General features: G+C 32.4%; 4 protein-coding genes across 8 annotated transcripts; 2 read left to right on the top strand and 2 right to left on the bottom strand.

The window, feature by feature from the left end:
- Positions 1–11,377: 11,377 nt before the first annotated feature.
- LOC134722734 (uncharacterized) lies at positions 11,378–12,760 on the bottom strand. The gene has a single exon (XM_063586357.1). It carries the CDS (start codon positions 12,758–12,760, stop codon positions 11,378–11,380), a length of 1,383 nt encoding a protein of 460 aa, XP_063442427.1.
- A 61-nt stretch (positions 12,761–12,821) lies between these two features.
- On the top strand, positions 12,822–14,249 carry LOC134722733 (uncharacterized). The gene has a single exon (XM_063586356.1). The coding sequence runs from the start codon at positions 12,822–12,824 to the stop codon at positions 14,247–14,249; it is 1,428 nt and encodes a 475-aa protein (XP_063442426.1).
- Positions 14,250–18,610: 4,361 nt separating this feature from the next.
- On the bottom strand, positions 18,611–34,421 carry LOC134723442 (E3 ubiquitin-protein ligase TRIM45-like). 2 transcript variants are annotated; one of them, XM_063587055.1, is made up of 7 exons: positions 34,113–34,421; positions 33,428–33,911; positions 32,567–32,650; positions 31,498–31,584; positions 24,598–24,669; positions 21,891–21,932; positions 18,611–18,992 (listed from the first exon to the last, which is right to left on the bottom strand). In XM_063587055.1, the coding sequence occupies exons 1-7, from the start codon at positions 34,219–34,221 to the stop codon at positions 18,905–18,907; spliced, it is 966 nt and encodes a 321-aa protein (XP_063443125.1). In that variant the 5' UTR covers positions 34,222–34,421; the 3' UTR covers positions 18,611–18,904. The 2 variants fall into 2 exon arrangements, with proteins under 2 accessions (XP_063443125.1, XP_063443124.1); XM_063587054.1 differs by having other exon boundaries at positions 33,428–34,421.
- A 9,544-nt stretch (positions 34,422–43,965) lies between these two features.
- On the top strand, positions 43,966–55,534 carry LOC134721416 (E3 ubiquitin-protein ligase TRIM45-like). 4 transcript variants are annotated; one of them, XM_063584401.1, is made up of 7 exons: positions 43,966–44,766; positions 45,294–45,383; positions 46,363–46,449; positions 47,425–47,490; positions 48,586–48,666; positions 51,594–51,680; positions 54,773–55,534. In XM_063584401.1, exons 1-7 carry the CDS (start codon positions 43,973–43,975, stop codon positions 54,861–54,863), a joined length of 1,296 nt encoding a protein of 431 aa, XP_063440471.1. In that variant the 5' UTR covers positions 43,966–43,972; the 3' UTR covers positions 54,864–55,534. The 4 variants fall into 4 exon arrangements, 3 of the variants coding, with proteins under 3 accessions (XP_063440471.1, XP_063440472.1, XP_063440473.1); XM_063584402.1 differs by lacking the exon at positions 47,425–47,490; XR_010107850.1 differs by lacking the exons at positions 51,594–51,680; positions 54,773–55,534 and having other exon boundaries at positions 47,425–47,956.
- Positions 55,535–60,948: the final 5,414 nt, after the last annotated feature.

Below are 60,948 nucleotides of genomic sequence, written 5' to 3'. Positions count from 1 at the left end.
GGTACATACGCGTTAATAGTGTTATTTCATTTCCAAGAACACATTGTAACCACCAGAGACATGAACACAATTGAAATAAATATTTTTAAAAGGAGCAACGTATAACAAACATAGTAAAAGCGAATAAGTAACGAATAAGTAACAGAGTATTAACGGAGTGCTGGAACGGGTACATACGCGCTAATAGGGTTATTTCATCTCTAAGAACATATTGTTACCACCAGAGACATGAGCAAAATTGAAAAACGATTTATTTCAAGGTGCAACGTTAACCCCGCGTATTAAAAGCGAATAAGGAACGAATAAGTAACAGGTGCAAGCCGAGAGCTTGAACGGGTACATACGCGATAATAGCGTTATTTCATCTCTAAGAACACATAGTTACCAATAGAGACATGAACACAATTGAAAATCGATTTATTTCAAGGTGCAACGTTTACCCCGCGTATTAAAAGCGAATAAGAAACGAATAAGTAACAGGGTATTATCCGAGCGCTGGAACGGGTATATATGCGTTAATAGGGTTGTTTCATCTTTAAAAACACATTGTTACCACCAGAGTCATGCACACAATTGAAAACCCTTTTCTAAAAAGTGCAATGTATAACAAACGTATTATAAGCGAATAAGGAACGAATAAGTAACAGGGTATATCAGCCGAGCGCTTAAACGGGTATATATGTTCTATTGTGGTTATTCAACCTCTAAGAACCAAAAGTTACCACCAGAGACACGAAAATAATTTCTTTTTTTACAGTGCAACGCATGACACACATTTTATAACAATTAAAAGCGAATAAGGAACGAATAAGTAACAGGGTATTAACCGAGCGCTGGAACGGGTACATACGCGATAATAGGGTTATTTCATCTCTAAGAACACATTGTTACCACCAGAAACTGAACACAATTGAATTAAAAGGTGCAACGTAAAACAAACGTATTATAAGCGAATAAGTAACGAATAAGTAACAGTGTACTAGCCGAGAGCTGGAACGGGTACATACGCGAGAATAGGGTTATTTAATCTCTAAGAACACATACATTGTAGTTACCACCAGAAACATGAACACAATTGAAATAAATATTTTTAAAAGGAGCAACGTATAACAAACATAGTAAAAGCGAATAAGTAACGAATAAGTAACAGAGTATTAACGGAGTGCTGGAACGGATACATACGCGCTAATAGGGTTATTTCATCTCTAAGAACATATTGTTACCACCAGAGACATGAGCAAAATTGAAAAACGATTTATTTCAAGGTGCAACGTTAACCCCGCGTATTAAAAGCGAATAAGGAACGAATAAGTAACAGGTGCAAGCCGAGAGCTTGAACGGGTACATACGCGATAATAGCGTTATTTCATCTCTAAGAACACATAGTTACCAATAGAGACATGAACACAATTGAAAATCGATTTATTTCAAGGTGCAACGTTTATCCCGCGTATTAAAAGCGAATAAGAAACGAATAAGTAACAGGGTATTATCCGAGCGCTGGAACGGGTATATATGCGCTAATAGGGTTGTTTCATCTTTAAAAACACATTGTTACCACCAGAGTCATGCACACAATTGAAAACCCTTTTCTAAAAAGTGCAATGTATAACAAACGTATTATAAGCGAATAAGGAACGAATAAGTAACAGGGTATATCAGCCGAGCGCTTAAACGGGTATATATGTTCTATTGTGGTTATTCAACCTCTAAGAACCAAAAGTTACCACCAGAGACACGAAAATAATTTCTTTTTTTACAGTGCAACGCATGACACACATTTTATAACAATTAAAAGCGAATAAGGAACGAATAAGTAACAGGGTATTAACCGAGCGCTGGAACGGGTACATACGCGATAATAGGGTTATTTCATCTCTAAGAACACATTGTTACCACCAGAAACTGAACACAATTGAATTAAAAGGTGCAACGTAAAACAACCGTATTATAAGCGAATAAGTAACAGTGTACTAGCCGAGAGCTGGAACGGGAACATACGCGATAATAGGGTTATTTAATCTCTAAGAACACATACATTGTAGTTACCACCAGAAACATGAACACAATTGAAAAACGATTTATTTCAAGGTGCAACGTATACCACGCGTATTTAAAGCGAATAAGAAACGAATAAGTAACAGGGTATTAACCAAGCGCTGGAACGGGAACATACGCGCTAATAGGGTTATTTTATCTCTAAGAACACATTGTTACCACCAGAGACATGAACACAAGGGAAAATCCTTTTATAAAAGGTGCAACGTATAACAAACATATTATAAACGAATAAGTAACAGGATACTAGCCGAGAGTTGGAACGGGTGAATACGCGATAATAGGGTTATTTAATCTCTAAGAGAACATAGTAACCACCAGAGACATGAACACAATTGAAAAACGATTTATTTCAAGGTACAAAGTATATCCCGCGTATTTAAAGCGAATAAGGAAAGAATAAGTAACAGAGTATTGACCGTGCGCTGGAACGGGCACATACGCGTTAATAGTGTTATTTCATTTCTAAGAACACATTGTAACCACCAGAGACATGAACACAATTGAAATAAATATTTTTAAAAGGAGCAACGTATAACAAACATAGTAAAAGCGAATAAGTAACGAATAAGTAACAGAGTATTGACGGAGTGCTGGAACGGGTACATACGCGCTAATAGGGTTATTTCATCTCTAAGAACATATTGTTACCACCAGAGACATGAGCAAAATTGAAAAACGATTTATTTCAAGGTGCAACGTTTACCCCGCGTATTAAAAGCGAATAAGGAACGAATAAGTAACAGGTGCAAGCCGAGAGCTTGAACGGGTACATACGCGATAATAGCGTTATTTCATCTCTAAGAACACATAGTTACCACCAGAGACATGAACACAATTAAAAATCGATTTATTTCAAGGTGCACCGTTTACCCCGCGTATTAAAAGCGAATAAGGAACGAATAAGTAACAGGGTATTATCCGAGCGCTGGAACGGGTATATATGCGCTTATAGGGTTGTTTCATCTTTAAAAACACATTGTTACCACCAGAGACATGCACACAATTGAAAACCCTTTTCTAAAAAGTGCAATGTATAACAAACGTATTATAAGCGAATAAGGAACGAATAAGTAACAGGGTATATCAGCCGAGCGCTTAAACGGGTATATATGTTCTATTGTGGTTATTCAACCTCTAAGAACCAAAAGTTACCACCAGAGACACGAAAATAATTATTTTTTTTACAGTGCAACGCATGACACACATTTTATAACAATTAAAAGCGAATAAGGAACGAATAAGTAACAGGGTATTAACCGAGCGCTGGAACGGGTACATACGCGATAATAGGGTTATTTCATCTCTAAGAACACATTGTTACCACCAGAAACTGAACACAATTGAATTAAAAGGTGCAACGTAAAACAACCGTATTATAAGCGAATAAGTAACGAATAAGTAACAGTGTACTAGCCGAGAGCTGGAACGGGAACATACGCGATAATAGGGTTATTTAATCTCTAAGAACACATACATTGTAGTTACCACCAGAAACATGAACACAATTGAAAAACGATTTATTTCAAGGTGCAACGTATACCACGCGTATTTAAAGCGAATAAGAAACGAATAAGTAACAGGGTATTAACCAAGCGCTGGAACGGGAACATACGCGCTAATAGGGTTATTTTATCTCTAAGAACACATTGTTACCACCAGAGACATGAACACAAGTGAAAATCCTTTTATAAAAGGTGCAACGTATAACAAACATATTATAAACGAATAAGTAACAGGATACTAGCCGAGAGTTGGAACGGGTGAATACGCGATAATAGGGTTATTTAATCTCTAAGAGAACATAGTAACCACCAGAGACATGAACACAATTGAAAAACGATTTATTTCAAGGTACAAAGTATATCCCGCGTATTTAAAGCGAATAAGGAAAGAATAAGTAACAGAGTATTGACCGTGCGCTGGAACGGGCACATACGCGTTAATAGTGTTATTTCATTTCTAAGAACACATTGTAACCACCAGAGACATGAACACAATTGAAATAAATATTTTTAAAAGGAGCAACGTATAACAAACATAGTAAAAGCGAATAAGTAACGAATAAGTAACAGAGTATTGACGGAGTGCTGGAACGGGTACATACGCGCTAATAGGGTTATTTCATCTCTAAGAACATATTGTTACCACCAGAGACATGAGCAAAATTGAAAAACGATTTATTTCAAGGTGCAACGTTTACCCCGCGTATTAAAAGCGAATAAGGAACGAATAAGTAACAGGTGCAAGCCGAGAGCTTGAACGGGTACATACGCGATAATAGCGTTATTTCATCTCTAAGAACACATAGTTACCACCAGAGACATGAACACAATTAAAAATCGATTTATTTCAAGGTGCACCGTTTACCCCGCGTATTAAAAGCGAATAAGGAACGAATAAGTAACAGGGTATTATCCGAGCGCTGGAACGGGTATATATGCGCTTATAGGGTTGTTTCATCTTTAAAAACACATTGTTACCACCAGAGACATGCACACAATTGAAAACCCTTTTCTAAAAAGTGCAATGTATAACAAACGTATTATAAGCGAATAAGGAACGAATAAGTAACAGGGTATATCAGCCGAGCGCTTAAACGGGTATATATGTTCTATTGTGGTTATTCAACCTCTAAGAACCAAAAGTTACCACCAGAGACACGAAAATAATTTCTTTTTTTACAGTGCAACGCATGACACACATTTTATAACAATTAAAAGCGAATAAGGAACGAATAAGTAACAGGGTATTAACCGAGCGCTGGAACGGGTACATACGCGATAATAGGGTTATTTCATCTCTAAGAACACATTGTTACCACCAGAAACTGAACACAATTGAATTAAAAGGTGCAACGTAAAACAACCGTATTATAAGCGAATAAGTAACAGTGTACTAGCCGAGAGCTGGAACGGGTACATACGCGATAATAGGGTTATTTAATCTCTAAGAACACATACATTGTAGTTACCACCAGAAACATGAACACAATTGAAAAACGATTTATTTCAAGGTGCAACGTATACCACGCGTATTTAAAGCGAATAAGAAACGAATAAGTAACAGGGTATTAACCAAGCGCTGGAACGGGAACATACGCGCTAATAGGGTTATTTTATCTCTAAGAACACATTGTTACCACCAGAGACATGAACACAAGTGAAAATCCTTTTATAAAAGGTGCAACGTATAACAAACATATTATAAACGAATAAGTAACAGGATACTAGCCGAGAGTTGGAACGGGTGAATACGCGATAATAGGGTTATTTAATCTCTAAGAGAACATAGTAACCACCAGAGACATGAACACAATTGAAAAACGATTTATTTCAAGGTACAAAGTATATCCCGCGTATTTAAAGCGAATAAGGAAAGAATAAGTAACAGAGTATTGACCGTGCGCTGGAACGGGCACATACGCGTTAATAGTGTTATTTCATTTCTTAGAACACATTGTAACCACCAGAGACATGAACACAATTGAAATAAATATTTTTAAAAGGAGCAACGTATAACAAACATAGTAAAAGCGAATAAGTAACGAATAAGTAACAGAGTATTAACGGAGTGCTGGAACGGGTACATACGCGCTAATAGGGTTATTTCATCTCTAAGAACATATTGTTACCACCAGAGACATGAGCAAAATTGAAAAACGATTTATTTCAAGGTGCAACGTTTACCCCGCGTATTAAAAGCGAATAAGGAACGAATAAGTAACAGGTGCAAGCCGAGAGCTTGAACGGGTACATACGCGATAATAGCGTTATTTCATCTCTAAGAACACATAGTTACCACCAGAGACATGAACACAATTAAAAATCGATTTATTTCAAGGTGCAACGTTTACCCCGCGTATTAAAAGCGAATAAGGAACGAATAAGTAACAGGGTATTATCCGAGCGCTGGAACGGGTATATATGCGCTAATAGGGTTGTTTCATCTTTAAAAACACATTGTTACCACCAGAGACATGCACACAATTGAAAACCCTTTTCTAACAGGTGCAACGTATAACAAACGTTGTATAAGCGAATAAGTATCAAATAAGTAACAGAGTATTAACCGAGCGCTGGAATGGGTACATACGCCGTAATAGGGTTATTTCATCCCTAAGAACACATTGTTACCACCAGAGACATGAACACAATTGAAAATCCTTTTCTAAAAAGTGCAACGTATAACAAACGTATTATAAGCGAATAAGGAACGAATAAGTAACAGGGTATATCAGTCGAGCGCTGTAAATCATTTTAAAAAGGTGCAACGTATAATACACGATTAATTATTAGCGTATTATAAGCGAGTAATTGAACGAATTAAACAAGGTATTAGTATAGCTCCGAAACGATGTTCACCCCGCTTACATGTTTAACCCCGTCACATTATTTAAGTTTGTCCCTGTCCCAAGTCAAGATCCTGAAATGAAATGGTTGTCGTTTGTTTTTGTGTTACATATTTGTTTTTGTTTATTTTTTTGTATATGAAGTAAGGCCGTTAGTTTTGTTGTTTGAATTGTTTTACATTGTCATGTCTAGGTCTTTTATAGCTGACTATGCGGTATGGGGTTTGCTCATTGTTGAAGGCCGTACCGTGACCTATAGTTGTTAATGTCTGTGTCATTTTGGTCTATTGTGGGGAGTTGTCTCATTGGCAATCATACCACACCTCCTTTTTATGCAAGCGCTAAAAGGGTGATTTCACCCCTTTGGACCAAGAACCATCTTCAAACATACGCATATAAAGCATTCAAAATGTAGAACGTATAAAAATCAAATAAGGAACAAATAAGTATCGAACATAAAGTAACAGAATCGGTTGAGCACAAACACGTATAAATAGGTCATAAAAAAGTCATTTTACATCAACAAATTTAGAACTATTACCCGACATAAGAATATAAACAATTAAAAAGGGGGAAGAATATTAAAATCGAATAAGTAACGAACATGTAACGAATAAGGAATAAGGAATAAGTAACGAATATGTAACGAATAAGGAATAAGGAATAAGTAACGAATAGGTAACGAATAAGGAATAAGGAATAAGTAACGAATAATTAACGAATAAGGAATAAGGAATAAGTAACGAATAAGGAATAAGGAATAAGTTACGAATAAGGAAAAGTAACCAACTCGAAGTCCATCAAGTATATTTATTCATTTTATAATAATTTGAACTATATTTGTACGTGGTCGATAGACATAGCTAATGTAATAGGGGAATAGCTATTTAACTTCAAGGGGGGCATGGGTTTTCCTAATCAAATATTCTGACCCCAATTTCATTAAATGAAATATTGTGGTCAAGCAGGTGATAAAAAAAAATCTGAATCAAGATAAAGTGTTTACATATCATCAAATCTTTTGATACTTGAAACCATATAATTCCATGCACCATTCAGAACTTTCACACAGTTTTTTTTATTATGAGCAAAATTCCACGTCAGAAACAGGTTTACAAATTATTATATATGCATGTCTTGCATTGTCAATTCACAAACGAACTAATATAGTATAAGTAAGGCTCAGGCAGTTTATGATGTAGAAAACCATTAATATTCCAAAAACAAAAAATATAATCTTTATTGCAAAATTACACCCATAAGGGTCAAACAATACAAACAATTAATTATACAATAAAATACAATGCAATACAATACATTATAATAGAACATATTTAAAAAGTTCAATTATAAATTTATGTAAAAAAACACAATCATAAGATTGTCCGAAATTGGTCTCATCCCCTCAGTTATAAAGACTGCTTTATAAAGACTCCAATATGAAACCAGATGCTCCGCAGGGCGTAGCTTTATACGACCGCAGAGGTTGAACCCTGAACGGTTGGGGCAAGTATGATCACACAATATTCAAACTGGATTCAGCTCTAAATTTGGATTGTGATTAAATAGTTGACACAGCATAGGTTTCTGACGCAGAATGAATGTGTTCTAATGAACTTAAAATTTTTTTGTTTTCTCTTAGAGCAATTCACTATGCTGTTGAATATTAATCCTCTCAAAAAAATGTTTGAAGAAATTTTCTTTTTATTTATGAAATTTCAAATGAGAAAAATTGAACCCAATTTTGTAATCACATCCCCCTTTCCCTTATTCCAAAACTAATCTCAATTAAAATTTCTAATGGAGTTTGCAACAATAACTACTCATTTAAATACATCATAAAATATTAAGATGTAAAAAAACTGCTTGTTATCACTGAATGGTAAAGATTATTTTAATTTATCAGTTGGTAGTAAAAAGTGTATATATAACAAAGATTTAAGTTGATTCTGGACAAAGAAAGATAACTCAATTTAAAAAAATTCTTGCAATAAGATATTTCTTGCTTACTATTCTAGACAAAGAAAGATAACTCTAATTAAAAAAAAAATTTGCTATTTCACAATATTGTGATATTAGATATTTCTTGCCATTGCACAATACTGTGCAATTGAAAAAACTTGCTATTGCACAATACTTAATATAATAATTTTAGATCCTGATTTGGACCAACTTGAAAACTGGGCCCATAATCAAAAATCTAAGTACATGTTTTGATTCAGCATATCAAAGACGCCCAAGAATTTAATTTTTGTTTAAATCAAACTTAGTTTAATTATGGACCCTTTGGACCTTAATGTAGGCCAATTTGAAAACGGGACCAAAAATTAAGAATCTACATACACAGTTAGATTTGGCATATCAACGAACCCCATTTATTCAATTTTTGATGAAATCAAATAAAGTTTAATTTTGGACCCAGATTTGGACCAACTTGAAAACTGGCCCAATAATCAAGAATCTAAGTACATTTTTAGATTCAACATATCAAAAAACCCAACCGATTCATTTTTTGTCAAAATCAAACTAAGTTTAATTTTGGACCCTTTGGACCTTAATGTAGACCAATTTGAAAACATGACTTAAAGTTAAGAATCTACATACACAGTTAGATTCGGCATATCAAAGAACCCCAATTATTCAATTTTGATGAAATCAAACAAAGTTTAATTTTGGACCCTTTGGGCCCCCTTTTTCCTAAACTGTTGGGACCAAAACTCCCAAAATCAATACCAACCTTCCTTTTATGGTCATAAACCTTGTGTTTAAATTTCATAGATTTCTATTTACTTATACTAACGTTATGGTGCGAAAACCAAGAAAAATGCTTATTTGGGTCCCTTTTTGGCCCCTAATTCCTAAAACGTTGGGACCAAAACTCCCAAAATCAATACCAACCTTCCTTTTATGGTCATATACCTTGTGTTAAAATTTCATAGATTTCTATTCTCTTTTACTAAAGTTAGAGTGCGAAAACTTAAAGTATTCGGACGCCGACGACGACGACGACGACAACGACGACAACGACGACGACGACGCCAACGTGATAGCAATATACGACGAAATTTTTTTCAAAATTTGCGGTCGTATAAAAAGGTCAGGGTTGGGATTAAGAATGTGTTTTAGTTTTGTGTTTTGTAAATGCATCAATATGTTGAAATAATGATATAGTCTTTTAGACAGACAAAAAATTTAGAACGCAATGATATGTTAATGTCACAATACTAAAAGAAATGAAATTCGTCATCTAGGACTCCACAGGGGTTACTTAGGAAGGATCAATCCTCGATGAGGCTATAACATGTAAATCAGAACAAGACCCATTTTTGCGTATTTTTATGCACAGACGTTGGAAAATGTTCTCAGATTGAAATACTTGTATCCTTAGGCTTAGGAGAGCTTTAAAATAATAGGCAACAATAGGCGGTTCCATATATATATAAAGCAAATTTACAGATCTAACATTGTTGGGTTGATGTTTAGACGAGTTGTATATATATAATGTACACAACCATGTATCACCATCATTGCTGGTGATGCGATGGATAAATCTGTTGTAGAGTTGTCACTGACTCAGTCAGACGTACTTATATATATATATATATATATATATATATAAAACGTCTGAATAATAGTCAACGATTTTTCCCACGAGGGCGCTGGATCGTTACAAGTAACGATACATGTACACAATAAAATAAATTATATAAACGCCTAAAAAGTGTACATAACAACACCAATAACACAAAAAGGAACTATAAATGTAATTATTTATAAATATTTCGGATAACAGATATCCTTCGTCAGTCAGATTCTGATGTTAAATGAATCATCTTTAAGTCTTCTTAGATTAAACTTTTACTAAATCTTGAAATTTATACAATAAAAAAGGCAAACCGAACATCAGTTAAGACGCTTGCATCATTGCAAAAATATGTTGAATATGAAATAGGTTATATGACTATTTACATCAGAGAGTTCAAATAAATGTTTTAAATAAAAATAATAATGTGCGATATGAACTAGCACATTTCTAAAGCTTTAACAGTGTCGATAAATATGATGTTACAAGAAAGATTGCGTTAATAAGAATTCCAAATAAACAGCATTGAACGGTCTTATTTCTAAATAAACAGCACTGAACGGTCTAAATTTCTAAATATTTCAGATTTAACAACTGTAGTGTAGTTACATTAGAGTCTGCGATGTTTAAATCAAACGCCCGTTTAAAAAAAATAACAAATTTTGACTAAAGTAAAATAGTTGGACGTGGCTTGGTACTTGGTACATCCCTCAAAAAATTAAGCAATTAGATTGTTATATTCAACAGATATATTTTAGAAATGAGTAAGGATAGAAATAAAAACGGGGACTGTAATAATAAGTAATATAACCCAGATGTGAAGCACTGCATGGTGGCGAATTACATCTTTTCATTTATCCCATTTGGTGCCAAATATATATATATAAGTGCCTATAAATAGCAGCACATGACATACAAATCTATGGGAGTGTGGATTAATCAGTACAGAGATTAATTCAATTACACAAATAAAATTATGGATTGCCTAACAATGTAATTTTAACACACTATTTAATATGTAAATATAAGAATGTTTAAAATATTTACAAAATGATGAAAATAAACGCAATATTTCGCTAGACCAACTAGCTTTATCAAGCGTGCATCTATCCAGGTGAAAACGGATGTAGATGATAAGAAACTTTTGCAGCTCAATGTATATGTTGAACTTAGCTGCCTTGAAAATAAGAAAATTTTGCAGCTCAATGTCTATGTTGAATTTGGATTGAGCTGCCTTAAAAATAAAAAATAAATAAATTTTTGCAGCTCCATGTATATGTTGCTCTTGGATTTAGCTGCCTTAAAAATACATAATTGGAAGTTGAAATTAGCAACGTCCATTGGCCGATATTACGGGATTAAAAGGACGATGCTTTGTTTTTAAATTATTCTTTATCTTTCCTGTATCTTTTCTCGTCTTTTTCGTTAAGACCATCAGGTTCTAAAGTGTGGAGTTGGTGGATCCAAAAGTTTTCTCTTCTCCTTCTCGCCGTGGTGTCCCACTCGGTGTTGACTTCTATAATTTGGAAAGTGACATTTTCAAAAGGATGTTTCGTAGAACGAAGATGTCTTGTGAGAGGACAGTTTTTGTTGGTTTTGTACGATGAACGATGGTTATTAAGCCGAATATTAAATTTGTCCATTGTTTCTCCCACATACTGAATGCCACAAGTGTCACATGTTAATATATAAATTGAGTTCTCAGTTTTGCAGTTGGAATTTGAGTAGATGGTATAATTTTGTTTAGTAACGGAGCTGATGAAAGAACTGCTTGTATTGGCAGCTTTACAACACAAACAATTCCTTCGACCACATTGTTTGTAGCAACCGGGCGATGGAGTAGGCTGCTTTACTAATACAGAAGTCACTAATTTGTCACGGATGTTTTTAGGTCTTCTGAAGGCCATGACTGGTGGTGATGAAAATACTTTTTTTAGATTTAAATCATTTTCTATAATTTTCCAATGCTTCTGAACAATGGATGACACATTTTTAAAATCAGGATGGTAAGTGAGTACAAGGGGTGTTCTGTTAGCTGCTTTATTCTTATCTTTGTACTCAAGAAGTTCTTGGCGACTAGTTTTGTTTGCTCTTTCAAAAGCGCTATCAATGATGTTGTTATTGTATCCTCGAACAACTAGATGTTTACGAAGTTGTCCAAGTCTAGCATCTTTCGTATTTTCATTAGAGCATATTCTCTTGATTCGTAATGCCTGGCTGAATGGGATACCACGGGAGCAGTGTTTAGGATGGCAACTTTTTGGAGAAAGGAATTGATGTTTGTCCGTTTGTTTGGTATGAAGGTCCGTTATAATGGTTCCGTTCTTGATGTAACTCGTAGTATCGAGGAAGTTAATTTTCTCCATAGAGAATTCAGATGTAAATTTTATTGAATGGTGGAAAGAGTTACAGTGTTCTAGAAATTCATTAAGATGTTCTTGTGAATCTGTCCATTTGAAATCTATATCGTCAATGAATCGGAACCATGATAAGGGCTGATATGGAGCACTAGCCAAGAGGCGTTTTTCAAGTTGGCCCATAAATATGTTGGCATATGACGGTGCCATTTTTGTGCCCATACTAGTACCGTCTATCTGGAGATAGTGTTTTTCATTGAAAGAGAAGTTGTTATTCTCCAGTACTAGTTTGAGAAGTGAAACAAGGCACTCGGTAGGAGGATTTTTTTCACTACGAGTGTTCCATGCCTCTTCACACGCTGCTATTCCTTCGTCTTGTGGAATGTTGGTATATAAAGAAGACACGTCCATGGATGCAAGTATAGTATTGCTTGGTAAAGGATTGAGGATTTTCTAACTTTATCTAAAGAAAATGGAAAGCCTCAATCCTTTACCAAGCAATACTATACTTGCATCCATGGACGTGTCTTCTTTATATACCAACATTCCACAAGACGAAGGAATAGCAGCGTGTGAAGAGGCATGGAACACTCGTAGTGAAAAAAATCCTCCTACCGAGTGCCTTGTTACACTTCTCAAACTAGTACTGGAGAATAACAACTTCTCTTTCAATGAAAAACACTATCTCCAGATAGACGGTACTAGTATGGGCACAAAAATGGCACCGTCATATGCCAACATATTTATGGGCCAACTTGAAAAACGCCTCTTGGCTAGTGCTCCATATCAGCCCTTATCATGGTTCCGATTCATTGACGATATAGATTTCAAATGGACAGATTCACAAGAACATCTTAATGAATTTCTAGAACACTGTAACTCTTTCCACCATTCAATAAAATTTACATCTGAATTCTCTATGGAGAAAATTAACTTCCTCGATACTACGAGTTACATCAAGAACGGAACCATTATAACGGACCTTCATACCAAACAAACGGACAAACATCAATTCCTTTCTCCAAAAAGTTGCCATCCTAAACACTGCTCCCGTGGTATCCCATTCAGCCAGGCATTACGAATCAAGAGAATATGCTCTAATGAAAATACGAAAGATGCTAGACTTGGACAACTTCGTAAACATCTAGTTGTTCGAGGATACAATAACAACATCATTGATAGCGCTTTCGAAAGAGCAAACAAAACTAGTCGCCAAGAACTTCTTGAGTACAAAGATAAGAATAAAGCAGCTAACAGAACACCCCTTGTACTCACTTACCATCCTGATTTTAAAAATGTGTCATCCATTGTTCAGAAGCATTGGAAAATTATAGAAAATGATTTAAATCTAAAAAAAGTATTTTCATCACCACCAGTCATGGCCTTCAGAAGACCTAAAAACATCCGTGACAAATTAGTGACTTCTGTATTAGTAAAGCAGCCTACTCCATCGCCCGGTTGCTACAAACAATGTGGTCGAAGGAATTGTTTGTGTTGTAAAGCTGCCAATACAAGCAGTTCTTTCATCAGCTCCGTTACTAAACAAAATTATACCATCTACTCAAATTCCAACTGCAAAACTGAGAACTCAATTTATATATTAACATGTGACACTTGTGGCATTCAGTATGTGGGAGAAACAATGGACAAATTTAATATTCGGCTTAATAACCATCGTTCATCGTACAAAACCAACAAAAACTGTCCTCTCACAAGACATCTTCGTTCTACGAAACATCCTTTTGAAAATGTCACTTTCCAAATTATAGAAGTCAACACCGAGTGGGACACCACGGCGAGAAGGAGAAGAGAAAACTTTTGGATCCACCAACTCCACACTTTAGAACCTGATGGTCTTAACGAAAAAGACGAGAAAAGATACAGGAAAGATAAAGAATAATTTAAAAACAAAGCATCGTCCTTTTAATCCCGTAATATCGGCCAATGGACGTTGCTAATTTCAACTTCCAATTATGTATTTTTAAGGCAGCTAAATCCAAGAGCAACATATACATGGAGCTGCAAAAATTTATTTATTTTTTATTTTTAAGGCAGCTCAATCCAAATTCAACATAGACATTGAGCTGCAAAATTTTCTTATTTTCAAGGCAGCTAAGTTCAACATATACATTGAGCTGCAAAAGTTTCTTATCATCTACATCCGTTTTCACCTGGATAGATGCACGCTTGATAAAGCTAGTTGGTCTAGCGAAATATTGCGTTTATTTTCATCATTTTGTAAATATTTTAAACATTCTTATATTTACATATTAAATAGTGTGTTAAAATTACATTGTTAGGCAATCTATATATATATATATATATATAAAGTGCCTAGAAAATCAACCTAACGATGTTGAGTAGATTTGATTCGTAACTTCCTCCTCGGCGCCGGGGCTGGAACCTGTACTTTTTTCTAACTTCTACGACAACACCGCCTAGCATTGCGCAGAGACCTTATCCCTCCTCTAACTCTGGCTTCTAGTTTATATATATAAGTACGTCTGAGCAAGTGACAACTCTACAACAGATAGTCAGTAATAACAAGATTACAAAAATCAAATTGGTTTCGATACCAAATTTACCTATACCGAGTCTATGGTGTAGTTATAAAACTTTAGAAACTTCAGAACTGCTGTCAATCAGGAACATTTAGATATACTGTTCCTACGGGGCGCCGAATTGGACTCTTGTGGTTTTGTACTCAAAATTCAATTTTGTACGGACAAAAATTACTTTTGATCAACAAAAATGAGTTCAGTTTAACAAAATTTGTATCATACTACTAATTTAAAATTTTGTCATACAAAATAATCTATCAGCGGACAAAAGTCACTTTTGTCATGACAAAATTCAGTTTTGTTACACAGACTTGACTTTTGTTACCTAATTTGAAAATTGGGCGACAAAAGTGAATTTTGTATTCAAATTAGTTAAGTTTGGTTTCTGTGAACTAATTTGCATACAAAATCGACTTTTGGCACACAAAATTGACTTTTGTTACACAAAATTGACTTTTGTTACACAAAATTGACTTTTGTTACACAAAATTGACTTTTGTTACACAAAATTGACTTTTGTTACACAAAATTGACTTTTGTAACACAAAATTGACTTTTGTTACACAAAATTGACTTCAACAAAATTGACAAAATTGACTTTTGTGAGACAAAATTGACCAATGTGAGACAAAATTGAATTTTGTCTCAACAAAATTGACAAAATTGATTTTTGTCTCACAGAAGTCAATTTTGTCTCATAAAAGTCAATTTTGTTGTTACAAAATTGAATTTTGTCGTCGCAAAAATGAATTTTGTCGTCACAAAATTGACTTTTGTCGCAACAAAATTGACAAAATTGACTTTTGTCTCAACAAAATTGACAAAATTGATTTTTGTCTCAACAAAATTGACTTTTGTCTCAACAAAATTGACAAAATTGATTTTTGTCTCAACAAAATTGACAAAATTGACTTTTGTCTCAACAAAATTAACAAAATTGACTTTTGTCTCAACAAAATTGACAAAATTGAATTTTGTCTCACAAAAGTTAATTTTGTCTCACAAAAGTTAATTTTGTCTCACAAAAGTTAATTTTGTCTCACAAAAGTTAATTTTGTCTCACAAAAGTTTATTTTGTCTCACAAAAGTGAATCTTACCTCACACAATTGACTTTTGTGATTTAATTTCCATATCAGGTAACAAAAGTCAATTTTGTATGCAAATATCTTTATATTTGCATACCTTTTAGACAAAATTGACTTTTGTTATGACAAATATGAATTTTGTCTACAAAAATGAATTTTGTCATGACAAAAATGAATTTTGTCTACACAAATGAATTTTGTCATCACAAAATTGAAGTTCTCACAAAACAAGTCTGTAGCACATAGTTTTGTAAGACAAAAATGATTTTGTTATGACAAAATTGAATTTTGTACAAAACCATAAGAGTCCCATTCGGCGCCCCGTAGTTCCCAGTGTCAATGCAAACGGTATAAAACATAATATCAACGTTGATTATTCACACGTTGCGATCTCAAAATATTGTTACTTTTCTAGATACGTCTTGGCAATTTTGAATTTTGGTATTGGCACTGAGCACCACATTTAAATTACTAAAACGTTTTCAACACTTACAGGGATAAACTATTATGAAGTGTATTACATTTATTAACTGTTTTATTTCTTGTTTAAAGTCTTTTATCAATTCCAAACATTGAAAAGTACAGAATGGCATTTATCAATTTTGAGCTAGCTGTCAGTTATTACAAGCATTCTGGTATGCTGTATAGTTTGATGATTTTGTTTTGTATCTATGATTTTCACCTTTATTGCTTACTTAAATGCTTTTCCTGTGCTACTTTTTACTGTACATATGATCTGCTATGAACGATTTGTTTGTCCGTTGATTGAGATTAAAAAGTGTGCAGGTTGAGATCTAATAGAAAATGTAATGTTTCCTCAGTTTAGAACTCAATATTGGATAAATTAAAGACTGATTTATTTTCCTTTATACAGAAATCTAGAAATTAATAAGTATTTCATCAAAAATTCAATCCTATAAAGAGGGCTTTAACTGTACAAGAAGAAAAGCTCAAATCGTGAAAAGCGAATATGACCTGTAACTTGTCATGATATTTAAACAGTAAACCAAATATATAAAATCAATATCTTCAAGTATGAAGAAAAAAAGTCTGGAAAACTGATTTGCTGGACTATCGGATGGCCGGCCAGGCAGACAAAAAGACAGACGGACGAACGGACGGACAAAAAGACAGACGGACGGATGGATGGACCGATAGACACAGTGCAAACTTAAAGTTCCCTTCGACTTTGTCGTTAGGGGACTAATAATGTGATATACATATGCAAGTTAATGAATATTCAGTATGTCGAAACCTGTATCTTGGCATTGCAAAAGGTCATGTTTTTCTATGTCTGTTTACAACGTCTTAATACTAAATCCATTGTCATTAACTAAGAGTGCTCTCAGATATGTACTTAGTTTTTTTGTTGTTGTTGGGATATATAAGTTCCTGGCCACGTCAACTTTTATGTTTTTGTTATATGTATTTCGATTTGTATCCATCTGATAAGTTGAGCCTTTTTCAACTGATTTTCATATTATTACTGTTACACAATTGTCCGAGGTAAGGGGAGAGTAGGGATCCCGCTAACATGTTTAACTCCACCACATTCTGTATGTATGTACATGTACCATAACGGTACCCAAATTGCACCGAGTACCCAAATTGCACCTAATTAGCAAAAATAGCAGCGGACATCTTACAAGATTTCCTAGAGAATAAACAATTTGTGTTTTTATGATTTGATACTATGCACATCTTTCAACAAAGGTAAAAATATTTAGATAAGCACAAAACGTTCACAGTATTTATAAATAGATGAAGTGTTTACTGAAAAAGCAAAATGTACTGAAACGTCGCCATGCGACGTCATCAAAACGTCATCTTTTTAAAATGATCAAATACAATATGTTACAAGTATACCATTTTAAAAAAAAATGAAGAGTAAGCATGGACTAATATCCAATTGTTCAAAATATTTGAAGAAATTAAACAAAAGCTCTGTTATTAGACTTTTGACGATCAAAATGTAAGCATGGATGCAATTTGGGTACTCCTCATTCCAGAATCATTGATGGTTTGGAGGTCAGTTTAGACCAATTTTTCTCTGATTCTATATGGATTAAAAATCAAATTGGTGTACCTATATAATAAAGAAGGATACGGCTACAAAATAAACTCAGAATGGACATTTTTGTCTTCATCATAAAAAAACGTAGGTGAAAAAACTGTCGAAATAGGTGTAATTTGGGTACCGTCACGTTATGTTCCTGTCCCGAGTCAGGAGCCTGTAATTCAGTGGTCATCGTTTGTTGCTGTATAACATTTTTGTTGTTCCTTTTTTGGTACATAAAGTAGGCTGTTTGTTTACTTGACGTTTGAATTGGTTTACATTTTTCATTTAGAGGTCCTTAATAGCAGACTATGCAGTATGGCATTTTCTCATTATTAAAGGCCATACAGTGACTGTCGCTTTGACACATTCCCCATTTCCTTTCTCAATTTTACATATAATAGTTTCAATTTCCGTGTCATTTAGTCTCATGTGAAGAGTTGTCTCATTGGCAATAATATCACATCCTTTTTTTTTATAAATACCCTGATATGTACTGTCTTGGTTGATGTTAAAAATGTAACGCTTCTAAAAGTGTCAAGGCATGTTTATATAAAACATCTTTATAGAACTTTATTATATTTGAACATAACAATTGTTCCTATGAATCAAAGCACCATACAAATAATGCAATATAAAACAAACAGTTGAACACAGGTATCATTGCGTTTTTTTGACATCAAAACATTACCTTACATGCTTTCATTGACAGTTGATGGCACCTTAAAAGCTTGATTTATTTTTTAATTACACTTGAAGATTATAATAGTATTTAATTATTGTTCTGGATTGGTGATCGTTTTATAGTCAATTCATGTATCAATGAATGTCTTCTGTATTAGAATCTAGATTTCAACGATAAATACAATTCCAGTGTTTATGCATAGAAAGTTCACGATCTGAATGTAATATATCTCCACATTTATCGCAGGATACAGGACTGAAATAATAAAAATATTAACTTATTTGAATTCCAATATAATTCATTAATCTATATTCTTTTTTTATAAATTGTCTTTATATATTTTAAATATATATACTGGATATAAAAATAATGCCAAACAAGGCACATTTGTAAAACTATTTTTCAGTCTTTCAACCATAGTTTAACAAGTGAAACTGCGAGCTACTGCTCACTGATGATACCCCCGCTGCAAGTGGATAATATTAATAGTGTAAAAATATGCAAGTGTTCGGTAAACAGGAAGTTGTCGAGTGATGAATCTGAAAACGCATCACACGGTATAGCTGACTAATATATAAATCCTGAAACCAAATTTCAGAAATCCTTGTATTGTAGTTCCTGAGAAAAATGAGACAAAAATTTTCAACTTGGCTATCATGTGTAAAATCATACAAGTGTTCGGTAAACAGGAAGTTGTCATGTGTTCAATCTGAAAACGCATCACACGGTATAGCTGACTTAGATAAACCCTGAAACCAAATTTCAGAAATCCTTGTATTGTAGTTCCTGAGAAAAATGCGACGAAAAATATTCATGGCACGGACGGACTGACTGACGGACTGACGGAAGGACAGACAGAGGTAAAACAGAATACCCCCCCTTTTTTAAAGCGGGGGTATAATTACATTCCTATTTATTGGCAATGTTTTATCAACATTCCAGCAGCAACTGCATACTGGGGAAAAACTTCAAATTGAAACGATATTCCAGTCCTTGTATTTCCTATCATGATTTCTTGAAAGAGGGTTGATCTCACAAGTAAGCTATTAAACCAAGAGTTCAAAATGGTGAAGTTGAAATTATCCCTTCTTAAATTTTACAGATGCCATCACAACTTTGGTTGACGGTAATATGGAATAACCATTTCACAGATGATATCAGATATGTTCCTCAGGTGGTAACTACAATCCCCTTCTCTTCCAGGAGTGTAACCTACCCAATTAACTATATACCGACTTTGTTATACCATGAGCAACACGACGGGTGCCACATGTGGAGCAGGATCTGCTTACCCTTCCGGAGCACCTGAGATCACCCCTAGTTTTTTGTGTTGTTCGTGTTGCTTATTCTTTAGTTTTTTATATTGTTTCATATGTACTTTTGTTTGTCTGTTTGTCTTTTCATTTTTAGCAATGGCATTGTCAGTTTATTTTCGATTTATGAGTTTGACTGTCCTCTCAGTGTGGTATCTTTCTTCCCTCTTTTACAAAAGACACTCAAATTCTTTAAACTATTCTGTAACCCATCTCTAGTCTAAGAAATACCAGTTAATCATTTGGAAATGTAGAAAATTAATATTAAGCACCAAAAGCCACAGAACCAGAATAATTCTTTAAACTGAAAACCTCAACAGGAGTCAAATTGAAGTGTGGAACATGCCCAAGACCACACCTAATAACCCTCAATTTGATTGTCTTCAAATATAGCTCCCTATAACTATTACAATTTTTTTAAGGATATATTTATTTCTCTTTCTGTTCATTACTGTAGATGGAGAGAGCGATGAAGCTACATTGTAGGTGTGAAAAGGTAATATAGACGAGAAGTTTGCTGGAAATTTTTCCTAAGGTATTGTAAAAATTCAAACTATCCTCGCATCAAATTGCAAACCTAATTATTAAATTTATCTGTTATGATTTTTACTGTTGATAAAGCATGTTAAAAAACAAACCAAATAGCAGTGTAGTTTATCATTATCTTTCAGTTACAGAATACTAATAAATAAAACATAATTGTCTTTACAAATATTTATACTTATAGTCCTTCAAAAATACTGTGCCTTACTACTTATGTATATTAGCATTGAACACAGTCAACTAATGCTGTTACACTATTGACCGAGGTGGTGCTCAAAAACATGCTTAAACCAGAGACATGCTTTATGTGCCAAGTCATCAGCCTGTAAATCAATGGTTGTCTAATATAATTTAATTGTTACACATTTTTCCAGCTGGGTTTTAAATTTTCATAGCTAAAATTAAACAACAGTTTTGATAATTTTTGAAGGCTTCGATCATCTTTAAATCCGTGCCCATAAGTCTTCATACCACAAATCTTTATTTTTTAAACAAAGAACTTTAAATAAAACAGATCATATGACTAGTGCCCTACATTTTGCCCACTACAGTTTACCATGTATACCAGAACTGAAACTGTTAAACTCATGTACAAAAGTATTTGTCTCTATAGTGATTGATTATATTTTAAATGCTACTTTGAATAATGTCTGTGTCTTACCACATCCTGATTCTTTACCTAACATATTTTGACTTGCATTTTGTGTTACATATTTGTTTGTTTTTAGAGTGATTAATGTTGATTGCTGTACCCCTATTTTTGAAATTTTTTACCTTAAATATGTCTGTTTGTTTTGTTTACACATCATTGTTAATATAATGGAAATTTATGTCACTGTAAGAGTAAGAGGTTTAGCTAGCTTTAAATTAAAACCAGTTTAAATCCACAATGTTCTTCATAAGCTTGTAACAAGTCAGGAATATCACAGTTGTTATACATTTGTGTGATGGCTTTGATCTTTTCAGTTTGCCATTTGATTATGTTGGCTATGGACTTTCTGTTTTGAATTGTCCTAGGAGTTCAGTATTTTTGTGATTTTACTTTTCAATACATATATACAATAAGGAGATCTGGTACAATTGTAAATGTTAAAGTTATTCCACTCAATCAATTTAAGTGGATTAAAACAATAGAATAACCTTCAATAATGAATAAAACTGTTTAAGCAGGTATAAAAGGCTTTGACATGTAAAATATTTTTCTCGTTTAAATACTATAAATAATAAATGTTCCAAAAAACAGTCATGAAATATTATGAAATTAAAAATGGAATAAGTTATTTATAAAAAAACTTACTTTTCTGTTCTCTTTGTTGATTGTAGCAATCGGTCACTTTTCCTTAAAAGTTTAAAAAATTAAGCAGTTGGATTATTTACATTTATTATGTTTAAAATTTATTATGTTACTATGTATAAATTCATATACCAATATCAATTAATTTCCAAAATTGATATCATCTGCATTACAAAAAATGTTGCTATGAAATTATTTTTTTTTTTCTGAAATAAACATTTTTTTCTTTAAATTTAGAAATTATTGTGAGATTTTTATAATTTTGTGAATGAGGTGACTTGGTGCATATCACAACTATAAAACTTGTATTCTTATGTCTGATACATGTACATGTACCTGATTTTTCTGAAATTGCAATAATTATTCTGGTAATAAGTTTGTCCGTTTTTTCATAACTTGCAATAATAAAGGAGTAGGTCCGGTAAGACCTCTTTTTGGCCCCAAAATATAACAGTTTTAGAAAAGTGTAAAAATGTAAACTTTTAGTTATTTATTGGACAGTTGAATACTTCTGCTACATAAATATGTGCTGTTTTTTGACAATACAATGCACATATATCGGGTTGTAGCACTATAAAGTCATGCTAAATTACTGAAATCTTCAAAATTCTATCATTTTAGTTAAATTTTAGACGGTTTTCGTGTCAAACGAAAGTGGCCGCATTTGTGTTCATCCATAATATTGAAATGTAAGTTGTATTTTATGATAATACATAACATATATAAAGGTTGTGGATGAACACGGATGCGGCCACTTTCATTTTTGACAAAAAACATCTGAAAAGTGACGTTTTTTGGCATATTTGAGAGATTTTTCATATTTGAGCTTGAATCGGATCGTTTTTAATGACTAAATCAGTTAAAATCTTTCACATAAACTAATTGAATCAGGTGAAATAGACACAAAAGTGTTTAAAAAGTGGTCAAAATCTTTCGTCAGATGAAACTGAAATTTGGGGCCAAAATGAGTCCTTACCGGACCTACTCCTTTAATGCACACAATAGTTTCTGATATCACAGTATTGAAGCAGTTATGATTTACTATGTTAATTAAAAGCATAGTGTATCGATCTTTATTGTGGCTCAAATCTCCACTAGACTATAAAAAATCAGACTTGTGGAGAGTTGTCTCATTGGAACTCATCCCACATCATCTTATACCTATAATGATAATAAAATGTAAATCTTTCAATCAATTGTTAATTGAATGTTATCTTGGTTCTGAACTATTGTACTTTTCTATTATTCCCTCTTCACTAGTTTACATAATATGAATACCGTCCCTGTGATTAACCTATATATATATATATATGTTTAGGCTTCTCACCCTATTTTTTTAATGTAACAAGACAATAAACTAATCTAGCTAGCTTTAAAACTGTTATAAACCCACCATTTTATTCAGAACATGTCTGTATTAACCAAGTCAGACATTTGTTTTCCACTCAATCCTTTGGTTGATATAGTCTTAAATTTGATTTCATCATGAGTTTTTGTGAACTTCCCTGTTTTTTTTAATTAAGAATTGAATGCTTCTTTTTGCATATTTATTGGGGTGTAAAAGCGTTGACCAAAGTGGAAGCGCTTCATTCTAAAAATGTGTGCACAGTCAACGCTTTTACAAACCTATAAAGTTACAAAACGAAGCATTCAATACTTATAATTACATTTTTTTAGCTAGGACCATGTAAACACGATTTTTATCAAGTTTTTAATATTTAATTCACCTGTGCACTTTATTGTGGGACCGCATGTCATCATGAATGACTAGTTTTATTGTGTAATGCAATTGTTTACGGAATAACACGTGATGTGCAGTTAGGCAATCAGAATAACCTATTATAATGAAACATACATCTAATGTAATTATTTTACTGTGGAGTTTGGTATTTTCGTTAGAATATTTTATAAATTTAAGGTATAAAAATCTTTATGTTCTAGTTTTGTTAATCAACATGTCTTGAAGTTCTTAATCATCATAAACATAAAGACAAATACACTATTTCATATATATACACCTGTCCTTAGTCAGGAATCTGGGGTCAGTTTCATAAAAAATCTTACGACTAAGATTGTTATTAAGTCATGAACAACTCAGTATACTTATGATTAATCTTAGTCGTTTTTTTTGTGAAATCGACTTCTGATGTACAGCAGTTGTCGTTTGTTTGTGTAATTTATACATGTTTCTTGTTTTATCATTTTTTTTTAAAAAGATTAGACTGTGGGTTTTCTTGATTGAAAGGTTTTACACATCTGGTAATTAGGGGCCTTTATAGCTTGTTGCTCGGTGTGAGCCAAGGCTCCATTTTGAAGGCTGTACATTGACCTATAATAGCTTACTTTTATAAATTGTTATTTGGATGGATAGTTGTCTCATTTGCACTCATACCACATCTCCCTAAATCTATGCATTGCAGGTAAGAAAATCATTCCAATTTATTGTTGACCAGATTTGTTTTAAAGATCTCAATCTCAATCTCAATGGGATTCAAGTGAAATGAACAAATTCTTTCGCAGAAAGATGAGTCCTGTGCACAAAATTATTAGCATTTTTTTTATTGGCAATCTGCTTTTAACTGAACTGAATAAATACCCATGACATACAAGTTTATTAAGGTTTACAATTTTACATATATCATGTATATATACATATGTTGTTTTCTGATTTCTAAGTATTTTATTGCTCAGCAAAAATATGTATACATACTTTTTCAAATTTTCAACTATTTCTGAAAGCTTTTTATTCTCAGCATCTTTCTGGTATACTGAAACTTTGTACCTGCAAATTCAAAGATATTGATTGTTAAAACCATGTTCAATTTCAATAAAATTTGGAAAAGTGAACAAAAATGTTTCCAAAACTTTATTTTGCATAAAGCTTTGCAATTTAAAAAAAAATTCCATGAAGGTTTAAAAAATATCATTTTTAATTAATTCAAACTTTAGACTATATTCTCATGTCTGGAAAAACTATGTTCATTTATCAGTTATAAACATTATTTCAAAATTTGACTCTGAATAGTTATGCATCTTTCTCATGATACAATATATATAATTACTATCTTTTGGTAATAACAGGAAGTTCAAGATGTCTAAATACATAAGCTATTCTTCTCTTAGAAGTTTTTCACTCATGCCTTTAAATTTCTCCTAGGAGAAATCCAAAATTCATTGATTGATTTACCGGAAGAAAAATAATCAATATCTACTACACAGATGAAAATACATGTAAATTATCCAATTATATATAATATGAACACTGATTTAAACTTAGGAAGTTGATTTCTGGCTTTTGTTTGTTTGTTAACTCATAGAATAGATAAGATAAGATAAGATAAGATATTTTATTTTCCAATTATGGGCCCCAAAGGGCATAAACATTACAACATCAATAATTTTTTCATAATACAATACAAACAATGAGATAAAAAAAAAAAAAAGTTAAACGAGAACTATTTAAGTTCTTAAAGAATACGTAGATAAAGAATCTATATAGTATGTTTTTTTTTTTAATACTCATGCATTTTATTGCAAGTGTGGTTGATATAGATAACAAACAAGTAGCCCAAAAAGAAAAAAAGAAAAATAGATATCCACATATGTATAGTACATAAAAAGTTGGATCAATTAAATATATAATAATTAGCCAAAAAGAAAGTAGAAATTAAACATGTCCATGACTCATCCTGTGTCAGCAGCAAATAGGAAAGCATTATGGTTTCCTAAAGGCAGCTGACACCAGGGGGCGATACCTTATGGGCCATAGGCATGTAAAATGTGTGTAAATGTCTCTTTCCTACCTGTATCAAAAGCAAACAAGGAAGCATCATAGGTAACTTGAATGCAGTTGATACCAGGGGACGATGCCTCAAGGATATAAGAGAACATTTGAATAAATAATATATCTTAACAATTTGGTTTTTTTTTAATCGGCTAGTATGTTTGTGATATTCAGATGAATATATTTTTCTATGTCCAATCAAATGTATATACACACATAGATCTCCTTTAACTAATCTTCACTAAGAAAGATGTTTGTATATAAAATTACATATTATTTTAAGTAACTCAACATTTTCTACACTAAATAACCAGATAATTTTGCTTTGACTGTTCATATGATTAAAATAAGAATTATATTGTGCAATACTAGCTAACATACAATTTCTATCATCCTCAAATTTGTTACAATCAAATAGAAAATGAGCCTCATCTTCGACAGTATTGGAAGAACATTTATTACGGTACATATTCTGTTAATTCGGGGAATACCCTGATATCTACCTAATTCTATTTGTAATCTATGAGAAGATACACGTAATTTAGTAAAACTTCTTCTAAGTTCAAAATTCTTGATCAATGTTAGATATTTTTCAAAACCAAAATTTGTTTTATATAAAAGGTAGGTTTTCAGTTTACTGTCTGAAAATTTATCTATTTGTTTTTTCCAACAGCTAATAAACAATATTGATAGCTTGGTTTGTATATATTTCTTAAATTTGTATAAGGATTCACAAAATGGAGCATTTATGGCATTTGTATAGTCAATACCAAGTATTTTAAAAACAACCTTTATTGAACCATACCATGATGTTATATTCATGTGATGTAGTGTCTTTGATTGTGTATATGCCTCTTTTAATAGAGGAAAATTATCACCTAAATTCTCTAATCTATACCAGTACAATAACATTCCTTTTATAATATTAAAATATATTGGAAATCTTCCAAGTTCAGATAACACTGCAGCATTTGTTGTTTTCTTGTGTACCCCAAGTATAAATTTACAAAATTTTATATGAAGTTTCTCACAGGGTAAACCTGAATATAATTTTTCAAAAGATATATCTTCCTTCTTACATTTAGAGGAAAGAGAATTAAACATCCCCCATATTTCGCTACCATATAATAAAATAGGTTTTACAGTGTGGTCAAAAACATGAATACTTGTTTTTACATCAGGATTAAGTGATAAAAGATCTTTCCTTAATTTGAAATGAGCTTTCAGGGATTTTTTGTATAGTTCATTTTGAGCATAACTGAATGAACCAGATGAGCTTAAATATAAACCTAGGTATTTGTATTTTGAAACACATTCCAGATTTATATTCTGAAATGTGAATATCTGTTTTACATGTCTGCCCGCCTTGTTGAAAATCAGCACCTTTGTCTTATTAGTATTCACATTGAGACACCAATCTTTGCAAAATTTATCAAGCATTCCCAGCTTTTCTCGTAGTCCTTCAGCTGATGTAGATAATAAAACAATATCATCAGCATACATTAAACAATGTAGATCTTTGTCATTGACATTAACTGGGTCTTTAGTATCTGACAAATATCTGGGCAAATCATTTATGAATATCTTGAATAAATTCGGACTGAGGTTGTCACCTTGTTTGACTCCAATATCTAATGGGAAAAAATCACTTACTTGATTTTGAATTTTGACACATGATTTGCTAATTTCATACATACTTTTAATAATGTTATAAAAATAAGACCCAGCCCCAATATCTAGTAATTTAATCTTGATCCCTGTATGTATAACAGTATCAAAAGCCTTCTGAAAATCAACAAAACAGGCAAACAGTCTACCTTCTTTTGAATTACAGTATTTGTTAATAAGACAGTTTAAAATAAACATATGATCTGCAGTTCTGGCTTTCCTTGTGAATCCAATTTGACTATCATGTATAATATTATGTTCCTGAAGAAATTTGTCCAGTCTTAGACTTAATATTCTATTAAAAAGCTTTCCAATTGCACTTGTTATTGTTATTCCTCTATAATTGTTAGGGTCACTTGTATTGTTGCTTTTAAAAATTGGTGTAATATAACCTTCAGCCCAAGATGTTGGGTATATACCTGAAGACAGACAAGTATTAAACATCTGTTGAAAACTTTTTAAAAGGAAAGTCTGTCCATTCTTTATCATATTATTACTAATGTTATCCAAGCCTGATGATTTATTGCATTTTAAGTGTGAAATGGCTTTGGATATTTCGGACTCAGTGATAACGGAGTCCAACTCGTTGAAACATTTTGAGTTTTCTAACTGTTTCAGTTTTTCACATAGCTCTGTATATCTACTTTGAAATTCACCTTTCAGTTGTGACAACTTTTGGAAATGTGATATCAAAGTTGATGGTTGTACTCCACATTTTTTTTTAGTTTCATTTTTTTCCTGTAGTTCATTAATTAAGTTCCAATACAGTTTTGGATTCTCTTCATGCAAGGAGTCCAGCTGACTAATCAATGATTGTTTGTATTGTTTGTATTTATATTTCCTTAGTTTGGAGTATTCACGATTCAGTTTATAAAAGTGATTTTTGATAATTGGATCATATGGAAATCTTGAATAAATTTTTCCATAATTAAGCAAGTTAGTTCGAGCTTGTTGTAAACTTGCATCAAACCACTTTTTGTTTTTTTGTTTGTTTGTGTGTTTTTTTAAAGGTCGTTTAAGTGATAGATTTGCTGCTGATAAAAAGATGTTTGAAAGTTTTGATGATGCTTCATCTACTGATGTCTGAGTAAATTGAATTGTGCTGTTGTTGAATTCTAGTATGTAGTTTTGTAGTGTATCTGAAGAAAGTGTTTCTTGAAATTTTATTGCTGAACAGTCAGTCCAGATATAATTAGGTGTCATATTTTTCAACTGGATTGGAATATCATTTTCTCCAGGAACACAATATTTTGCAGATAATTCCCACTCAAGTTTACAATGACAATCAGATAATGTGGGAATAAATCTGGATACTTTAAAATACAGTACATTTTCAAGAATTTCTTCCGACACAGCAACATAATCAACCACATTGCACCGTTGGGGGTATAGCAAGTAAAATTACCAAATGTATCACCAAGAACTCTGCCATTTAAAATTCTTATTTGTTTACTAATGCAAAAATCCAAAACTTCTTTGCCTCTTTGATCAATTTTTTGGTCTCGACTTTTTCTTGTCATAATGTTTTTGTCAGTAGGGTATGTATCAAAAATTGGAGTAAATTTTGAATCATCGTTTACTATAAAGTCATTTTCAGAGCCTATTCTGGCATTAAAATCTCCACATAACAAAATTTCACCCATTTTTTTATACTGAAAGATATCTTTTTCTATGCATTCAAAAACATCAGAAGAGAGTTCTTGGGTATATTTAGATGTAACAGGGGGGTTGTACAGTACACAAATAAATAGGTCACTTTTAAATCCAAAAAAGGATTTTTCTAATTTAATCCATTGATAATCTGGATTACTGTTAATCAATATTTTGACATGAGGTTTAACGTGACTTTTCTGTAGAATTGCTATACCCCCAAAATGACGGTTATTATTTGATAATTTTATAAGAAAGCCTTCAATAATTTTAACCTTGTCATTTCCAGTTTTCATTTGCCAATCACACAAACAAACAAAATTTTAATATGGATTGTACGGCTGAACTTTTGTCAGAAATCAACGTTTAATGTTTAAATTAGTGTTTACATTGAACAGATTGACCATATATATGTTAGAAATTGAATATACACAATTTTAAATGCAAAAATTATAAGTTTATGAGCTGATGCATATGAATCATAATTTGCTATTGGGCTCGTTTCCTATAACGATAGAAAAGTGATAAAAATGTGTATTACTGTAAGAAAAGTTGTAACTACATCTAAAGAAGCCTTTATTTTTATCAACATACAAGTGTATGCTACTCTTTCCTAGAAAACAAAATGAAATTAACAAATTTCAAAGATTATACGACCATATTTTTGTGTCGTTTCTCGCGTTACTTTTCGCTTCCAAAGTGCATAACGCTGACTGATTTATAGATAATCGTCACCGGCAAATTCGTAACTTTTGCTTTCAAATAATTAAGCACATTGACCAATAAGAATAGTCAGAAGAAAATGCAGAGAACTATAAGTATTTCTGTAGCAGGTGTAAGAACACTGGCGTTACTTTTGTTTCCTATTTCGTAACGCAAATTTTAGATGATGTAATCTGCTTTGTTGTAATAGAATTCTTTATAACAATATGCAAATATGAACTCTCGCGAGATGTTTAAACAGGTAAATCAGAGAGGATTTACATTCCAGTTCTGTTCTTCGTAATAATTAAGTTAGAAAATGGCGTTATCGTTATGCGTTACATTTCACACGAAACAGAAGTCCAGTTATTTCCTTTTGTTTAATAAAAATTGTTTGTCTAGTTATTTCCGATCATACGTGAGACATGTGACTAAACATGAGATCACGCCCTTACGGCCTGATTTACGAAATACTAGGTCTAAACATTGTTTTTGTTTCCAACGGGATGTTAGCAAACATAATCTGTAGACTTGATTTGTCTTGTTTAAAAGAGGAAAATACAATTTTCGAAGAGATTGCGCCGGGGGTCTATTATTTTTCCTATGTGCATAATGTTACATACGATCATGTGTGAAAATAAATGCCCAATGACTTGACAAAATCGATTTCAGATTTGACAGACGTTAGAACACACTTCGTTTCCCGATAACGATGTAAAGAGTCCTTGGAAAATTCAATCGAAATTATGTCTCATATCATTGTACAAATGCTCGTTGGATTGATTTTACTTCAGCAGTAAATATTACTGGATATTTTAGGTGAATAAATATAATTTAATAAAAAATACATGTTAATATACCGTTACGCTTGGAATGTACAAAGTTGGTATCTTTGTCACAGTTTTTTATTATTTTTTTTTTATTCATCTTCTGCAAATACTCATCAGAAGCGCAATAAACTTGTCAAGGGAGAAGTAAACTTTTACTTTGCATGACTTGAAAGGAAGTACTTTATTGATTTTAGCCCACTAAAGAAGGTTAAAATGTGGAAACCATGTAGATGGTGTACAGGTCACAAATATCACATGGTGCCTATTTTAAAGATTTTAATTCCAAGTTAAAAGTTTTTTCTTTACTGGATTTAAAGAATTTTGCATTGCCAATAATTTGGAATAAATTGTATATAACTGGAATTTCAAAACTAAATACATTTTTTTGGCTAAAACATCAAGATACAACGATTATGGTATCCTGTGTCAATGAAGAAAAAATGGAAATTTCTGAATAAATTACATACTAATTGTTTTCAAAACAAGCACATATTTAGGAGTTTTATAATACTGTTACATTGAAGATGGATTTTAAGAAAAAGTATACTGTTCAGATTATTTTAAGCAGATTTTGCAACAAAATAAAACTTTAAAAATGCTTTCGGTTTCTTATGGTTTCCTGTCGCGTATAAATTTTTTTTAATTTAACATTGAAAATAGATTTTAAATATTAACATGAAGCAAGTAACACTAGTAATGGTGTTCATTTATGTCTTTTGAAATATATTGTCCAAAATAAAGAAAATAAAGATTGGTTTCCTGTTTGGTTTCCTGTCACGTAAACGGTGAATCAAAATGTATTAATTTTTTCTTGAAAAACTCAATTGTTCCATTAATACTATTCTTACACCAACACAACCCACAAAATAAAAGTTAAAGTTTTAGAACTTATAAAAAAGGATACCAAAAGAAACCAAAGGCCAAATACCAAATTATGGTCCATATTGCATATTAATTAAATAGTTTCTATACATACTGTGACTGCATAGTTTGCTTTTCTTGCTTCAGAACTTTAATATCTTCTGATAACCTTATCAGTTCCCTTTCTTGGGTTTCTAGAGCTCTGTGAATTGAAAAAAAAAACTTTTTTAATAAATATGTATGCATTGATGAAATTCTCTATCATGCATATATTCAAGAAAATTTTATGTACAATGTTTATGTATAGTGTTTTTTGTATGACTTTCAAATTAAGTAATTATGGCCATATAACATGTGTGACTCATCATCATCCGTTGTCATCAACACAAACTAGACTAGTTTATGCACCACACTACATAATCATGATAATACATTTATTTGAATAAAAAATCACACACAAGAGTTCAATTTCAAAAGTTCAAGATCTGACATGAGGGAACTTATGAATATACTATATGAGTCAAAACCGTCATAAGGAAATATTTCAATGACTTTCAAGATCAACAGTTTCTCCTCACACAGGAACTGCTTACCAATTGATGCACCTTAATTAATTTAAGGATGTTCATTCCTTCTGTTTTTTGAATTTTTGCCGTTATTCATAGTCCTCTGGTTTATCCATGTACTAAGTCTTTTGTAGTGCCATATATATATAATTATGCATTAAAACATTTTTTCACACAAACCCCTAATTTTATACATGTTATATTCTTATTTTAATATTGAAAATCTTATAAAATCCTTTTTATTTTTCATAGTTTTTGAAGGAAAAAGTTGTCATTGTAAATTTTATGTATGAAAAATCCAGAGAGAATCACTTACTGCCAAATTTTCAATGGCTTAAAGGCTAAAATTATATCTTGAAAACAAGCACACGACCCATTATTTTTTTGTTACCTTTTTTGTTTTTTAAGTCATATTAAACTTTTAATTTATATTGTTCTTTTAAAAAGCTTGTTATTTTGAAACAGAGTAGTGAAAATACTTAAATGCAGTTATGGTTTGCTTCTTGTAGTTGCTGGGCACCTAATTCTTATGTCACACTTTATGCAGTCTGTTTTACATGTATAATGTTTTCTATCAGTTTTTTGGAAGATGAACAGTAAATGTATGATATTGTGTACCTTTGAAGAGTTTCCTGGCACTGTTTGTTTTCTGACTGTAAATCTTCTATCTTTATCTTCTGAACAGAACAGTTTTGACATAGGCTGAAAAAAACAATAGAACATTGTCATGATTGTTCAATGGACATGTATAATGGGGGTCTCATTGGGGGGTTCTGATCCCGGACCCCACTTACTGATTTGTCAGATTCCCATATCCCGCTTGCACTATGTAAGTAAGCAATTCTCATTTTTTTGTCATTTCCCCGGGTTCCGCAAGACCTCATTTCCTGTTTTCATGCCACAATAATTTGACTTTCATGTGTCACCTTTACAAATAATCGGCAATCCCGTGTCTCGCTTAGACCCCAATGAGACCAGGCCCACTATAATTGTTTTGCAATATAGTCATGAATAAATTTTGTACAAGAAAAGGAGGCATCATATTGTTTATTATGTTATTTGTGTTTTTTTCAAGTAAAAATATTTGGTTTGGATTCTTGCAAATTTATATCTTCATGACAAAGCTTTAATATGAATTTCATGAAATCTAACACCTGTAACATGTCTAACAAGAAAATTAACATAGGTGTGAGAGTATTTATAGCAGTGTTCTCCCAAAATATTTCATACAACATTTGTGGTAAACAAGGAAATTGAGATACCATCTAGCATTGTCTTGTCTCTCAAAATCATAGCATAGCATAGCTGCGAAAACGTAGCTCTATTGTCCTTTTGAATTTTTTTTCCCGCAAATATACAAAATCATCAAAAGGACCTTAAGAGCTACGTTTTCGCAGCTAAGCATAGCACAAACCGATAACAATAAACATTGATAAACAATGATAAAGAAAGACAAACTGTCAAATCTTCATTTTGTACCTGTTTCCAATCTTTGATTCCATATATTCCAGAACTTCTTGGTACAAGAATTTTTCTTCAAAAAATGGAATTTGTGCCTCACTGGGTTCTTCAGGTATTTTTACCAATATTTGAATATCACGATCAATTGATTTATAACTTGAATAAAATGTCACATCATGTCTCTCCAACAAAACGTTCTCAAGCTCTGATAATATTTGTGAGTATTGCTTCTGAACTGAGTCTGTGCTGTCAAGAAATGCTTTTAAATTTTCTTGCTCATTCTTTTCATTGTCCTGGACTTCAGTTGCTTTGATAATTTTCTTTGATTCTATACAGGACTGAAGATCTTTGCTGACAGATTCAATGTGTTCAATACATTGTTTGCTCTTTACACGGAGTTGTTCATAGTGATGTGTCTTGATTTTTTCTTGCAGGCTTGCTATTTCGTCAATTTTCAATTTTAATTCTTCAATATTTTCTTTTGCCTTTTCTCTTTCCTTTACTACAATTTCGGTTATTTGTGAGAAGCGGTGTGTTATATGTGTAGATGTAACACAAAGACTACATATAAAAGCATCGCATTGAACGCAGTAGAACAGGAACTCTTTCTCATGTTCTGTACACTGAGACTTTTTGTTGACAGTTGAAAGATCTATTGTATTAATATCTGCGACTGTGTGTCCTCTTAAAGATGGAATTTTACCGTGCTTTTTGCAACATATTGTGCATAAAGATTGCTGACATTCATAACAATAGTATGCCCCATTCTGTTCATCACACAGTGAACATTTCTGAGCCGAAACCTGTGCCATTTAAGGGGGACAAAAAAGTACGGGGAAAGGAATGCTTAGCTAGTACAACTTTTTCTATGCATTAGCCTCCTGTAAATAAGAGCACCTCCAGATGGGGTTTATACCATTATAGTTATTTCATCTATCTAGAAGATTCGGAACAGTAATTGTGCAAGTTTTGAAACAAAGACACAAGTGAACAAAGAGTTTTTAAATTTCGAGGGTAGTATGACGACTGAGCGTGCGCGAAAGCATATAAGACACGGATCGATACAATCCGTACTGCACTCGTTTCCTTTCCGTATATTTGGGCAGTAACCCACAGGCACTTGTCTCAGACTCAGACCCCCCCCCCCCCCCCCCACACACACACACACACACCCCTATAAACATATATTAAGGTATAGAGGATTTTTTTTCTGAGACAAGTGCCTGTGTAGTAACCATTTGATTTTCTTGCGTTGAAGAACTTTAAAATATGTCAAAACTCATGTGACCTAAAATGAAAAGCCAAATCCATCTAAAGGCAACTTTGCCTGAGGGTGTTGAAACCTTAGTTTCTAAATAATTTCAAAATTTATGATCGGTCATGACTTCGGGTCAAGTTTGTTAAATACTGACTACTGGGCTGATGATACCCTCGGTGAATGATAGTCCACCAGCAGAGGTATCGCCTGATCCAGTGGTGAATTTTTGTTTGAAACCAGCTGACACGGTTTAATAATTTCCTGCGTTCAAAGCGCTTTTTTGGATTTGCCTTCATTAGGAACACTCAAAGCGAAACATTTGAAATCCGAAGATGTACAAGTACTGAAACCGTTGAAGAGCCATATGTAAAAAATACCTAAAATAAATAGCCAAATCCATCTAAAGCCAACTTTGTCTGATGGAGTTGAAACCGCTTATTAATTTCTAATTAATTTCATAATTTATATACGGACAATTTTAGTAAAAGTTTGTTAAATCATATCAGAATCAAGTACTGACTACTGAGCTGATGATACCGTGGCCTCGGGGACTAATAAACCACCAGCAGAGGTATCGACCCAGTGATGTAAACAAATTGAAAACAACACGTTTAATAATTCCTTGCGTCCGAAGCGCTTTTCTGGATTTACCTTCATCAGGAAAGCTCAGAGCCAAACATTTGAAATCCGAAGATGTATAAGTACCGAAACCGTTGAAGAGCTATATGTCAAAAATACCTAGAATAAATAGCCAAATCCATCTTAAGCCAACTTTGCATGAGAGAACTGAAACCTTTAGTTAGTTTCTAAATAATTTCAAAATAAATATTATGTTTATATTAATGAAATGTCTTGATTTTGTTTTGCATTGACACTTTGGACATACAACCGCTTGAAATGACTGACCGCATAGAATATCGCCGAAATTCCTGTTCTAAGTTTAGATCAACTTGCAAAACTTCCTCAGTGATAAGCACGAAATCACTATGCAACCGAAAAGATAATGTAACTTCAATTCTTGTTACTATCTCATGAAATGAGGAAGTCACTTCTTCCTCTCCAAACTTATAGATTAGGCACTGGACAGTGATGATGAATTCAGTGACAATGAAGACTATGGGAATGAGGTTTATTTAGGTTAATGTGTCTGGACGGTTTGATTTAAGATTCTAATATGACGTGCTGCATTCGCTTTGTGAATAAAAGCTGCAGAATAATGAATTGACAATATGTCGATACCCGTAACTAGCATTGCACAAGGTCATGTTTCTCTCTGACTGTTTATGACGTCTTTACACTAAATCCAATTTGTACAGGATTTGATGAAAATTCAATTATATCTTGTACAATAACTCATTGTGTGGATTTTGTTATGAAAAAGCATTGATACTCACTATAGAATTTATATTCAATGACCACACAATAAACCTTATTCACAAAATACAGGAGTAATTCTGTATCATTTACTTTAGCATGTGAGTGCATGAGTTATTGCATTGGGAATTCCACAACAAATTTTGCTTTTTACATTTACATTTAAGGGTGTTACAGAGTACAGACACCTTTAAATTTTACATAAAAGTATCCCCTGACTTCAAGTTTTTGATTTTTTTTAAATGATTCAAGTAGCGAAAGTTGAAGCTCAGGAACTTTGAATAAAGATGTGTCTTTAAGTGAGCAACTATTTTACTTAAAAACAGTGGGAGGTATGGTGTTTTATTTTTCGTCTGAGTCAGAACTTTTTCGCCCTTTTTTTTTAATTTATTTTCGACGCTCTCAATTCAATCATTTTATTTAAAATTGAACACTTTAAAGTATTTTTGTCATCTGCTTGACCTCACTATTTTTCATCAAATTTGATTTTTTTATAGAAAATGTTGAAGTTAAATGATCATCCCCTTACAGCTGCAGTTAAGTTCATCGACATATATCCTGTTAAAATTCCTACAGATGTTCCAATGCATTCCTTAATTTCTCCAGATTCAATAATTACACCTACACGTAGAAGATATTTGGAGGATCAGCTGGGGCAAGTTCATACTGAGAAATTGGCGTAATGACAGTATTCCCCGCACCAAGTTCTGATCATTTCTGTTTCGTTTTCATAGTTAGATATTCGGTTTAGATCTGTAAGCCAGACAGCGCACACTTCCTGAAACTAATGATTGGTGCTTCAACATCAGACTCATCCTGATTGTCTCGCGGGTGGATTACTATTATACTATCAGAATTCTCACACCTGCAGATTTCTATCACTATCAGATTTTTAGACATGCATGTCTCAATTACATGTCCTGTCTCCATCTGGGTATTTTTGTATTTTGCAAATAAGGTTTATTATATGGTCATTTAATAAAAATTATATAGTGTGTATAAATGCTATTATATAACAAAATCCATACTATAAATTATTGTACAAGATATAAGTGAATTTTAGTCAAATTTTGTACACAAGTCAAAATACAAATTATAATTTGTACAATTTTTTTGTACAAATTACAATTTGTACAAAATGATAACTTGTACACACCATATACACAATTCAATCATCCAAATATACAAATGGTAATAAATGGCAATATTTGTTAAAATTTTGTTAAAGGAAAACAAAATATTTGACTTGCATATAATTTTCAAGAAAAATGATTATAACAATGATATTTTTTTATTTCGAGTGGTAAAACTTGATAATGAAAAGATTTTTTATAAAAAAAATGTATTTGGTCTTGGAACAAAAAGATCATTATTAGAAACAGATCGTAAGTTGTGGTGTTGCACATCATCAATAGTTGTATTGTGTGTATTGGTAAATATACTTTAATTCTATATAAAAGGGATATTTTAGATGAGATAATTTTACATATACGATCAACATGATCTTTCCAGCTTAAATTTTCATCAATGTCAATTCCAAGTAAGTTGAAAGAATGGACATTCTCAATACATGTTTCGTTGAAGGTAATACATAATTCTGATAGTTGTGTAAGTTTTTGTTTTGAACCCAATTTCTTACACTTAGTTTTTTGTGCATTGATTTTCATACTGTTATACACCAAGATTGTATAGCATTTAAATCATTTTGCAATATGCTGTTAATTTTTTCAATGAACATCATGAACATGCATGATTTTTTTAATAGTTGATAGTGGCTTTGAAACTGGCTGTCAGATAACTCCGAGTACTCTCAGATCTGTCCCTAGTGTCTTTTTGTTATCAAGATGTACAAGTACCCGGGCACGTCCACTTGTATGTTTGTCCATCTGACGTGGGCATGTATATTTTGTACGGTAAATGCGAAAGGGTTGGACATTTTTTATTATGTCGTAAAATTGTAAAATTGTAAAATTACTGGTTGGATCTAAAGCTATGCACATATATTTGATGTGGAATTTGTCGTTAAAAAGTAGACATGAAAAAAATCCCTAGCCTTTCTGTGAATGAAATAGAGGTCACAACTGTCATATGAAGAATGCAATTGCGATTTTGCGTTTCGCACCCGGTATGCGTCTGATCATATATATTAATGTAGTTGATGTTTTACTTTATTAATGCACTTATCAGTAAAAAATAAATCCACGAAAGTATCTCGTGATAATGTCTAAGCCATAGGGTTAACCAACAACATCTTCCTAGGACAAATCGTCAATGATTGTTTTCGTAGTCCAGTTTAATGTTTTTATGAACATACAAAAGCAACAGGGCATTTAAACGTTCTTTTCCCATTGTATGCATGACGAGTTTGCTCTTTCTGTGGAACTTGATGTTACACTGGTCAATAAAAGTAGACTCAGAAGTTTTACTATTTTTCGAAAGATCGTATTACACACTTTTTTGTTTGTTACGGTAGACGTTAATGTGGAAGGTTTGTAGTTCTGGTCACGCCATAACTCGTTCCAGAGTCGAAACTCCTGTCTTAAAGAGTCAGGAAATGGCATGTAAAGTTTAAATAACCAACAATGTCGTTGCATAGCATCATCCGATGTTTGGTGAATAATGCTTAGAATCAAAGCCAATTCCCTTTCAACGGAAACAGCTAGCATGTTAACCAAACCGAATATTAAACTGTTGAATCATGGAGTCTAAGAATGGTAGAAAAACTGCACGTCGAAAAACACTTTTTCATTGTCAGCAGGGACATTACTACGCTGGGTATGGCGCTCGTATCGACTCGGTGCCTTTATACCACCAATGTCGGCAACTTCAGCCATTGCCGAAGCTTTATCAAACACTTACGTTGTCAAATTCCTTTTCGTCTATTCTCATGATGTATTTTTTTATGTGTAAATATTATGCTGCCCATCAAAGGCCCTTGATTGGAATAATAAATAATCTTATTCCTATTCTTCTTTTGTTGATTTGACCAAAGATTTGATTGTATCAATCATTTTATACCCTTCTACAATATTGAGTATAGACCCGTGGAGTTTTCTACTCACTCCACTAACATATCCAAAAAAACTATCTATAAAAGTAGAATCAGTTATTTTTGTGAGTAGCCCATCAGCGTCAATAACAGCTTTCTTGTCCCAGGTGCGTCCAACGTAAGAGCTGATTTCCTTTAAACAAGATATGCTGTCGAGGGTCGTATTTTTTTTTCACTCCATCTTGTTTAATAGAAGACCTTAAATTTCTGTCATTTTATTATGTTTAACGCATCCCTGTTAGAATTTATCTTAGGCCTTTTCGAGACATCGAATCCATTTCGGAGAATGCTTGAAAAATATCCCGAGCTGTTTTAAGCTATCTAACATCAATATTACTGGAAAATTGCAACATTTGCATAGTACTAGATTCAGGTTATGGCTAGCACAGTAATGATAAACTGTCCTTGGTGCCAGTCGGGTGAACTGCGCTGCGCAACTAAGATTCTTACAAGACAAACATGTATTACCGGCGCCATCCATAGTCTGCGCGAGAAAAAAATGGATATCAAATCAGAATCCGCCAAAGCTTTGACTATCAAACCGTAAAGTGCCTGTTGTCTCTTCTGCTTGGACAAATTCAAGCGCAACTTTTGTACTGTACTATACCGTCCCTAAGATAGCGTATAACAATCCGAGTTGTTCCCAATTACTAACATCCAACACCTCATCGCATTGATATCAACAATGTGGACCAAGCGGTTGAGCCTTTACTTCATTAACGATTGGCTGTTGGATAAACCTCTTGATAATAAAATTGAGAATGGAAATGGGGAATTTGTCAAAGAGACAACAAAACGACCAAATAAAAAACAATAGCAGAAGGTCACCAACAGGTCTTCAATGTAGCGAGAAATTCCCGCACCCGGAGGTGTCCTTCAGCTGGCCCCTAAACAAATATATACTAGTTCAGTGATAATGAACGCCATACTAATACATACTCTTGATGCATGATAACAATTCATTTTGAGAAGTTTTTGACGTATATGATGCTTTTTTAGCACAGTAGACTTTTTAAAAGCAGATTTTGGTTAGAAAATTACACATTGCAGGGAAATTTTAAATATAGTAATTTCTTAACAAATCTCCGTATCAGTGCTCACGATTTAGAGATTGAGAGGGGAAGGTACAAAAATCTCACAGTGTCCGGTATTCGTGTTATGTTAGCCCTCACTATCGCTCGGGCAAAAATTATCACGAATATAATGCTTACCCATGTTAAAACTATACAATAAAGTATAGCTTGCATCAATTATTTCCTAAATGAAATGAGGTCTAGGTCAAAAGAAAACTATCCGAAAGGCACGAGGACCATGCAAGGTACGCACATACCAAATATAGTTACCTTATTTCGTATACTAGTAATAAGAGAGAAAGTAACATAACATTTTTTTTTTTTTTTTTTTTTTAATATTTCAAGGTAGTCGCTTGACCATAAATGGTGTCATGGTCATCTGACAGACAGCTTGTTACATAAGCATCTATATACAAAGTATGAAGCATCGATGTCTTCTACCATTAAAAACTAAGCTTTTAAGTCAAGAGCTATCGGATCACTATCCTTTATTCTCGTTTTTTGCTACAGAAGTCGCAGTGGAGACAAACAGTTAACCGGTGACTGGCGTTTGTTGTATGGTTAGTTAGCATAACCTCACAACTTTCTTGACGTTGTTGTAAACAAGATATATGGCTATTCAATGAAATTTACAATACGACCAAATAAAGACAAATGTATGGTTGAAATGTTTTACCCATCAAGTGAAGCGAGTGTTTCCAAATCAACCAAAGGCTGCGATTAACGGTCTGAAATGACAAATTCATAAGTTGTGAATGACGGTCGAGAAATGGAGATCGAAATGCCTTACTTAGAAGACAGGTTGCAGTCGGTCCTTGAAAAAAATACTCTGTATACTACTTTAGTTTGGCGAAATAAACATTCCGGCTTCATCCCTCTCGTTAGTGTAAACTCCTTCTTAGAACATTAAGAAACATAAGAATAGTACTAATTATGTTAAAAAAGGCAACAAAAGTTTGGGCATGGACCGACGGTAGCCTGGGATTTACATGCGAACAAAAAGAACAAAATTACGCCCCTTTTTGTACATTTAGTTCTTTTAAATAATTCTGTTGGAAATTTTATTTTTCTAATAGCAAAAAAAGTGAGCAAAATTATTGTTTTCAGCCCAGGTACTGCTAGAATTATTTTATAGGCAAAAATAAGGGCCAGATTTTTTCCTCAAAATTTACTCAGACCCCCAAAAATCAAATGTTCCGTACTTAAGACTTTTAATCTATCTAGAGATTACTGACTGGGGTCATTTTTCTGCAATACCGGGGTTGTAATAACTTGAGCAATACGACAGGTGCCACATGTGGAGCAGGATCTGTTCACCCTTCCGGAGCACCTGAGATCACCCCAGTTTTCTGTGGGGTTCGTGTTACATGTACGTAGTATTTGGTTTTCTATGTTGTGTCTTTTGTAAAGTGTATGACTTAAAACACTCGAAGCAATGTTTCCACCAGTTTTATTAACCTGTCGGCAAAGGTCAACATCTGCTTTCGCAATTGACTTGTATTTAAACAACCTCACCTGCTTCCAACAAAAATATTGGACGACAATATAAACATCTCAAGAGTAATAATACAGTAGGATAGTGCAGAATGGAACTGTACGGTAAGTAATACAGAGCCATTGTCAGAGCCACATCACTGGTTTGTGATGGCTGCTTAGAGTGATTTCACCAAACATGCGTCAGACAAAAACATGCTCAAAAACAACATACGGGATCTGTAGAAACTGACATTGTAAATAAGAATTTGAAATTATGCAATATTGTAAATAAAAAAAAGAAGTTTTATTACATATTACTAGTTCAATATGGTACATTTGTAAAATTAATGTAACAATAACAGTATGTAACCGTAGACTCAAATATATTTGTTACATTCGTAACAAGTTATATATACAATTGTACAATACACATGATAAAAGATTTGTTTAACCTGGCCCGGACCGGTAGGTTCTATCAGGAACATATATGTATTAATTGTGCATTATTATTATTTAAAGGCAGTGGCTATTTGACCGGCACCGGCAAAATAGCAAATTTGCTATTTGACCTGCACCGGCAAAATAGCAAATTTGCTGTATGACCTGAACCGGCAAAATAGCAAATTTGCTATTTAGCCGGCACTGAATAAAACTTTTCATTGACATGATTAGTAGAGAATGAAAAATCTTAATAATTTAAAATCATTTTATCACAATCATGACAATATCAAGCATTAAAAATACAGTACAATCAAAAATAAAATATTGAAGATGTTCATAAGTAAATAATTTATAACTTTATGATATTAATTAAAAGCATGAAAACACATTTGTATATACATTATAACATATATTTTTTCTTAAATATTTATAAAAAAGTTGATTTTCAAATCTGTGTAAAATTTATGGTTAAATATCCTGCCGTGTGATAAGAATACTTATTATGTAATACTACATCATAAAACAGACATGACAGACGTCACAATATTAAAAGCTGTTTGCTATAAATTTCAAATGGACACATGATTAAACATTTGCAATTGTTACAAACCCAATTCTTTGCCTTTGGAAGTTGTTTTAGTCTAGCCCAAATGTTGCCACTCCAAAAAGACACTATATATGTATACACATTACACTGTCTTCCTTCGGACTGCATTATGTGTGCATACAAAAATATGTTACAAGTGAAGATATAATTTTTCTTCTCTTTATATACGCTCTTGATATAGCTTCCCCCGCATCTTTTTGACAATACTTTTTGATTAAATCAATATTTTCAATTGAGTCCAAACAAGAGCAGTTAAAAGTTCAGGTCTTGCTGATTCAAATTGTTCCTCTGATATTAAAATGTTGTTATTTACAGCATTGTTGGCTAAAAATCGCTTTCAACAAACCAGTCTAATATATTTATATAAACTTTTCTTATGAAATGGTACACAGTTGCTGTTTTTACGGGTACACTTTTTTGGAAGACCGATCAATGACAGTTCGCCCATGACAGTTTGGGTCAAACCTTTTGGCCTTCCAGCTAGGTTTCCGAAGGCTTGATATTTGGTGAAAGTAATATGTGCGAAACATGAATCATTTAGGACTGGTGTTCTTCTTGTTGAGCTGTATTACGTTCTTCTTCTTGCGAACCTAGATTTATATGAGTAACAGTAACAAAAGTTTTTAAATATACTGAGATATTGATATTTAATAATTGTAATCATCTTACATTTTAATTCCAGTGAGATATAACTTTTATCAGATCTGGCTAAAAAGCAAATTAAATACGATTTTATTTATAATATAACCAACTTTTGACTCAGACTCCAGAGGGCCCTCATGGGGTTTTTGATTATGTGATTACTTGGCCGTTTTTTTAATGATTATTTGATTATTAAGCCAAATATTTCATGATTATTTGATTACCTAGGACTGTATTTTTAGTTTATGATTATTTGATTACTAAAGATAAGCAAATATTTAATGATTATGTGATTATATTGGCAAAAAAATGGTGATTATGTGATTACTAGGACCCCCCCCCCCCCATGAGGGCCCTCACTCCAGTTTGAATAATTTTTATCCCGTGGTAAGACATGCTAGTACCCCTGGGCTGGTACTCAGTCAAGTAAAGGGTATAAGATCCATATGGAGGAGAATAATACATAGATAAAGTTGATGTACTTCATAACGTTGTATCTAATTAATTTTAATTAAAAAAAATATGTTTTCTTGTCGCTAAATAGTTTTTTGTCGCTTCTTGTGCTAAAATATTTCTTGTTGTCGCTAATTAGTGAGACCGGTATCTTCAGTTTCCTTCCCCAGTATTGAATTGTTCCTCTGAAATGGCACAGGTTTCGGCGAAGAAATGTTCACTATGTGATGAACAGAACGGAGCATATTATTGTTATGAATGTCAACAAGCTTTATGCACAGCGTGTCGTAACAGACATGGTAAGATTCCAGCACTAAGTGGACACACAGTCGCTGATATTAATACAGTAGATCTGTCAACTGTCAACAAAAAGTCTCACTGTTTAGAACACAAGAAAGAATTCCTGTTTTACTGTGTTAAATGCGATACCTTTATTTGCAGTAAGTGCGTAACATCTACACATTATACACATCCTTTCTCAGAAATAACTGAAATTGTAGTAAAAGAAAGACAAAAAGCAAAAGAAAATATTGAAGAATTAAAATTGAAAATTGATGCAATATCTACCCTGCAAGAAAAAGTCAAGACAACTCACTTTGAACAACTCCATGCTAAGAGCAAACAATGTATTGAACATATTGAATCCGCCAGCAAAGGTCTTCAGTCCTGTATAGAATCGAAGAGAAGTATCAAAACTACTGAAGTAGAGGACAATGAAAAAAAAGAGCAAGAAAATTTAAAAGTATTTGTTGACAACACAGACTCAGTTCATAAGCAATACACACAAATATTATCAGAACTGGAGAATGTTTTGTTGGAGAAACATGATGTGACATTTTATTCAAGTTATAGATCAATTGATAGTGATATTCAAACATTGGTTAATATACCTGAAGAACCTGAAGAAGCACAGGTACCAACTTTCAAAGATGAATTCTTGTATCAAGAAGTTAAGGACTACATGGAATTGAAGATTGATAACAGGTAAATATATGGTGCTTTTTTTTAAGCAAAGTGGTCATGGTTGATGGTGATGAATGAAAGCTTGATAATGAAGAACAATGGGTTAAGGATACACTAGACCTAAAGTAATATATTGTTTATTTCCCCAATCCTGAACCTGCCAAGCCAGGTGTGGGTAGGTAGGTAGGGAAATAATTTTATTTTTTCCAAAAAGCTGGAACAATATTCATGATATCTGACAGTTGATCTGGCAAGCCTGAAAATAGGAAATTGATAAAATATTATTTGACTTAGATATGACAATTAAATTTTATTAGTCAGACCGTTTTTGCACGGTCGGTCGGGATTTGGTAAACAAACTCTATTTAATTTTAGTCCCTAGCTTTAAATACATGACGCCAATATATAGCACAATAGTATTGAGAGAGGCATTAAACACCAATCAAGCAATATGTTTATTTATGAGTGGTATATGGGATATTAATATTGTAGTTCATTTAAATTTTTCAAAACCATTGTACATGTTCAGTTTAGCCTTTCTTTTACAGCTTACATGTATATCAGAGCTGTCCTATTCAGAGGATGAAAATTGAAGATTTACAGTCAGAAAACAAAAGATACAAGGAAACTCTTCAAAGGTATGTACTAGAAATTATATGACAAAAAAGTAACAGATTTAAAGGTGCACAGGCATGATAAGACCATTTTTAACTGTGACATGTTGAAAGTTTTAAATCATGGGATGTGATATTGTGTATGTATGTTTTTGTTTTGGTGTGTGTGTGCTAGTTGTGTGAGCAATCATCGTAATTTAAGATGTTCATGATTTACATTCCTTAATATACAGAAAAACATCATGCAAACAAGAAATAACACAAATGTATTGTATTGTTCCAGGGTTTTCGAGTCACGCTACCTGTAGTACTTATGTAGGCCTCTGTTAAAGGAAGTAATAATGTAAACCGAATTTGAGTTCATTAATTGTATTATGTTCTGTTTCACTAAAATGCAATACAACTGAAACAGCATGCACTGTGTTTCACAAGACATATGACATACATATCATTTGTATATGACATGAAATAAAAAACAAAATATAATACTGCAAGGTGTTACTTGCACCACGTTTATAAAACAATCGTTGTGTACTGCTGACATGATAAACAAGTTATTCATAGACAAGAACAGGAACACTTAACATAACATTTGGAACGTTGAAATAAAACTTAATGTAAAAAATACAAAATGAACAGTTACAATAATGAGTAAAGTTGACATGTAGATCTAAGAATGTCATTAAGTAATGCAAGGTTCAGGTAAACTATTTCTTCTGAACAATATGAACCCCCCCCAAAAAAAACCAAGAACAAGCATCTATATGTATCACATTTGTTATGGAGACCACTATGGTAATATGAACACAACTATGCAATTCGCACATGTTAAAATCACATCAATATTCAATTAAAACTGTCAAACCACATGGGTGAACCGTATGTAAATGAAATTTTGAGAAAAGTTAAGGTTTAAAATTTTTAAAAATATTTTTGCATAATTTATGATGTTCCTGAATTATCATTAACATGGTTAATATAAGTTTTCTTTTTAATTTGTTAGAGAGCTAGAGATAAAAGATGAAGAACTCATACAGTTATCTTTAGATTTACAGTCAGAAAACAAAAGATACAAGGAAACTCTTCAAAGGTATGTACTAGAAATTATATGACAAAAAAGTAACAGATTTAAAGGTGCACAGGCATGATAAGACCATTTTTAACTGTGACATGTTGAAAGTTTTAAATCATGGGATGTGATATTGTGTATGTATGTTTTTGTTTTGGTGTGTGCTAGTTGTGTGAGCAATCATCGTAATTTAAGATGTTCATGATTTACATTCCTTAATATACAGAAAAACATCATGCAAACAAGAAATAACACAAATGTATTGTATTGTTCCAGGGTTTTCGAGTCACGCTACCTGTAGTACTTATGTAGGCCTCTGTTAAAGGAAGTAATAATGTAAACCGAATTTGAGTTCATTAATTGTATTATGTTCTGTTTCACTAAAATGCAATACAACTGAAACAGCATGCACTGTGTTTCACAAGACATATGACATACATATCATTTGTATATGACATGAAATAAAAAACAAAATATAATACTGCAAGGTGTTACTTGCACCACGTTTATAAAACAATCGTTGTGTACTGCTGACATGATAAACAAGTTATTCATAGACAAGAACAGGAACACTTAACATAACATTTGGAACGTTGAAATAAAACTTAATGTAAAAAATACAAAATGAACAGTTACAATAATGAGTAAAGTTGACATGTAGATCTAAGAATGTCATTAAGTAATGCAAGGTTCAGGTAAACTATTTCTTCTGAACAATATGAACCCCCCCCAAAAAAAACCAAGAACAAGCATCTATATGTATCACATTTGTTATGGAGACCACTATGGTAATATGAACACAACTATGCAATTCGCACATGTTAAAATCACATCAATATTCAATTAAAACTGTCAAACCACATGGGTGAACCGTATGTAAATGAAATTTTGAGAAAAGTTAAGGTTTAAAATTTTTAAAAATATTTTTGCATAATTTATGATGTTCCTGAATTATCATTAACATGATTAATATAAGTTTTCTTTTTAATTTGTTAGAGAGCTAGAGATAAAAGATGAAGAACTCATACAGTTATCTTTCGTTAAGCAATTTTTTGAGGCAAAGTATGTTATTATAGAAATTTTTAGATTATTTGCCCCAAAAGAATCATCATGAGACATCAAAAAGTTAAAAAAAAATATTTAAACATTTAAAAGCATGTTGGATGCACTATATTTAATTTGTTTATTCTTCCATTATTAAGTTCTTTAAACATGCAGGCCTCGACAATAACGCTTGTCCAAATGTCTGTTACCAGAGCAAAAAAAGGTTGGACAAGTAAAAGCTACATCAAGCTTGTCCGACGGGACAAGTACAATTATTCTGCAGAAAATAAATTTGATGAACAAAGTAATTATCAACAAAAAACAAGAAGAGAAGATAAAAATAAAGTTTTAATTTGACATGTTTACTTGCAATCGAATATTTAAAAACTGGTTCTTTGTGATGTACTATTTAACAGGTAAAAGGCATACTATTCATGTAAACCAGTTTTACTGATCCGAATCAGCAATGCGCTTTGCAGATAAGGTAACATTATAAGATTTGGCTCCAAGTTTAATAGACACTGAGTTTTGCACCGTAAGGAGACATATTTATAAGACATGATTAATAGACAGTTTGGCAACACAGAAGACATATGGAACTAAGACAAATCTGTACATGGTTTTCCTTCCTAATTTGGTTGCTTTAATATAATAAATCATCCAAAGGCTAGAAAATTAGTATTTGTGCAACAATATTATTTCTGAAACCAGCCATAGTGATACTACATTCTCTTGTCCACTTCGTCGACATTAAAGTTGAGAAGGGTTAAAATAATTTTTCACATCAATAGCTTTGTCAAAAATAAGTGGAATTTTATGAAACTTGTGCAGAATTTTTTTTTTATGAAAACAAGAAAGCCTTCTTTTAATAAGATTTTTAACATAATGATTAGTTCTCATTAGAGTGTCACTAATTTATTGAAAAATACAAAACTGATACCATCAATGACAATGGTGACATTTATGTATATTTTCTGTAATATATATGTCAAATGAATTGGTCAGCACACAAATATAAATATTTCTGGAATAAGATGCATATGTTTTAATGACAAATAAATTACAACAGTATTACATTGGTCACATTATTTATTATTTCAATGTAATTTATAGATACACAACCTTGAAAAATGAAACATACCAGAAAGATGCAGAGAATAAAAAGCTTGCAGACAAAGTTAAGACATTGAACAAGTATGTACTACAATGTATATATGCTATAGAAATTTATCCTTGGTTAAAATATAAAGACCAATTGATGTAAACATGCATACACATGTAGGTAATTTAGAATCTAACATGTCTATTGGGGTTTAAAGTGCATTTATCCTTGGTCAATCAGGCAAATATATATCTTAATTGGTTTTACACCAATTTAAAAAAATTGCGTAGGGATAAAAATGAACATGTGCACCAAATTATCTAGTGACAAAAAAAACAACATAATGAAGATACTATGGACATCACAGATGTGATAAGTGATTTAAGATATAAAAAAAGGAAGATGTGGCAGCATTCCCAATAAGACAGCTCTCCACAAGAGACCAACTAACACAGAAATAAAATATTATGGTCATTGTAGTGCCTTCAACCTTAAATAAAACTCATACTACATAGTCCGCTATGAATTTAAAACACCCCCAATTGAAAAATGTGAAACAATTTAAATTATAAAAATGGCCCCCTTTATGTACAAAAAATGATTTGGTCTCTTGTGGAGAGTTGTGTCATTTATGTCATTGACAATTATACCACATCTTCTTTTTTTTTTATTATAAAAATCAAATAATAATATACAACACTACCATTAAAATGCTGTATTTTGATTGGCTAATAGAAGGGTGTTTATTTACTCTATCACATGGCTGAGAGGGTGACAACTTTTTTGAATGTTACCCTCTGGTCTAGACCAATCAAAAATGGATAATTTAAAAGACAATGAATTGAATTTACATCAAGTTATTATAGACAATGCTTAAGCTTCATTCACGCCTTAACGGATAGCTCGAACCGATGCACAATGGATAACTTTTTTTTTATCCTTTCATGTCTGTTAGACATTTGTTCTAATTCGTTAGAAGTCCGTCCATATCCGTTGCATGTCCGTTTAGGGTATGTTTTATCGATCGATGTCCATTTTGTCTGGTGAAAATTTTTGAGAATGTTTAAAACTTTGAACAGACGTCCAACGGATGAAATGTCCGTTGAACGTCTTGAAGGTGTCCATTTCGTTTCTGTTTTGTATCCATTACGTGTCCTTTATACATCTATTGGAGGTCTGGCAGATAAATTTACCAACAGACTTCTACTGAACGTCTAACGGATAAAACAGATGTTGACAGATCTGAAACGAATACATGCCAATAAAAAAATTCCTGTCAGAAATGCCAATTTGATTTTTAAGGTTCATGAATTCTTATTATAATATATAATTGATCTTAGAGTAAGGGCATGTCTTCACAATCAAGCAGCTCTTATTCAGGCCAGATACTGCACTTTGGCGGCATTTTGAAGAACAAATCAAAACCAGTTACACAAAAACATTTTGAATATTTATGCGATTTACATGTATTAATATTGTCGCCTTTAATTTTTCCGTATATTTTGTTTATCTGTTTTATCTAGTACGCTTCAGTTAGGTGTCCGTTTTATGCGGTACTTGTCTGTTGGATGTACGTTCGACATCAGTTCTGTCCAGTACGTTTCCGTTTCTCGTATGTTGCATATATGATGTGTGTCCATTATGCATTTGTTACAGGTCTATTTTTTTCAGTCAGTTCATCAACCAACTCTCAAAGTATACAAATTTTGTCAACAAACAACTTTTATTTTCATCTGTTAGGCGTCCATTCGTGCTATCCGGTACAGTGTGACCAAGGCTTTAAGTTCTACATTTTTAGCTCAGATTCTTTTATTTGACTGTCAAAATTAATAAAAAAAACCCATCTTGCTTCACTTCTGGTGATTGTTCTAATACCTGTAATGTTGTAATTTACGTGAAGTCCAAAGAAAATACTTTTAAATAAACTTTGAAATTGAGAATGGAAATGGGGAAGGACATTCAGTATAATAAATGAAATAACACATAGGTGAGATTTGATAGAGTAAATTGGTCCCCTCGAGAAAGCATCAACTTGGCTTGCAGCGATTGACAATGTTTTCTCAGGGGACCAATCTACTCTATCAACCTCAACTGATCAGATGAATACAAGCAAAAAGACATCTAACAAAAACACAGATACATATTAAGACATACATTTGTATATGTGACATTTAAGTGTACATTTATATTTAAATGACATGTTGGGTTGCTTAAGAAATAATTCATGGGACTGGCAGATGGAATACAATGTATTTCATGATTTTACCATTGGTTGGCCGTTTATGACAAATATTTTACCCTGCGGGATAGTGAGGGGTAAAATATCGGCATAAAGGGACAACCTGTGGTAAAATCACGATATATTCAAGCCCCCATGAATTATTTGGATTTTAATAGGACAAATACGGCTATTGTTTTGGATCAAAGCGCTCTAGGTGGAGGCAAATATTTGCTGTTCCCATAAATAAACGCACTATTAAATTGGTGTTAATGAATGGAGCAAACTGAATAAGTGACATGCTTAAAGTTTTTACAATAACGTATTTAGATAGTTTTGGGTGAATTTAAATTATAATTTACTTATAAATGTCTTATATGTTTTAAAAAAAATTGGCTTATATCACAGTTAGCATCTTTTGTTTATGTTTCCTTGTTGTGATGATATTTGTTTTGGCAAGCATGTATTTTCCCTTAAAATGCTCATATTCTTACGTGATTGTTCTATGACATCGGGTATCTCATTCATAAAAAAGCATATGACGTGGGAGTACGATTTGAACAGCCTGACAATATATTCATATTTTACCACCAGTGTGTACTCAAGGTGTTTGAAGGACGTCATGAGAGAATGTCTCATTTATAAATACCCACATCTTTTATACATATATATGTAGAGGTTGCTGTACAGTCTTTGAAAAAAAAAGATGTCTTTCTGAAATTTCATGACACACAAAAAGGGCAGATCTTATTAGTGGTGACAGAGAATGCATTGATGTCCATCTTTTTTTTCATTTTATAGGGACCTGGAAAAGAAAGATGATGAGATTAAAAAAAAATCTAGAGAGATCCATATTTTGAAGGAAAGAGGTCGAATTTTGTCATCGAAGTATGTAAAATTTTATTTGAAAAGGGAGTATGATAAACGACATATTATTATGATAAATGACATATTATTTAGGTTACACACTTAAAATAAAATATTTTAACATTTTAAGACGAACAGAAAAAGAGGAACATCAGTGTGGTGTATTTACTTCATATTTATTCTAACTAGTTTAATTCAGTATGTACTAGAAAAACACATTTTGTTTATACTTTGTGATCTTGATGATTTCAATTTACATAATTAAATGCTTGAAAAGTTTAAAAAAAATTAATTTGAAGATTTGTTGATGGTTACTTTTCAATTTGTTTTTAAAAGTTTTCAGGAAAAAATAAACATTTTTGGCTCGACTCAAAGCAGTTGAATGAGGGAAACTACTTTTTTTGCAACACCACCTTTAACAATGTACAACAATGTATAACTTTACGATTGTATCAGTTTAAGGGGATCCACAAGTAGCAGGACAATGATAGTTGGTATGCAGTTGTATAATCATGGGAAAATATAATTTTCATGGCGATTCTTTCGTGCTACCCAATCAGTCATTGTCTAATAACTTGAAAACTTTCTGTTTGTTTACACTTTTAAGAAGTTTGTGATTAGATCAGATGATCAAGGAACACAGTTGATTTTCATTGTCTACAAGTATAGTATAAAATTGAGAATTGAAATGGGGAATGTGTCAAAGAGACATCAACCCGACCATATAGCAGACAACAGCAGAAGGTCAACAACAGGTCTTCAATGTGGACAGTGAATAAGTTGCATTTTTTTTCATATCCCTTCCGAATTTATTTCGTCATGTTTCATGTCTCAAATAGCAAGAAGAAGGATGAAATTACACTTATAAAATTTGGGTCATGAGTTTGAAAGTGAATATAAGGCCACACCAATTTAATTTCTTGTTCGTTGGATCTGCCAGCCCCTGTTTTTTTCAAAATACTTTTTTTTTATATTCCCGCTTCCCGCATCTGGAAATGTAATAATGTCCATTTCCGGCACAGTTTTTTTTGTAAATATTATTAAAAGATATCAACATTTGTTTTTAAAATCCAGTCTAACCTGTATATAAGGATTTTAAACCTAGAAGCACCCAACCACACTGTGTAAATATCTGTGAGAATATTTGTTTCTGTATGAAACCAATTTATCCCAAGTGGAAGTGCTCTGATATAAATATATAACAGCGGAAATACCTGTACAGAACAAAACATTGGTTTCTTTCCCCCTTACTTAATATATTCCCTAGATCAAAAATATTCATTGTTAGAATATAGTAAACAGAACTTCTGAAGTTTTTGCCTTCAACTGCAATTATATTGTATGTTGGCGAAACCAAATATCCATAGCCGCTGCATGTTTATGCATCTGTCCTGATTAATTCAGGGGCCTGTTGTTCAGCAGTTATCGTTTGTTGATATGGGTCATTGGTATTTGCCCCTTTGAATATATAAATTAGATCGTTGGTTTTCCTGTTCGAATAGTGTACACTTATAATTTTGAGGTCCCTTATAGCTTGCTGTTTGGTCTGGATAAAAGCCCTGTGTAAAAGGCAGTACTTTGACCTGTGTTTGTTATTATCAAGTTGGGAACAAACCTCCCTCAGAAAAGGGGTCATAATTTATTTTTACTGTTGTAGAAAAGAAAATAGAAACACCAAGAATTTGTATAGTGCTACTATACAAAACCTTTGAAAACATAATTAGTTTTTTTGGAAAATATGAGCCCTTTTGTACTAAAAAGTGTTTTTTACTAAAAAAATATATTATAACTTATATCGACCCCTCATAAAAGGGATATCTATAACATTAAGGGGTTGTTCCCAACCTGATTATGACTTGGATGGAGAATTTTCTCATTGTCAGTCACACATACATAGACCAGATTTAATTATTCAATAATTTCTTAGTGAACAGGGAAAAAATACTTCATAAATTAAAGAAATGTCAAAGTACAAGTGATAAATCAAGTTTTAATATTGTCAAAACCTACTTTTTAGGTTTACAAAAATTTTTTATAATTGCTCGCCTTTACTTTTCAAGCTTCGCCTCAAACATTGTCAAAAATTTGAAAATTATATATTTATTATTAAAATTTTCAAATCGCTCGCTCGCCCCAATATTTGGAGTTCAAAAATCTGTAGAACCAGAAATTAAATTGGTGTTGCCTTTTTGAGCATTTTGAGGAAGCATGGGATTTTTAGATTTTCATTTATTGTCTAAAATAAATGCAGTACACAATAAATATGTTCTAGGGCCAGTTTAAGGGCGCTACTAAGGTAAATCATAGATATTTGCATTTGTATTAGCTTTTGGTAAGACTACGTAATTTTTTTTATTTGAAACAGTCAACTCGGTAATGGTTAATAAGATAAACAAAATTGCATAGTTTACATGTTGTTAGGTGAGTTTAAGAGAAACCATAAAAAAAAAGTCAAATATGGTATTTGGTATGAAATTTATCAGTGCATCTCAGACTTATCTCATTGGCAATTATTTGGCCAACTCCCTCAGTCATGGTGTATGGATTTGAAACTTTTGCATATTTGTTGATAATCTGTGAAGAGGGGAATTATTTAGCCTGTAATTTGAGGCTTAGGGCTTTAACTTAAAGATTACAATTTATGTCTGATTTAAGTTTTAAAAGATACATGTGCAAAATAAAAAAAAAACTAGTAGTTTTATGCAATGATGATTTTTGTGATTTCTGATTTGTTATCTTCAAAGTTAATACATGTAATAAATGTCTCACCTCATTAGAAATATATCTTTTTTATGCCCCACATATGATAGTAGAGGGGCATTATGTTTTCTGGTCTGTGGGACTGTTCGTTCGTCCATCTGTTCGTTTGTCTGTCTGTTGGTCCCGCTTCAGGTTAAAGTTTTTGGTCAAGTTAGTTTTTGATGAAGTTGAAGTCCAACCCACTTGAAACTTAGTACACATGTTCCCTATGATATGATCTTTCTACTTTTAATGCCAAATTAGAGTTTTTAACCCAATTTCACAGTCCACTGAACATAGAAAATGATAGTGCAAGTGGGGCATCCGTGTACTTGGGACACATTCTTGTTTAAATTTTATTTTTGTTTTTTCAGTACTCCCGGATATGGCTGTACTGGATGTGGAAAGATCTATGGATCAAGGGATGACTTAGTACGCCATAAATCTTCATCTGTTTGCAAATAGTTGATGATCTTACTGTAAGACTCTTACATTACCGGCAAATAGAAGGAACTGCTTTCAAAGGACTATCATGATTGTAATTAGAATAAATAAGATTGATCAGTAATCATATGAAAAAATATGTGCACCTTGTTTTTGGCTCTCATGCAGCAAAGGGCAATGTGAGCTAATACAAACAGTTGGCATTGCTAGGTTATTGTCCTGCATTCATTGTCTGTTTGTTTGTTTCTATAATTTAGATCGAAATGATGGTGAACTGCATACATTCTACAGTTTTCTTTATGTTTTCATTATGATATGATATTGAAGTCAAATAATCATCAGATATTTGGTGTTATTATTTTTTTTTGGTTAATGAATTTCGATATTATAAAGAAATTCATTTTAAATTTTACTATATACTAGAACACATCAGCCGGATTGACCAAATTAAAGTTCCTGCACCTTATTTTAAACCTGGATTTTTATACGACTCTAAAATAAAAAAAAATTTGGTTGTATATTGGTATCACGTCATTGTCGTTGTTCTCAGTTGTGTCTCAAGATGGATGATTTCTGGATAATAACTTTAGTATAAGTGAATAGAAATCAATACATTTTTAAAACAAGGTTTATACCACTAAAGGAAGGTTGGAAATAATTTTTGGGGTTTTGGACATTATGGTCCCAACAGTTTAGGAGCACAAATAAGCATTTTTCTTGGATTTCAGAAAATAATTTCAGTATCAGTAAATAGAAATCTATGAAATTTAATCACAAGGTTTATGACCACAAAAGGAAGGTTGGGATTGATTTTGGGAGTTTTTGTCCCAACAGTTTAGGAATAAGGGGCAAAAGGGTCCAAAATTAAACTTTGTTTGCTTTCATTTGAAATTGAATTATTAGGGTTCTTTGATATGCGGAATCTAACCATGTATTTAGATTTTGGATATAATGTATCATGATAGGTAAAAAAATGAAAACAACACGCTTAATAATTTCGTGCGTCCGAAGCACTTTTCTGGATTTACCTTCATCAGGAAAGTTTAAAGCCAAACATTTGAAATCCGAAGATGTATAACAAAGGAAACCGTTGAAGAGCTATATGTCAAAATATTTTTAAAAATTAGCCAAATTTATCTAAAGCCAACATGAGGCAGTTGAAACCTAAGTTTCTTTATAATTTCAAAATTTATAAACGGACAATTTTAGTAAAGATTGTTAAATCATGTCAGTACCGAAGTACTGACTACTGAGCTTATGATGCCTAGGGGACTGATAGTCATCAAGCAGAGGTACCGACTCAGTGATGTAAAAAATTGAAAACAACCTAACTGTTTAATAATTTCTTGCATCCAAAAGCGCTTTTCTGGATTTACCTTCATCAGGAACGCTCAAAGCCAAACATTTGAAATCTGAAGATGTACAAGTACTGAAACCAATGAAGAGCTACTAGTATACTAGTATGTCGAAAATATTTGAAACAAATAGCCAAATTCATCTAAAGCAAACTTTGCCTGAGGGAGTTGAAACCTTAGTTTCTCAAAATGTATAAACAGAGCGGGACAATTTAGTGAAGTTTGTTAAATCATGTCAGTACCGACGTAAATGTCCGAAAAGCACGAAAAGCAATGAAGTGCACAGTTTCCTATTTCAAAATTTTTCTGTTTCAAACCGTCCTTGTTTTCTTTTAACAAATGGAGTTTATTAGGGCCAATCCCTTATATTGACAAAGTTCAGGTGTTATTATGACAGGTAAATCCCAAATACCCTTTTGGTGGTGTGATTAACAGAGGCAGAATGTACAGATTAGTTAGCAGGTGACTTATACTACTGATATTAGTATCGAACTCGACCCAAAACTTGTAACTTTTTTGGTAATATTAACTATATGGAACATAAAATGACCTGTATAAATAGTGAAATGTTTGAATTAACACCTTTCAACTATATATTAGTTATATACAAAGTTAAATTCTTTGAATTGTTGCTTATATAGATTACCTTAGCCGTATTTGGCACAACTTTTTGGAATATTGGATCCTCAATGCTCTTCAACTTTGTACATGTTTGGCTTTATCAATATTTCGATTTGAGCGTCACTGATGAGTCTTATGTAGACGAAACGCGCGTCCGGCGTACTAAATTATAATCCTGGTACTTTTTATAATCTTGGAATTTTAGTTAACTATTATATGTCATGCTTGGCTTATATTGGACCTCGTCATTTTAAAAGTATAGATTAGTCTTCAACTACTTATGTTCTGATACAAATTTGGCTTTAAGCGTGCCTGATGAAGATAAAACAAGGAAAGTACTTAAGACCTATGCAATTTATAATATGCTGTTAATAACTTCTATAATCGTTAATATTTGAGGACACTTTTCTTTATCAGTAAAACAAAAACTTGTCTAAAGTTTCACACGAACCTCTTAAAAATTGTTCTTTAATTGAATGATTTCTTATTCTGATATTAGTTTTATATTACCTTTGTAAAAATAAGAAGCTGTGGTATGATTGCCATTGAGACAACTTTTCCCCAAATTACAAATGAAGCTGATGTAAGCAACTATATCAACTGTACATTCTTTAGCAATAAGATAAAAATAACTGTATAGTAGTTGACTTTAAAAATGAAAGTTATAAAATAATCATATTGAGAAAACTAGCTGCCTAGTTGATATCAAAACAATTGAGGTAAAACCAAACTTGACCAACATGAACCAAAGTCAACCACTAAACTACAAACTCCTGACTTGGGACATGTAAAATGTGCAGAGTTCAACCGGTTTGTTGATGGCAAACATCCCCATACTTTTGTATGCAATTATTCTTTATTCATGTTTGGTGAGCTTATATTACTCCTACTCATAATTGTGTGCGTGTTTGTGTGTGGGTCATGGATTATCTTCTTAGTAAATTAAAAATATTATTTGCGATTTTTGTTGTTGAATGGCATATTATTGTTGTATTATATTTTCTTGACTTCTATGTAGAAATTTGTGACACATTTTGTTTTGGGTTTACTCTTAAATTTTTTTAAAGTTCATATTATACCAATAGGATCAGATTCAAACAAATACATGTATTAGTTCAAGACAAATGCATACAAAAAAGGATAGACACAAAACCTTTTAAATCGATAAGTGCCTGCCCTGTATGGCCCTTTCAATTTCAAGCTGGTAAACTATATAGTATGTACTCAGAATGGTTCAGAGGACGCAGAAAATGGCATGATATTATCTTTAGAAATTTCAACCTTTTTACCAATATCGTCAATCCAGATCATTGTGAGAATGGTGGCACTTAATTAATAAGGTTTTTATCCATTTTAGCGATTTTACTTAACATCTTAAAAGATAAATAATACATGAACTGAAACTTTGAAAAGTGGCAAAATATTTATCAGCAACACAAGATCTACAAATAAGTCATTATGAGCGAAAATGGTATATCTACTCCTATCAAACGTTTTTTTTTGCATAGACCTGGGTTTATAATAATTGTCAACAATACAAGATTTTGGGCCACATAGTTTCCATTTAACAGAAATACTATTTTGTATTGTATCAATCATATTTAAAACAAAACCCCAAACAGATAACACGACGACCGGTTGAGCTATTTTTCTTTAGCTCTCATCAACATTACAATGAAATTGAAAACATTCCTGTATAAATGCGCTGGCTATCGAACTACCAAATATGATGCAGTAAAAATCTAAACTGGTTATGTTTTGTAAATAGGATGACGGGAGTGCAATATTAATTTCATAATACTCTATAAAATGGCTGAACTAGAAATACATGAGCCAGCAAATCAATTATAAATAATATGTTACACAAATGCTGGCAACATCTTATTAATTTTGTTTATTAGAGTCTTGAAAATGACACAAAACATATCTTGTATTGATATCTATAAATATTTCATGTATTCCTGCCTGTCACCCCAAACATGTCTTTTTAACAGTATTAAATTTGAATTTATGTTTGTTATAAAATTGACAGAGAAATTGAAATACATTTAAATAAAAACTTGTGTTGGTAAATTGACTAGAAGAAGTGTCTGCTTGTATTACATAGTTGTTAGACCTAACATATTATCGTTATTCCTTTTTTCAATAGTTTAGAACGATCTTGAAATTTTATGTAATCAGGTAGACAGTAAACCACTTACTATATATAAATCAAATCGTCGAGTCAAGTGTATTTCTTTTGTAATATATGTTGTTATTTTTATATTTTAAACGACGCTGTCATTCTGACAGAAAGTAAGAAAAAATTGCAGAGCTCTTTGATTTTATAAAATCATATTGTGAACATAAAAAAAGAAATTCAAATTTCTATTCATTTATTTTCGATGAATAGCTAGATATACTTTCACTGGATATCCTGGTCTGATAGTTTGTATCATTCCATGCTATTACACCGCTATCGTTCCCTCTACTGATGCTTCATAACAATTAGGATTGCAAAGTAAAAAAAATGGAACAAGCTTAATCAATGTGACATTTCGAACCTACACTTATCCAACTAAAAACCTTTTAAATTTTAGGTCAAATGTATTAAATAGTGTAATTTTTATACGACCGCAAATTTTGAAAAAATTTTCGTCGTATATTGCTATCACGTTGGCGTCGTCGTCTGCGTCGTCGTCGTCGTCGTCGTCCGAATACTTTTAGTTTTCGCACTCTAACTTTAGTAAAAGTGAATAGAAATCTATGAAATTTTAACACAAGGTTTATGACCATAAAAGGAAGGTTGGTATTGATTTTGGGAGTTTTGGTTCCAACATTTTAGGAATTAGGGGCCAAAAAGGCCCAAATAAGCATTTTCTTGGTTTTCGCACTATAACTTTAGTTTAAGTTAATAGAAATCTATGAAATTTTGACACAAGGTTTACGACCACGAAAGAAAGGTTGGGATTGATTTTGGGAGTTTTGGTTTCAACAGTTTAGGAATTAGGTGCCAAAAAAGGGCCCAAATAGGCATTATTCTTGGTTTTCGCACAATAACTTAAGTTTTAAGTAAATAGAAATCAATGAAATTTAAACACAATGTTTTTGACCATAAAAGGAAGATTGGTATTGATTTATGGAGTGTAGGTCCCAACAGTTTAGGAATTAGGGTCCAAAAAGGGACCCAAATAAGCATTTTTCTTTATACTATTACGTCACTACGACGACATATCAAATCTGCTTCATATTGAGGTGACTTATAAAAAATACACACAAAAAAGTATTAATAAATATCGGTCTATGTTTACCAGAATGTCTATACTTATAAATCTAGACAATCCATTTTGAATTAAATAGATTAATTTGCACTAATATTGAAATAAATATAGTTTTTATTACTGATTTTTGTATTATTTATAGAGTATATTCTTTTTATTATTTTATACATACAATTCAATTTTTTTTGAAAATATATCATTGATATATATTAAACAAAAATGATCAACTTTAAGATGTTTTGCGTTACCAATAGTTATTTTGTATTTTTTTTTTACATCTATTCTATCAAAAGATATTAGATAAAAGAAACACAAGAAAGGTCAGCATGTATCGCCTTGCATTTACAGGCTTATAATTTCAAATGAAGATTCATTTTTGAAATGATAATTTGCTATTTCTGCAATTCCGTGTGTTTGATCATGCTAAATATTACGCCGCGAAGAATCACAAAAACTGAATATTACAACAAATAGTTCTTATTTGATTTGAATATATTTAAAGATTAACGTTTGTTATCTCAAGGAGATTGATTTCTTACTTCATCGGCCGGTACGGCGAAAGTGAAAGGGCTTCTCTAGCGGCTCTTGAAGTAATTATTTTCCCCGATAGACGACATTGACGGAACTTCTTTTTGTAAACACGATAACGGCGAGGATAACACAAACTGGCTATACGTTAAACTACTTACTTTTACTTAGCATTTCTCGTTAAACTAATCATTAATAGATACATGTATACCAGATTCAGTTTAGGTTCATCATAACAAATTGACAAATATGGCCATATTTTCACCTCAAAAACTTCTCTGTGTACAGACTTACCAGTGCTGTTTGGAAAGTTTTAAGGCCAAGCATCCACTAGATATATAA

This window comes from Mytilus trossulus, chromosome 6, assembly GCF_036588685.1.
Source record: "Mytilus trossulus isolate FHL-02 chromosome 6, PNRI_Mtr1.1.1.hap1, whole genome shotgun sequence".
NCBI classification, from domain to species: Eukaryota; Metazoa; Mollusca; class Bivalvia; order Mytilida; family Mytilidae; genus Mytilus; species Mytilus trossulus.
The sequence above is the reverse complement of the archived record's forward strand: the minus strand, read 5'-3'. Positions and strand labels throughout refer to the sequence as shown.

Bases quoted from the DNA above. Each gene is read 5' to 3' on its own strand.
- LOC134723442 (XM_063587054.1), bottom strand. From the start codon at position 34,221: ATGGCACAGGTTTCGGCTCAGAAATGTTCACTGTGTGATGAACAGAAT. The intron at 24,670-31,497 runs GTATGTATAGAA...TTGAATTTGCAG, and splicing joins AAGCAAACTATGCAGTCACA to GTACAAAGTTTCAGTATACC. The intron at 18,993-21,890 runs GTAAGTTTTTTT...TTATTATTTCAG, and splicing joins TCAACAAAGAGAACAGAAAA to TCCTGTATCCTGCGATAAAT.
- LOC134722734 (XM_063586357.1), bottom strand. From the start codon at position 12,760: ATGGACGTGTCTTCTTTATATACCAACATTCCACAAGACGAAGGAATA.
- LOC134721416 (XM_063584401.1), top strand. From the start codon at position 43,973: ATGGCACAGGTTTCGGCGAAGAAATGTTCACTATGTGATGAACAGAAC. The intron at 47,491-48,585 runs GTATGTTATTAT...TGTAATTTATAG, and splicing joins AAGCAATTTTTTGAGGCAAA to ATACACAACCTTGAAAAATG. The intron at 48,667-51,593 runs GTATGTACTACA...TTCATTTTATAG, and splicing joins AAAGTTAAGACATTGAACAA to GGACCTGGAAAAGAAAGATG.
- LOC134722733 (XM_063586356.1), top strand. From the start codon at position 12,822: ATGGAAAGCCTCAATCCTTTACCAAGCAATACTATACTTGCATCCATG.